This window comes from Corylus avellana, chromosome 2 (genome assembly GCF_965113065.1).
Source record: "Corylus avellana chromosome 2, dhCorAvel1.hap1.2, whole genome shotgun sequence".
Classification (NCBI taxonomy): Eukaryota; Viridiplantae; Streptophyta; class Magnoliopsida; order Fagales; family Betulaceae; genus Corylus; species Corylus avellana.
In genome coordinates this window covers 34079737-34150844 of record NC_142491.1, presented here as the reverse complement: position 1 = coordinate 34150844, position 71108 = coordinate 34079737, and the positions used below count along the sequence as shown (strand labels likewise).

At 35.6% G+C, this 71108-nt stretch overlaps 8 protein-coding genes across 8 annotated transcripts in view; 4 read left to right on the top strand and 4 right to left on the bottom strand.

Moving 5' to 3' along the window:
• Positions 1-3581, top strand: part of LOC148587680 (uncharacterized) — a 4119-nt gene extending 538 nt beyond the window's left edge. Inside the window, exons 1-4 of the mRNA XM_088512754.1 lie at positions 1-145; positions 335-896; positions 1609-2529; positions 2895-3581. The exon at positions 1-145 is cut by the window's left edge and continues 538 nt beyond it. Coding sequence (XP_088368880.1) covers positions 1-145; positions 335-896; positions 1609-2529; positions 2895-3581 — 2315 coding nt within the window. The remainder of the gene's footprint in view (positions 146-334; positions 897-1608; positions 2530-2894) is intronic.
• Positions 3582-7933: 4352 nt separating this feature from the next.
• On the top strand, positions 7934-9482 carry LOC148587679 (zinc finger BED domain-containing protein RICESLEEPER 2-like). Its single transcript, XM_088512753.1, has 3 exons — positions 7934-9220; positions 9274-9339; positions 9441-9482. Exons 1-3 carry the CDS (start codon positions 7934-7936, stop codon positions 9480-9482), a joined length of 1395 nt encoding a protein of 464 aa, XP_088368879.1.
• A 2781-nt stretch (positions 9483-12263) lies between these two features.
• Positions 12264-20989, top strand: GALK (Mevalonate/galactokinase family protein). The gene is made up of 13 exons (XM_059577920.2): positions 12264-12599; positions 13118-13302; positions 13709-13755; positions 14288-14382; positions 14561-14643; positions 15401-15469; positions 15628-15813; positions 16286-16417; positions 16567-16701; positions 17339-17409; positions 19370-19447; positions 20267-20408; positions 20500-20989. The coding sequence occupies exons 1-13, from the start codon at positions 12437-12439 to the stop codon at positions 20608-20610; spliced, it is 1497 nt and encodes a 498-aa protein (XP_059433903.1). The 5' UTR covers positions 12264-12436; the 3' UTR covers positions 20611-20989.
• A 2206-nt stretch (positions 20990-23195) lies between these two features.
• Positions 23196-26340, top strand: LOC132167757 (uncharacterized). The gene is made up of 4 exons (XM_059578783.2): positions 23196-23366; positions 23851-24773; positions 25557-25713; positions 25838-26340. The coding sequence occupies exons 2-4, from the start codon at positions 24227-24229 to the stop codon at positions 25896-25898; spliced, it is 765 nt and encodes a 254-aa protein (XP_059434766.2). The 5' UTR covers positions 23196-23366; positions 23851-24226; the 3' UTR covers positions 25899-26340.
• Positions 26341-27888: 1548 nt separating this feature from the next.
• Positions 27889-28708, bottom strand: LOC132167201 (cell wall / vacuolar inhibitor of fructosidase 1). The gene has a single exon (XM_059578109.2). It carries the CDS (start codon positions 28609-28611, stop codon positions 28051-28053), a length of 561 nt encoding a protein of 186 aa, XP_059434092.2. The 5' UTR covers positions 28612-28708; the 3' UTR covers positions 27889-28050.
• A 5733-nt stretch (positions 28709-34441) lies between these two features.
• LOC132167936 (cell wall / vacuolar inhibitor of fructosidase 1-like) lies at positions 34442-35097 on the bottom strand. The gene has a single exon (XM_059578984.2). The coding sequence runs from the start codon at positions 35043-35045 to the stop codon at positions 34536-34538; it is 510 nt and encodes a 169-aa protein (XP_059434967.1). The 5' UTR covers positions 35046-35097; the 3' UTR covers positions 34442-34535.
• A 2606-nt stretch (positions 35098-37703) lies between these two features.
• On the bottom strand, positions 37704-43773 carry PAPS3 (poly(A) polymerase 3). Its single transcript, XM_059573194.2, has 10 exons — positions 43404-43773; positions 43074-43151; positions 42125-42232; positions 41544-41606; positions 41300-41461; positions 40917-41030; positions 39952-40014; positions 39523-39828; positions 39147-39311; positions 37704-38110 (listed from the first exon to the last, which is right to left on the bottom strand). The coding sequence occupies exons 1-10, from the start codon at positions 43617-43619 to the stop codon at positions 37721-37723; spliced, it is 1665 nt and encodes a 554-aa protein (XP_059429177.2). The 5' UTR covers positions 43620-43773; the 3' UTR covers positions 37704-37720.
• A 3720-nt stretch (positions 43774-47493) lies between these two features.
• Positions 47494-48704, bottom strand: LOC148587678 (uncharacterized). Its single transcript, XM_088513815.1, has one exon. It carries the CDS (start codon positions 48660-48662, stop codon positions 48411-48413), a length of 252 nt encoding a protein of 83 aa, XP_088369941.1. The 5' UTR covers positions 48663-48704; the 3' UTR covers positions 47494-48410.
• Positions 48705-71108: the final 22404 nt, after the last annotated feature.

Below are 71108 nucleotides of genomic sequence, written 5' to 3'. Positions count from 1 at the left end.
ACTTTACGTGGAGCAACAAACAAGGAGGAGAGTTCTTTATAAAGGAGAGGCTAGACCGGGTATTGGCAAATCCCCAATGGCAAGAGTACTTCCCACGCAGACAAGTAGAGATATTAGCGTCTTGCTCATCTGATCATGCACCTATGTATATATGGTTTCGTAGGGGAAGGACGGGAAAGCGCAGGAACCATAGACGGTTTTGGTATGAAACTGCCTGGAAGAAAAAGGAAGTGGCAGGTGTCATTAATCAAGTATGGAGAGTGAAGGAGAATAGATGTGGGGGCTAGGGGTCGGTTGCTTTGAAACTGAAGAAAAGTTGCCATTCTTTACTCAGATGGAAAAAGGCAAACAGGGACCCAACAGAAAATGACATCAAGCAAAATGTGGGTGTGTTGGAAAATCTTCAAGCAGGGGACGGTGAGTGGGACCTGCTACGTATAAAACAATTACAAGAAGACACCCAAGAGAAAATGGCGCAGATGGAGCAAAAATGGAGACAGAGGGCAAAAGAATGTTGGTTGGTGCATGGCGACAAGAATTCCAAATATTTTCATGCGTGCGCCTCACAACGACGGCACAAAAATTTGATTACCTCAATTTTGGATGGTGAGGGGGTGCGACGGGACACATCAATGAGTATCGAAGAAGCGTTCGTTCGACATTTCTCGGATATCCTAACCTCCTCGGGTCCTCGGGGGATTGATGATTGCCTCCATGTGTTATCAACAAGGGTCACGGCTGAGATGAACAGTAGATTGGTCGGTGAGGTGGAAACGGAGGAAGTACGTCAGGCCCTTTTTCAAATGGCACCCATGAAGTCACCAGGTCCTGATGGATTTCCAGCAGCTTTCTATCAAGACCATTGGAACCTGGTGGGGGAGGAGGTGGTACAGGCGGTAAGGAATTTTTTTAATAATGGCCATATTGATCTAGACATAAATTATACACATATTGCACTTGTACCAAAAAAGCAAAACCCTTCGGGAGTTTCTGATTTTAGACCCATTAGTTTGTGCAATGTAGTGTATAAAATCCTTCCAAAAGTTATGGCAAATCGCCTTAAAATTGTATTACCCTTGATTATTTCTTGTAACCAATCAGCCTTTATTCTGGGTCGATTGATCTCCGATAATATTATTGCAGCCTATGAGACGCTCCATACTATGCATTCCCGCATGTATGGGAGGGTGGGCTATATGGCAATAAAGCTCGACATGAGCAAGGCATATGATAGGGTCGAGTGGCTTTTTCTAGAAAAAGTTATGAGGAAAATGGGTTTTGATTGTAAATGGGTCCAACTAGTCATGAAATGTGTCACCTCGGTTTCTTACTCTGTTATTGTAAATGGCTCCCCTACAGGCCTTATTAAACCTTCAAGGGGAATTAGACAGGGAGATCCGCTATCCCCATATCTTTTTATTTTGTGTGCAGAGGTATTGAGCTCTTTGTTACAAAAAGAGGAGCTGTCCGGGAGATTGAAAGGGGTTCCAACCTCCTTTAAGGGCTTGAGATTAAACCATTTGTTTTTTGCTGATGATAGCCTTCTTTTTTGTAAGGCCACTGAGCAGGAATGGAATTATTTAAAAGGGGTATTGGAGTTCTATGAAGAGGCATCGGGACAGCGACTCAATAATGAGAAAACCTCAATTTTTTTCAGCTGCAACACAAAGCCAAGCGACGAAAGAACGTATCTTGGAGGTAATAGGAGTCCCTGATTCTCAGAGATTTGACACGTACCTGGGGCTACCAGCGTTGGTGGGTAAATCAAGAGTCCGGGAATTTCAGCATCTCATTGACAGGGTGAGAAAGAGGATGTCGGATTGGAAGACAAAGTTCCTATCACAAGCTGGAAAGGAGATTTTAATCAAAGCCGTGGTCCAAGCTATCCCAACATATAGCATGAGCATTTTTTTGCTCCCATCCGAATTGTGCAAGGAGTTGAACAAAATGATGCAGAAATTTTGGTGGGGCCACAAGGAGAACGACAAGAAGATCCAATGGATGAGTTGGGAAAGGATGGGGCGAGCAAAAGAATTGGGAGGTTTGGGTTTTAGGGATCTTGTCTGTTTCAATAAGGCCCTTTTAGCCAAACAAGGTTGGAGACTTTTGCAATACCCGGACAGCTTGGCTGCGAGGATTATCAAAGACAAATATTTCCCCTCAGGATCATTCTTGACGGCAAAAATAGGTAACAAACCCTCATTCGCGTGGAGGAGCATTTTGGGAGGCAGGGAACTACTTGAAGAAGGATTATTTTGGCGAATTGGTAATGGAAATTCTATTAGAATCCGGGAAAACAAATGGGTGCCATTGCTGATAATGTTTACCTCACAGACATGCAGCTCACTCATTAGGGAGGATGCGCGGGTGGCCGAGCTGATGGAAGAAGAGCCGGTGCATTGGAACCGACAATTTATTTTCCAGAATTTCGGAGAAGAGGAAGCAAATGCCATTTGCAATCTCCCGATAAGCAGGCACCATAATGAAGATAAGATGATCTGGCGTCCATCGAAATCGGGAGCTTTCTCGGTAAGGAGTGCCTACCACCTAGAAAAAGAGAGAATAGGAAGAGGGAAGGGGGAATGCTCTCAGGGGGTTAGAAATCATGCTGTCTGGAAAATGATAGTTTAAAAATTCCACATTCAGCCCAAACTTTTCTATGGAGGGCGTGTAATCAAATACTTTTGACGAAAGAAAACCTGAAGCGGCGAAAAGTGATTGAAGATGATTCCTGTATTTTCTGCAGTAGAGCCGTTGAAACCACCCACCATATCCTGTGGGATTGTCCATCGTCTCAAGATGTCTGGTATGCGAGTGGCAGGAAGCTTCAAAAATGTATTTCGGGAGGAGATAATTTTTTTGAGTTAGTGGAAAACTTTATGATGACGTTGAAGAAGGAAGATTTAGAGCTCTTTGCAATGACTGCGAAAAGCATCTGGAGGCGCCGAAATGAAGTGGTGCATGGGGCGCTGTTTATCCCTCCTAATGCAGTAGCAAAACAAGCAGAGGACTTTCTACTGCAGTACCAAACAGCAAACCAGAGACAACAGGAATCCACTGTTCGATCAATGGTAACTCAACAAAAATGGGAAGCACCTCAGGCGGGATTTTTCAAGGTAAATTGGGATGTTGCCATTGCTCAAGAAAAGGAACGAATGGGAGTGGGGGTAATCATACGTGATGAGTTGGGAAATACTATCGCAGCACTAAGTCATCCTATTACGGCTCTCCATGATCCAGCCTCAGCCGAAGCAGTTGCTGCACTACGGGCGGTGGAGTTCTGCAGGGAGGTGGGAGTAAACGATGTGATTCTTGAAGGGGACTCATTGCTTGTGGTGAGAGCAATTAGCGATACCCAAAAAAATTGGCTTCCATATGGACAGGTTATAGAAGATATCAAATGGGTATTGGGGTTTCTTAATGGTTGGAGCATTAGACATGTAAAGAGGGAAGCTAATCTAGCGGCCCACGGATTAGCAAAGCGTGCTATAAGGAATCCAGAGACTCAAGTATGGTTGGAGGAGCACCCTAGTTGTATTTCGGAAACTGTAATTTTAGAGCAGATGGCTCTATGTTTGTAAGGCCTAGGCCTGTTTCTACTTTTTTTTTGGAATGAAATGCTTTATCATTTCCCTAAAAAAAAAAAAAAAAAAAAAAAAAAAAAAAAAAATTAGTGTGTGTACAATTAATTAATTAAGATCAAGGGTATAGTATAATTATGTAACTAACATTGTATAGAGTATAAACTATGTTATTATTTATAGGTTTAATGTCCAATGTCCAATTAATTAGTCGATAATAATAATAATAATAATAATAATAATAATAATAATAATCATATTCATAGGTTCAATTAATGTGTGTACAATTAGTTGATTAAGATCAAGGGTATAGTATAATAATAATAATCATATTCATTATAATCAATTAATCATATTAATAATAATAATAATAATAATAATCTCAAGATTCTCAACCGTTTAGACTGTTTAGTATTATTAATAATAATAATAATAGTAATTAATTAATTATTATTAAAATATTAATAATTATCATATTCATAATAATAACTATGTAGTACTACACTACTATGCACACACAGTTTCTTTAGTACTTTAGTTAATTAAACGGTTAAGATTTAATTGATACAAATTTGTATTTAATTTTAACGGTTTAGATCATTTATTGGATAACTATAGAGGCGAGCTCACCTAAAATTACCTATACTAGATTATTCTGATTATTTGAATTTTTGAAATTTTAGTCTTTTTAGACATTTAATCATAGCTGTCCGATTTAATTGGATTTAATTCTAGCCGTTGGATTTAGTAAATGGAATACAGTTGTAATCCATTACGAAGGTGAGAGTTATATGGTGTTGCACATGACACTATGAGCCCACTAATCTAACGTCCTTAATTGAATGATAAAATAAAGATTAAAATAAATGGTCAAGATTATTTATTGGATAAGGTATGGAACCGGTTTCAGCAACACACACACGCGGACGATACACTCAGTCTCGGAAATCTACCCCACGCACGCATAGTCTACGAGTCTGACAACGCGTCAAGACTCTTGGTTTGCATGCAATGGACGACAGTCGTCCAATTTTTTTTTGATTTCATTTAAGCCGTTGGATGCATGTAGTGACGCCAGCTGTTGACCATTTTCTCGCGTAGGATTTATTTGGTGCATCCAAATTTTCGTAAACTTCCCCTGGTTGAGATGATCGAATGACTTAAAATCAATCTTGCACTCGGAGGAATTCATCAACGGCTGTAAGCTCACATGCCCGCATGGTCATCGAGACTGACAGTGTAACAGTCATCTCGGTATGATCACAAGCCATCTCAGCCCTCCAAATTTATTGATGAAATATTGGCCGTTGGATGGTTTAATGGAAGCCAGCTGTAATCAATTAAATCGCGTAGGAGTTATATGGTGTATCGCAAGCTCCATAAGCATGCGCTGAGTTATTCGTTCTAACAAGTGAAATTAAATCTTGAAAATATTTTTAGAATCGACAGACTCTATTAAATAAGCACACCAGATTCAATTACAAACGGCCGCATGTGAATAATGTTTAGGTAAACTAAAGGTTTCGACACGTGGCACGCCCAAATCGATTTAACTAATTCTCTCTTCAAATCCAGCCGTTCATTTATTAAATTTTTTGATCTTTTCGCAAATCTAATGGCTGGGATTCTGGGATTGAAACCAAACGTTTGTAAAGTGTAAACCAAAGTTACCAAACTAGAAACCAATAACCAGTCAAAGTTCAAACCATCACCCTCGTCACTCTCACTCACCCTCGTCGCTCTCTATCTCTCTCTTCATTCCAGTGACCACTACGGCACTACCAGAGACTCGTTTGACGGATTAGTTTTAGGGCTAGATTACTAGGGTGATGGTGAGAGAGAGATGATCCATTGAATGCAGCCTGCTGTGAGCATTCAATGCATCTCCCATCATCGTTGTGGAGTTGAATGCACGTATTCAATCCTTCTCAACCCCCTCCCAACAACCCATTCCTTTCAGATTCTCAATCGAGCCGTTGATGGATCATTTGATATTCATCTAATGGCGTTCTAAGCAGTCGTACTAGTTTTGTGAGAGAAACTCTCTTCAGATATCGCGTGACTCGAACTAGAAGAGGATACTAATTTTTCTCCTATACCGTCCAATCTCGCCGCCAAATCCCCATTTTTTTGTGTTCTTTCAATTTTTTATTTCTTTAAGTCTGTTCATTCAACTGTTTTGTGACATTTTGGTTGTTGACATGTTGTGAATTGTCTTGTGGCAGGTTATCTTCTCCAAGCCCTAGCTCATACCGACGGCAAAGACAAACATGATGGCTATTGATCTGACTGTGACAGAAATGGCAATTGAGTATTGGGCTTTCTGTCATCATATGTTTATTTTTTTATTCATTCCCAAATCCCCTCCCACCCCCCCCCCCCTGGCCCTTTTATACTCGAGTATGAACCTATGATGTATGCAAGTCACTCGGGTTGTTCTTGTTCAGTTGAATAAGTTTGAACTTGTTTGCTCTGGCTTCTAGCTAACAAGAGAAAAAGCTCTGAGAATCTGAAGAGCCTCTCTTAGTCTCTTCTACATTTAAGTTATGTTTTTCTCCTGAACCCTAGTTCCTAACTATTTCAATTTTTTCAAGTCTTTTTTATTTATTCCATTTATTATGTTTTGGCTGTTTGAAAATTTGGTAAACTAATGTTTCTAATTTCTTAATTTCAGGGAGGAAGGTCTATCGAATTTGCAAGCTACAATCCCAATTGGCGTTTGGAAATTGCTTGAGCCTTGAGGTTTTTAAAAAAACTTGCTATGTTAAATTGTTATGTTACTATTTTAGTAATGTTAGAACTATGAATTATTTTTCTGTTTAGTGTTAGAAGTATGATCTATATTCTGTTTAGTGTTATAGCATGAACTGCTCTGTTAAATTGTGATGTTAAGACTTAAGATGTTACTACTTTACTAATGTTAGAATTATGAATTATTTTTCTATTAAGTGTTAGAAGTATGATCTATATTCTGTTTAGTGTTATAACATGAACTGCTCTGTTAAATTGTGATGTTAAGACTTAAGATGTTACTATTTTACTAATGTTAGAACTATGAATTATTTTTCTGTTTAGTGTTAGAAGTATGATCTATATTCTGTTTAGTGTTATAACATGAACTGCTCTGTTAAATTGTGATGTTAAGACTTAAGATGTTACTATTTTACTAATGTTAAAACTATGAATTATTTTTCTGTTAAGTGTTAGAAGTATGATCCATAATATGTTTAGTGTTATAACATGAACTGCTCTGTTAAATTGTGATGTTAAGACTTAAGATGTTCTTATTTTACTAATGTTAGAACTATGAATTATTTTTCTGTTTAGTGTTAGAAGTATGATCTATATTCAGTTTAACATGAACTGCTCTATTAGAAGTAGAACTATGATTCTATTCTGTTAATTTTTGCTGTCTATCTATGATTCTGATTTTCTGAATTTATAAAATGAATTGCTTAAAATTATTTGCTATCTTAGACTTAGAAATCATGATTCTCTATCTCTTTGTGCTATGTTTATCTAATTATCTATGATTATATCACAACTATTATTTATGTTAGTTAAAAATTTGCCATGCTTGAAAATAGAAAGCTAGAAGTTTCTCATCAATTAAATTTTTTAATTAACAGTTATGGAGATTACGAGTCAGTCTATGGAATTGGAAGGTATTGAAGTTGTGATCCCTACACCTGGATCTGTTGAGTCTGGTAGCACTGAAAATAACCAAAACCAACCTGTTAACACTGTTTGTTCTACTGTTGGGGGGGGGGGGGGGGGGGCTGGGGTTGGGGATGGGGATGGAAGTGGCCTGAGTGAGAATGGACAATATCAAAGGACGGAAATGCAAAAGACTTCTAAAATCTGGAATGACTTTGTTTCAGTTACAATAGGGGGAGTTAAAAAATCACAATGCAATTGGTGTAAAAGATTGTTTGTTGTTGGAAAATCTAGTACTACCTCAACCCTAAATAGGTATTTGACTTCATGTGTTAGATATGTGGAGTTTAGTAGTACTAAAAAGCAAAATACTTTGTCATTTGAGCCTAGCAGTGACAATGATAGTGTGGGAAGTCTGACAACTTTTAGTTACAAAGAGAATAGGGTTAGGGAACTTGCTGCCCATATGGTGCTACTTCACGAGTACCCTTTTAATATGATGGATCATGAACTTTTTAATAAGTTCATGAGGGCCTGCACACCCAACTGGAAAAAAAATAAGTCGTGCAACTGTTAGAAATGACTGCATTACCACTTACCAAAATGAAAAAAGGAAGCTGAGAACACTTTTGAAATTGGTTGACAAGGTGAACATCACCACCGATATGTGGACCTCTTGTCAAAGAGTGTCATATATGGTGGTGACTTGCCACTTTGTGGATTCAACTTGGTGCCTCCAAAAAAGAATTTTAAATTTTTGCAATATACCTCCTCCACATTCTGGTGTTGTGATTGCTGATGCATTAAGGAATTGTTTTTCTGATTGGGGAATTGAGGATAAAATTCATACCATTACTGTTGATAATGCTTCAGCTAATGATTCTGCAATTAGAATTACAAAAGATGACTTTGAGTTGAAGAATGCTTTGCTGGTTGGGGGTAAGTTGTTTCATGTTAGGTGTTGTGCACACCTTACAAACTTGTTGGTGCAATCTGGGCTTGTTGAAATTAGGGGTATTATAGATGATGTTAGGCAGGGCATAAAATATATTGTGGCTTCTGAAAGTAGGTTCAATGTCTTTAGTGAGATAGCAAAGAGATTGCATTTACCCTGTAAGAAGCTGATTTTAGATGTCCCCACACATTGGAACATCACCTATATGATGTTGGACACTGCAATTAAGTTTAAAGAAGTGTTCCCTAGGTACCATAGAGTTGAGCAAGCATTTCAGTGGGTTGTAACTCCAAAACAATTGGAAATGGTAGGTAATGTGAACCAGGTTTTGTCAGTTTTCAATGATGTAACCAATGTTGTATCTGGTAGTGAGTACCCTTCTGCAAATCTGTATTTACCTGAGGTTTGGAGGATGAAAGAAGTTTTGATGATCAAGTGTCATGATAGGAATGAGTACATGAGGTCAATGGCAATTAGGATGATTGACAAATTTGATAAGTATTGGGGTGATAGCAATTTGTTGATGTCCATAGCTGCTGTCTTGGATCCTAGATACAAGATGAAGTTGATCAATTTCTGTTTCCCTATCATCTATCCTTTGACCGAAGCTGGTAATCGCATTAACGATGTGTTGGCAGTTCTGAAAGAGTTATTTGAGTCATATGTTTATGCCCATACGGCTTGTATATTGCAAGAAACTACCCAAGTAAATGTTCCTTCTTGTTCTTCCTCGACTGCAATTGTAGGAGATGTGGTGCCCAAAATTTCTGAAGGTCGATCAAGGATTGTTGACCATATAAGAAGTAGTGACATCATCTGGCCCATTAAAGCAGATTTGGATATTTATCTTGAAGAGGATGTCTACATTTGTGGTAAGAATGAGAATGAAGTATATATGGAAACAGATTTTGATGCTATGACATGGTGGAAATGCAATGCCTTGAAGTACCGTATCTTGTCTAGAATGGCTAATGATATCTTGGCTGTTCCCATAAGTGCAGTTGCTTCTAATCCTCCTTCAGTGCTGGTGGTAGGGTTATTGAACCCCATAAAACATCATTATCCCCTGACACTGTTCAGATGCTCTTATGTGGTTCAGATTGGGTGAGAGCACTTCATGGCATGAAGAGAAAATCTACTGGTGAAGTAAGTTTTGTTTATAATTTATGCATTTAGACTATTTAGAGTTGTACTAAATTTTATTTATGTATGAACTGTCCATATTAAATTTATGTTTGTTTTTGTAGAAATTGGTTGAAGTGGAGTTGCCTACAACTACAACTACCTGAATCTGATGTGATGCAGAATTTCAGACAGGGAGTGTATGACTATTACAATCTATTTCAGTCCTTTCCTTGTTTAAGTCTGTAATTTGAATACTTCATTCTTGGATTCAGTCTCCCTTTGCTTATTAAGTCTGTATTTTGATAACTATGTTTTATTTTGAAATGTTTGGATTCAGGCTCACTTTGCTTATTAAGTCTGTATTTTGATAACTATGTTTTATTTTGAAATGTTTAAGTGCTATATTGTACTTTTGCTGGAAACTCTCTTGATCATTTGAGCCTGTTGAGGTAATAACTTTCTTCCTTGTTCATTTAATTGTTTTCATTTTGAAGCAAAAATTTGATTATTTGAACCTCCCTTGACTCATTTATTAAAGGTCAAAGACTTTTTGCGTCTTTGACTAACTAAATGCAAAGGAGTACAAATTTGCTAACAATATTTTTGGTTTGTTTGTGTTTGCAATACATCTTCATTCCTTGGGTCCTTGTCTCTGCTTTTAAGAAACTTCATTAAAAGCTACCACATATTTTCATATGCTAATTACTATTTTTGTATTTTTAAGTTGTTGCATTTTATATACTTGAAAATCTCTAAAACATGTGCTTATAAATATCGTATTTATTTCTTTATGCTACTGATTTGAGATTACTTGTGATATACATCATACACTGGTTTATGCGATTATGCTTATGCTTCTGTGGTTGCTATCTGTTGAGATTAGTTGTAATACACTGGTTTATGGCTTTATGCTACTGCTTCTGCTATATGTTTGTGGCTTGTGAGTTTGTGACTCAATTTCTAATTTATTTTATGCTGCTGCTATCTGTTGAGATTACTTGTGTTTTTTTTACCCAACTGTTATTCTTTATACTTTATAATTAGTAGTTTTGGTTGATTAACATGATTCTATTATTTTGAGTTTTGCATATTTGACTATTTGAGTACATAATGTATTATTCCATTATTATACCATCTATTACTTTCATGTACAATGTACATCACACTTCACTTCTCTGCATGTTTTACTAATTACTATAATTTGATGTACATGTTGATCTTTATTATGTGTGGGTTTAGGTTGTTTGGCTATAGAAAGTCCTTACAAATTTTGTTTTATTTTTAAAGCACCCTAATTATTTAGCAAGAGAGTTATAAACACCAAACGACTAACACCTTTTTTTTTACATGGATTGCAGTGTGGGTGTGGGTCATGGTCAGACTGGTCAGTGTCAACTGGCAAGTAAAACACATTACACATATCTTGTTTGCTGATATCGTCATTGTTTAATTTTATGTGCATTTACTCATCTGATTTTTGAATACTTGCTAATTACTCAATCTTAAGTGATAAAACTCCCTTGACATCTTGCAAGGGAGTTAAAAACATTTAACACATTTCTTTTCTTCATTGAATGCAGTGTGGACAGTGGACTGGTGTGGATAGTTGGTGGCTAGGATGAAGAGTAGTTTCTTTAGATGAATTTTGGCTTTTGCTATAATGCTATTGTAATTTGTACGTTATATTTGTTCTGAATTTTATATTGGTAATATTTGTCCTGAATATAACTTGATCTAGTGAATCTTATTACCTGATTTGTAATTGGCAGTTGGAATAAACTTGGAACATTGTTGAATTGTAAATGTGTTAGAATACAATTCTTCATTGTTAATGTTAATGAGCCTTAAACGGGCCGAGCTACCCATTTAAGGCTCGAAAGGCTTTCTAACCGAGCTCGAGTTCGGGCTTGGGCTCGATTTCACCCTTTTCAAACTTATGTCTCTATCTCGAGCTCGAGCTAAGTCGAGCTAATCGAGGGCTCGACTCGGCTCGCATATTCCCATTACTGATCCCGAGCGTGTCAAATTCGTTAACGAGTCGATCTTGAGCCAAGGGTTTCAAGCTCGGCTCGAGCTCGAGATCGGCTCGTTTCTTGGTCTGTTTAAATGAGCCGGTCCAAGTTTGTCAAAGCTCGGATCGGGTTGGCTCATTTACAGGCCTACTCGTTTGGTTTGTGGGGCCGAACCATAATTTGATGCCCTATGTTGTGTTCAATTATAATTTAGATGATGACAAAGAAAGCTGCAAAAAGACAAATTTATTCTGGCATTTATATGTGCACGGACAATAAAACTAAAATAGAGAAATCCCCATGCTAGCTGGCTAAAGCATCAATTCCTCCTATATTATTAAGCTGCCATGTGCTAATACCATATGCTTTCAAATATTAATATCAGACGCAACTTGTCATGTGATAGTCGCACCATAAACTCTGAAACATTAAAAAACTATTCCTGTATTTATTCTTTCTATCTAATTGTTTGAAAAACAAAAGAAACTCAAAATATATATGGTGAAGATCTTAATTGTTTTCTAAAACAGATACGAGGGACCAATGTGATAATTTTTTTTTTTTTTAACAAAATAGTATCTACGTAGGATAAGAAAATATTAGAAAGAATCTTAACATTTCTCGCTATCTTATTTAATTAAATAAATCAATTTTATATTCCGCTAATAAAACCTTAATCATTTAAGAAAATACAAGTATTAGAATTTATCTACAAAATCGGAAATTTACTACCGAATGATTATGTCAAACAGTGCAGCTTTATCCGGAATAAAGATTGACTGTAACGAAGTTCACAAAAAAAAAAAAAAAAAAAAAATCCGTAACCACACCAAAAAGCTTTTATTTATTTATTTATTTATAATTTGTTCATCACAAGCTCACCGCAAAGCTTTATATCCTATCCGAATATTTTCCTGTTGTTAATGATAAATAGAATCCAATCAAAAAGGTAATCATTAATGATATTTCTCCATCAAAAGAAAGTCCAAAAAAAAAAAAAATCCACAATTTAAAAAAACAAAGTAGGACAATTTCTTTATAAAGGTAGTCTATTGAGTACCGGCTCTGATTTCTGAGTTTGCTGAGAATTCAACGGTTCCGATCGAATGGCGAAGCACGAAGACCTCCCAATCCCGGTTTTCTCATCCCTGGAGCCTGTGTATGGCGATGGATCACAGCTCGAAGAAGCCCAGCTTCGGTTCCAGAATTTGAAGTCCAAGTTTCTCGAGGTTTTCCATCACCCTCCTGACGTCTTTGCTCGCTCTCCAGGTTCTCTCTCTCTCTCTCTCTCTCTCTCTCTCTCTCTCTCTATCTTTCGAGCGCGCTCTCTCTGTCTGTGTTTGGTTGCTGAGAAAGTCTTGGAATACGGAGAATAGTGTATGAAAAATTAATGGAAGAGAAGTAGTTTCCGAACCGAATAGGGAGATAAATCCTTTTTTTTTTTTTTTTTTAATCTTAGATTGTTAGAAAATGAATCTTACCCTCCTCTCTCTGTGTACATGTGTATGTATTGTATGCATGCATATGAATATGTATATGTGCATATATACGTACAGAGAAAATGTGTGTATATATGTATATATCTGAGTATGTATTTTTGTGTATATGTATACATGTATTTAGACGGGGACAGATGCATCCTCTGTTCCTTTAATTCGATGTGGACTTGTTGATGTGGGGGAATTGTGATAATAAATACTCTGATTTGTGCTGCCTTTTGTATTTGGGAGATTGTTGATGATAGATTGAGATTGCGACAGTTGGTGGTTGATATTGATTGCATGCAGGGAGAGTCAACTTGATTGGAGAACACATTGACTATGAAGGCTACTCGGTGCTGCCGATGGCAATACGGCAAGACACTATAGTGGCGATCCGAAGGCAAGATAAGGGAGAGGCCGAAAAGGTTCTAAGAATTGCTAATGTTAATGATAAATACACCATGTGTACATATCCTGCTGATCCCGAACAGGTATGTCAATTATGCTTATAAATTTTTATAACTTTGATTTGTGTTTGTAGCTAGAATTGCCTTACCTCGTTTGTGCATTATATCTTTGCCCATTTTGGGTTGGATAATTTGACATTGCAACTGTTGATTTTACTGTTTCTGTTATTCATTGCATCTGCTGTGAATCACCGCCTGATGATTCTGGGTTTAGATTGATGATAAAAATTGTTATACAATTGGAAGTTCATATCTCATACTTACAACACCCGTAATGGCATTGGATGTTGCTAGAGTTCCTTTTCAACAGTAGATAACTCATGTCCTTTAGAGCCTGATCTTTGCTGTTCACCATGTCCCTTATAGGACTTGCCCACTTCCATAAAAACTAAATTTCAAATCAGAATTATTGACATTGTTTATTGTGCAGGAAGTTAACTTGAAGGATCACAAATGGGGTCATTATTTTATTTGTGGGTGAGAAATGAAAAACCTTACTTCTTGATATTTTGCTCTATGTAATTGCATTTCAAGTTTATGATACATTAACGGAATTCAATTATTAATTTTTGATATTATGAAGCCTCTTTAAAAGTGCATAAATTAATTGCAAAGTTGAAGTGATGTTGTGGTGTAATTTTGCCCCAAATGACATTGACAAATACTGCTACACAGTCTATTGCATATTTTGAATTTTGACCAATTTAATTACCCTACTTGACCCATTAAATGGCCATAACTCCAAATGTTTACAACTTATTCAAATGAATTTTGTGTGACAAGCAGAAAGAGATTTTGTTTGCTTTATAGAAGGCAGTCCAAATTTAATGTAGTTTCTAAAATTCATATTTTATGTATGTTTGGACTGTTTTATTTTAATTTTTTGTTTGCTACTCCTATGTCTTTGATGACTACTTCTCTTCGCATTAATTTTTCATGAATAGTGTATGAATTATCAATTAGCAACTTCTTAGCTTCATTCTTGGAAGTGATGGTTTATATTCTTCAGGTACAAAGGTTATTATGAATATGCTAAATCTAAAGGAGTGGATGTTGGTTTACCAGTTGGACTCGATGTTCTTGTTGATGGAACAGTTCCTACAGGTGTATTTCCATCATTCATGTAGAATTGCATTTGGCTATGATATTCATTTTAGGTCGATTAGTTCACTATTTCTATTGTTTGCTCTATGACAATGATGTAATGTATTTGTTTACTTGCATACTGAAGTCAAATCTGGGTCACATTTCTTTTCTTCTTTTTTTTTTTTTTTCATTATAGGATCTGGACTATCAAGCTCCGCGGCATTTGTTTGCTCTTCCACAATTGCTATAATGGCTGCTTTTGATGTGAACTTTCCAAAGGTACATATAATCATTACTCTACAGATTGTTCAATATTGGATTTCTTTGTTGTCTTTAGGGGAGCATTTTAGTTCAAAATCAATTATTAAACAGGCCGAAGTAGGACTTGTATACATCTGTGCCTGGAACCTCTTCCTAAAGTTTTTGTTATTCATAAAGTAACCTATTTTGTGGAGAAAACTTTAATTATGGTTAAAGGGTCCTCTCTCTGCCCCTTGTATACCTTTGGAACAGATTGAATATAAACAAATACTGTTATTGATTAGGATTGTATCTGTATTTGTAGTATTGAATTTATTTTTGTTTTTGAGCATTCGCATCTTTAATAGCATTTACATAGGCTGTTTTTCTTTAGTCGTATAAGTCATTAACTGATTTGGCAATGGAACATTGTCTAACCGTGTGAATTCATTTTCCCAAGCGTGTAAGTGTTTGTCTTGTATTCAGTTCTTGTTCTCTTTTTGGGTACCCTGTTAACCAAGCATTGATCAATTCCAACTTCAATGCACTTACGGGTTCTCAAACATTTTATCTCGAGTTGAGGTTGACTTTGGTGAAGAGAAGAAAGCTTATAACTAATTTCAAATGCTATATTACTCATGCTCAATTCAGCAAATAAAAATTCCTTTTAAATGATTATTAGTTTGATTAATTTGGCAAACCCTGCTTATCCTGTACCACTGGTAAACATTTTACTCATATTTTCTGTTTGTTTGTTTATAGTTTTAAGTGCTAACATATGTTTCTTGCTGAACAGAAAGAAATTGCCCAACTTACATGTGAATGTGAGCGACACATTGGAACACAATCTGGTGGAATGGATCAGGTCATACATTTTTGCTTTTTATGATTAACTCCGCTCTAATTTTCCTGAATTATCGTATCTCTGATTATTAGTTAATTTTTGCGTCTGTCACTGGGTGACCTACTCTTGTTGTTTATGGTTTAATTTCCCTAACCTAGTAGTCTTTATTCACATGACAGGCAATCTCTGTTATGGCCAAATCTGGATTTGCAGAGTTGATTGATTTCAACCCTATTCGTGCTACTGATGTGCAACTTCCTGCTGGTGGGACTTTTATAATAGCACATTCTTTGGCAGAATCTCAGAAAGCAGTCACTGCTGCTACAAATTATAATAACAGGGTTGTTGAATGTCGGCTGGCTGCTGTAAGTTTTCAGCATTTCTTAAAAATTGAACATAAAGTGTTCCTAAATCTACCTTGCTGCCCATTGTATTTGACTTAAGTTTTTCTGCTTTCGGTTTCATCTCATGATTTTTGAGACAGTTGCCAATTACTTTTCAACTAAATTGGAAGGGGATTGGCAGCTGAAGGAAAATTCTGAGGCTTGTGGTTCAAATATTTTTTCCTAAAGCAAGAGCTAAAGTTTGAGTTGGTTTATGATCTAAAAACCTTAGCCAACACATTAATCACTTGAGAGGATTCCATTCTTTTAATGGAAGGAAATGAACTCTGTCTTTCTCCCTCTCTTTCTCTCCCTCAAAAGAGCTAACTGCTTAGGTGGCTTGCAAATTGCGAGCACAACTTCTTTACCTTTACCTTTATAGATATCTTTGTATTCACCATGCGATCTATCAAAAAAAGAAAAGTGACAATGTGGCACTCTGAAATTTCTTCAGATTGTACTTGCTATAAAGCTTGGAATGAAACCACAAGAGGCAATAAATGTGAAAACTCTCTCTGACGTTGAAGGGTTGTGTGTATCATTTGCCAGTAATCATGGCTCTTCTGATCCTGTTCTTGCTGTCAAGGTATTTCTTTTACTTATCTTTTACCACCATTGAAAATATGTTATGACAAACAGATTAGAGGTTCATATATGTTTGTTGGAGCTTCTGGGCATACTAGGTTCACACACACACGTGCATGTATATGTTTAAACTCTTTTGTCTTTCTTTAGGAATTTCTGAAAGAAGAGACATATACAGCTGAGGAGGTTGAGATAGTCGCAGGGGAAAAACTACCATCAATTTTTGGGAATTCTCCAACTTCTTTGGATGTGTTGAAAGCTGCCAAGCACTTTAAGTTACATCAGGTACTTTCTTATTTGCTCTATAGAAGGCACAAGTTAATTTTAACCCATTTCATAATTGAATTACAATTTAAAATTTAGGAATTTTGTCTGCTCTTGTTTTCCATATTGTTTTGTTGTTTACAATATTGCTACAACTTTTTTTTTTCCTGAGCACTACAACTTGTTTAAAATGGTGGCCTCTGAACCTGCTGAATGCCTAAATTTAATGAGGTGTGTTGTTGGATAGCCACTTGCTCAGGTTACTCATTATTTTCAGAATTAGTTTTTCAAATGGTTAATCACTTCATAAATATGATCTTAATAATTTATAAGTCAAATTTGAAAATATTATTGCATTTTCATTTTGAGATTTGGTTCATTTTGCAATTTCTCCTGAAATATCTCAAAAGAAAAATTGAGATGAGTAAATCATGTATGATTTCTTCAGTTGGTAATATATTCTTTTTTCCCTCTCTCTCTCTCTCTTTCTCTCTCTCTCTCTCTCTCTCTATATATATATATATATATATATATATACACACACACACCCCGTCACCCCTCTTTGGTAGCATTTCATGTGGTCCAATCATCTCTAAGTGATTCTTTTGTTCAGTTGTGGTTCAAAGTGTTATTTATTTATGACAAACTTACTTTTCAGCGAGCCTCTCATGTGTATTCTGAGGCCAAACGAGTACATGCCTTTAAGGATACTGTGGCATCCGATTTAAGGTGAGTCATATCGATTGATACAAGCCTGTTTTTTTTTTTTTTTTTTTTGCACCTTGACATGGTCATGTATATTTACTTTTTTGTTTTGTGAGATTAATAAGTTGTTGTGAGTGCACTTGTGAGTGTTGTATCTAGCATTGAGAAAGTATAAAGGAAAAGAGTGAGTAGTTAATATACCCAAATGGATTCAAGTCTATTAACTTAGGCTTTTGAGCTAGAGTGGTGTCAAAATATGTATATTAATGTACTCTTTAATGAACTCCCTAACTGTAAATCTCCCCAACATAAGTTTCGAGTGTTAATCAAATAGACTTCAATATTTTTAAAAAAGTAAATCAGTTAAATGAATATTAGAGATTGTTATAGTTTGTATGAACGGTTTAGATACAAAAGATGAAGGTTATTATATTATTCAACTTATTCAACTTATGTTAACCTAATACAAGAATCCTATTATATAGGATTAGGAAAATACCATAAAGACTAAACTACCCCCAAAACCTTAATGACTCAAACCATAACTCTTCTAACACCCTCTCAAGCTGGAGCTTATACATCATATGAATCCAGCTTGGAAGATACACGCAAACCAAAAACAACTAGAAAAACATACTCTAACACTCCCCCTCAAGCTGGAGCAGCTTGGAGCACACAATACAAAGACTCATACAAATAACAAGATAATTTAATAAAACTTTAACGTCGGTCGAAAACTGCAACAACCAAAATTTGATCGAATCTTGCCGCAAAACACCAAGGCTGGTCGGATACAACGATCACTAACAACAGATGTGATCGGGTCTCGCCGCAAAAGACCATAGCCGGTCGGATACATCGATCACCAACAACCAAGATTTGATCGGATCTCGCCGCAAAACACTAAGGCCGGTCGGATACACCAAGGCCGGTCGGATACATCGATCACTAACAACAACGATCACATTTCACGTGATCAACCAACAAATGTGTTCTGCAGTGGCGTTGCAACTTCTCCGGCCACCGCAGAACACTCTGGCCACCACAGAACATGCCGGCCATCACACCCAGCAACAAGAACTCTCACCCCAGCAGTAGCGACAATGCTGATAACCATAAAAACAAGAACAAAAACTGCTTTAGAGAGCTCTTAGAAGGTGTTGCCCGTGTGGGCTTAGTGCTGCCGCCAACAAGAGAAAACCCAACGATAGATTATCCAAGAATCGAAACAAGCTCGGATACCATGTTATAGTTTCTATGAACGGTTTAGACACAAAAAATGGAGGCTATTATATTATTCAACTTATTCAACTTATGTTAACCTAATACAAGAATCCTATTATATAGGATTAGGGAAATACCATAAAGACTCAACTACCCCCACAACCCTAATGACTCAAATGCTAACTCTTCTAAAAGAGATAAAAGAATCAAATTAATTGCAAAAAAAAAGGGAGGGGAAGAAGAATCTACTAGAAAAGATGAGAAACAAAAAATGAAGGTTTTTATGCACATGCATGCTGCTACTTTTTTGGGGATTTATGTGATCCATGATAAAGAAATGTATGCTTGGGCACACGACTTTGCTTGTGTCATCTCTTACCGTTCTAACTCTTTCTCGAGATTGGCCGAAGCCTAGAAAAAGAAGGGTAGTGATAAGTTGGCGTCCACCATAAACCTTAGTTAACATAATGGATGCAAGTGTTGCAATTGGGTAATTCTTTATGCATTTGAACCCTTATGAATTAGGTTGGGACTTGGGAACTACAATTTAGTTGTTTATTAAAGGTCTCACCCTCATAGAACTTTGTGATGTGTTTTATACCCAAGTTAACTAGGGCTGATTTTATTTTTCATTAATATCTTCTTTTTGAGTATTTCTAAATTTTCGCATATTAAATAAATCTGTGTTGCAAAACCTATTCATCTTTTCATCAAAGTTCGATTTTCTTGAAACCTAAGTTTTAACTAATTGTTCTTGCAGTGAGGAGGACAAGCTGAAGAAGCTTGGTGGCCTTATGAATGAGAGCCATTACAGCTGTAGTGTTTTATATGAGTGCAGGTACAACTGTTCAAATTCAGCTTCCAGAATGTCCATTCACGCACTTATACTAGTTTCTCATCATTAGTGAAAAACCTTATGAAAGAATGTGATTGTCTCATATAAAAAAGCAGCTTGTATGCACTTCACTGCATGCTTTATATGTTAATAATCAGGGGTGGAATTAGAAATTTTGATAGAGGGGGGTAAAATTATAAAAAGACCTTTTTTTGGGGGGAAATAATTAATTTTTGGGGATCACCTTATAAAAAAATAGATTTTTAAGGGAATTTCAAAAATTTGGACTTGGGTCTGCCCCTAATAATGGTTTCCCTTATAAATTTGAGAAATACTAGGGGTCAATATTTTTTTTCATATTTGGCCTATCTCATTTTACAAATCGACCATTAGATTTGTAGACTTATATAGACTCTACATAAGTCAATAGTGGACCCACAAATCTGATGGTTGATCTATTTAATTTGTAAGAGAATATGGGCCAAATATGAAGAATTTATTGACCTCTAGCATTTCTATATAAATTTTGCACACATGTTGTTCTTTGGAAATGGAGCATTTTACAATAGGCCTTCCATGCAAATCTTTTTGGCGTTGGACCCTCTATAGTCTATACTTAAGAAGAGAGAGAAAAATGAATGCATCTCATTGAAAGTATAAATTCTCTACTCTTACTATTGTTGTTGTTGTTGTCGTCGTCAGTATTATTATTACAACTACTGCTGCTGTCTTCTCTGCAATAATTAGCTTAAGAAATATGCCCTGCCTTTTTCACAGCATACTATCATATTTACTTTGTCTTATCATTCTTGTTGTAACTAGCTGTCCGGAGTTGGAAGAACTTGTAAAGATATGTGGGGACCATGGTGCCCTCGGGGCACGGCTCACCGGAGCTGGATGGGGTGGTTGTGCCGTCGCTTTGGTGAAAGAGAACATTGTCCCTCAGTTTATCCTCAATTTGAAGGTTAGTATTCTGTGGCCCAAGTGGAAATTTCTCTCCAAATGCTTTTTGTGTTTTGGATGAATAAAAACAAACAATCGGTATTGTGTATCAGGAAGGCTTCTACCAATCAAGGATTGAGAAAGGGATCATTAACAAGAATGATCTTGGGCTCTATGTTTTTGCATCCAAGCCCTCAAGTGGTGCTGCTATTTTCAAGTTTTAGTATGCATCACTGCTCACCCTTTTGCTTTTCTTTGGTAGAAAACTGCAAATTCTCTTATTTATGTCGAGACAGAACCAATTCAAGATATTTCCTCCCTCGTCTTTTGGCATTGGCCCACTAAATAAGATGCATGCATGTGTATTCATGGGCGGTAGGGCCATTACGTTTCGGTGCTTGTCCCATCCTAGATACTGGGGCATCATGGATTCTGAATACCAAATCTCACGTGGGTTTGCACTGCAATAATGCTTCTTGGGGTCTGGCCCAAGTAGGCCCGATCTTTAGTACCGGACAGAAAAATTTCCTACGAATGTGTTGTAGGAAAATTATTTTAAGATGTGAGAAGCATATAATTTTTTAATATGATGTATTTTTTTTATATGTTTTAATAATATTAATAAAAAAAATAATATATTTCTCGCATGCTAAAAGACACAGTACAATGTTCTGATGTTAGCAAAGGAAAAGAAAAAAGTGTGATGACTGATGAGGACCCACCTGTTTATAGTTGCATATTTAGGAGTAGTACGACTCTAGATTACTGAATTAAAACACTGACAAATGGGCATTGGCTTAATGAGAAATGATTGGTGTCAATAATTTGTCCATATTTTTTTGTATATTCTCTTATAAATTTAATAGATCAACCATTAAATTTATGAGGTCTACCATTGATTTATGTGGAGTCTACATAAGTCCACAAATCTAATGGTTGATTTGTAAGATGAAATGAAAAAAATGTGGACAAATTATTGACACAGATCATTTTTCTATTTCAATTACCATGCCATGCATGTCTCTTTTTCAGCTTTTCTTTTTAAAAAAATTGTCTATAGAAAAAGTTCGAAAGAGTTTTTTTTTTTTTTTTAATTAAAAAAAAAAATGGTTTCCTTTCCAAGCTTTCACTAGAATGGAGTTTTGGGGGTTTTTTTATTTTTTATTTTCTTGTACCTGAAGGTGCTTTTTATTGAACATTCATCTAATAATATTGACATGATAATTGATAACTAACCTTTGATTGAATAAAAATAAAAAATAAAAAATTCTAATGGTTAGTTGAAAATGCATATCAACATTGTTGTGGATAAATATGAAATAAAATTATAATATATAGCATTTCTCTCTCATCCACACACTATTTGAATTCTGGAAGGTCAGTTGTCAAGAACATGGTTGGCTCTTACAAGCTCCTCCCAATGGTAAAGCGACACACATAATATGCTCTGTTTCTCTTGCCTTTTCAAAACCCCCGAATGATGTTCAATTTGATTGTGACGTCTTCTCCAGCATCGTGCTGACCAATTCTCAAAACGCAACATATATATATATATATATATATATATATATATATATATGTTAAGAACTTGATAGACTATAGGTTGATCTTGATCTTAGTACCAATCAAATACCGTCAACATAGATATTTTTTCCTTTCATCCAATATAAAATAATTTTTTTTTTTAAAAAAACGACCAATTATTAACGCCGTTTATGTCATGTGAACTGAATTATTTAAGACCAAATTTCATATCCAAATTGGTGGGTCCAAATTAACACCCACCTGTTGAACATAAACGATCCTGCTTTAAAAGTCCACTATCCTCAAAACATTTCTTTCCCCCGGTGGGTTGGACCTACTCAACCATATACCTCTTCCACTAATGATATGCTTAAACTGGTTTTATTTTTTTTTAATTTTTTTTTTATAGCAAATTAGGAAAACGTTACATGGGTTCAAAATATGGATAAATGGGTGGACTCCATGACAATAAATTCAAAACAAAATAAATCCAAAACGAAAAAATACAGTACAAAAGCCGGTTTTAGTTATTCAAAAAAACTTGTTATGTAGACGGAGCAGAATTGTCATCATCAAAATATCCTAGAACTTAATTTTGTTCTCTTATAAAGTTTCATATGCAAAATTTGATGAGATTAAAAAAAGAAATGAAAAAAAAAAGATGAGATAGAGAATGATTTTTATCATTTCTTAAAAAGAATATATATATATATATATATATATATCAAAAAATCATATTATAAAATCAGGAGCCACTTCCTTATAACATGAGGTCAAATTTGTCCAAACAAAAAATTTGAGTGGAGTTTAACCCTAAAACTTTAATAAGTATAATATTAGGTCCAATAAATACAAAGATCTATAGAAATTTTTTTTTTTTTTTTGTTGACATGTCCGCACAAGAGGGGGGAATGAGATTCGAATTAGTGACTTCCGCCTCATTAAGCGTGATCCCAGCCAATTGAACAACCTCTTAAGAACAAGATCTATAGAAATCTTAAGGGCTTCTCAATCTCACGTGATTATTTATGATACACCAGATGAAAATGTTGAATAAATATGAAATAATAATAATAATAATAATATAGAATTAGTACATTGACACGTGTTAATTAATGTATACATTTTAAGAAAAAAAAAAAAAAAAAGACTAATTATTTTGAGAGATTACATTCGAATATGCCAAGTGTCGGTGAAGCTTCTTGCGAACATCACACACCCATTGTCCGCTGTATTTATGTGACGCAAAGACAAAAAAATAAAGAAAGACAGATTTATTAAATCTTTTAAATCCTTAAAATGAAAGTCTAGGACTTTCCCGGCTCTCTCCCTCTAAACCCCTCGTGTCTTCCTCTCATCTCTCTCTCTCTCTCTTTCTCTCTCTGCGAGACTTCCGGTTTCCACGGTGGCCTTTTGGCCAGCATCGGATCTGGGGTTTCTACGCGGTCTATTGAAGGTACCTACTACTTTTCGTTTCATTTTCAAAATGCCTCTTTATTTGTTTAGCATTTTGATGTTTCGATTTGTGTGGGATGTTAGTTATGTATTGATGAATTGCATCTATGTAAGGGCTCTGATGGGTTGCTCAATTCGCTCTGTTTTGTGGGTTTGATTGATTATGCAGGTTACTTTCTCTTGTTTTGATTTTGTTTTTTGTTTTTTCTGAAGTTGTTTTAGGAGACATTTTGTTACGTCCGAACTTGGTTCTTTGCTTTGTTTTCAAGGTTTTTCAGACTGGTTATATGACTTGGTTTTTAAGATTGGATTTGTGCTTTTTTGGTACTTTGAAGCCACATTGTTTATATTACCATTTTTTTTTGTTTACCCTTTTTATTTCTCTTCATGAATATTCCACGGGTAGTGCTTTTGGAATTTGGTGATTCAAAATTTTCTTTAGGTGATAGTTGATTGATGTTTTTCTGTTGCATCAATAATTGCAGGGTTCTGTTCATAGTTGGGATATTGTTGCTTTTGTATTTTCTAGATTTGAGAAAGGAGTAGGGGTGATTGTTATTTTTTGGTGGAATATTAGCGAAAAGGCGGTCAGGTCTTGTAAAACAAGTTAAACTGCAATTATTGTAGATTTCTTGGCCTTATTTGTGACTTAGTATTGGAAAGTGATGTTTACCTTATGAAGGTAGATATATCTGCGATAACTTTTCCCACTGAAGGTTAAAATATATAGTGAAGAGGTAATCTGTGTTATGGGTTGACTTCAAATATAGGAGGATTTGGTCGTGTTCTGCTAATATTGTGGATTTTATCATTTGGAGTGTGGGGTGAAGGGAACGATTAGATTGGGCTTGTGGTTTTGTTATGGATCATATGACCCCTAGAGAGAGGGATATTGAAACTGATCTTGAAAGCGGGGAAACAACTAGTGAAGATGATTCGAGCAAAGCCCCTCTTTTGGGTGCTATAAAGCAGGCCAGGACATTTCTTGGGAAGATTCATAGTGGGTTTGTTGATGGCTCAGCCAAGGGTGAAGATGGGTTAAGTTTATCTGACAATGTGCCAAACTCCAATGGGGTTTCTTCTGAGAAAGTGAAGATGGTGAACAACAAGATATTGGAGGGCGAAGCAACTGTAGATTATGTGGAGAAAATACCAGTGAAGGAGAAACGTAAAAAGACTAGCAATAAAAAGGCTCCAAAACCTCCCAGACCTCCGAGAGGTCCATCATTGGATGCAGCTGACCAGAAGCTAATTAAGGAGATATCTGAACTTGCCATGTTGAAGCGTGCAAGGATTGAGCGAATGAAAGCTCTGAAGAAGTTGAAAGCTGCTAAGTCATCTCCTAAAGGCAGCAGCATATTTGCAATGGTGATGACAATTCTCTTCTTTCTTGTGATAATCTTTCAAGGTAATATTTTATAACTGAACCTGAAGTTGATTTACCTTGTATTTAGCATTGTGGTCTTGTTGGCTGCTGACCTTGTTTCCTGTGCAAATGGATGGCTTAGCTTCAACCAAGTAATTAGATTGCTATGTGGATAGAACGATCTCATGATGTTGATTGTTTCAATCCCTACGTTTATGTGAGCTGTGAAGCATACCTTGTTTCTTAATTGAATATATATTTTTTTTCTTTTTTCTTTTTTCTTTTGTCTCCGACTGCTGTTTAGTGAGCTAGGAGCCTAGCACTTCGTGATGCTGTCTGTGAGTTCCTACTTAAATGCCTGTCGTTCTATGAATCTTCAATGGATTCGCTTAAATTATGTATGTTCAAAGGCAACATATATAATCCTGAACAGGGCCATTGAAAAATATGGAGACGCAAGTGAAATTAATGCCATTCGAGTTTTTATGATCTTATGACTTCCCATTGAATTGAGTTTATATTATTAAGTGCGTTAATTGCTGCCATTTCAAAAATGGCCTCAACAAGATGATGGACTTACTTAAAAACTTACATCGAACAAAAATGGGATAATCCTTTTTTTTAATGACAAAGAACTCCTTGAATTCACGGCATGATCGCATCCCCGTTAGTTAAACCTCGGTCGGATACACGACCCTTGTAGGCTATTGTCTTAGGTTTTGTTGTTCTTATTCTTGCTTTAACGTTGCTCGAGTTCTTTTAAGATTTCTGTTTTCCTACCATTGTTTCGTCTTCTCATGATCTTGATTCTTGTCAATTCTGCAGGAATGTCATCTAGAAAAAATACACCGGTAAGCTTCCAGGGGTCCCCTGTGTCTGCAGGACCAACAGAGGGCGGTTTGATTTCCCTTGAGTACTACCCGTTTCCATCTGCAAGTGAGCCAAACGAACCTGCTTCTGCTTCTGCTTCTGGTTCTCCCAAGTATGTCTACCATTCATGTTGGCTATAAAACCATATATTCCTTTGCTTATTTCCATTTGTTGTTGTTTGGTATATATATTGTGGCAGTCTAGTAAAAATCGTTTGTTATGGTGAGCCTTTGCAGTTTAGTAGAGCAGATTGCTGGTTCAGATGAATCGGAAAAGCTGACAAGAGTTACAGGATGAAATGGAGTGTTACTGAAAAAGGGAATGTTGTTGCCTCTTGCCTAGTCTATGTTGAAGAGCAAACCATTTTTCCTTGCGTTTTTTTTTTTTTTTTTGAGTAATGCTACTATACACGCTCCCGCTTCTCTACTCCCATTTATCTGCTGATTTTTAAAATTATTATTAGATTAAAATCTAATAAAAATCCATCTTAAATTTAATTGTAATTTTAAAAGTCACTTATGGATATAGAGAAATGGGTGAGGAAGTAAGTGGGAGTGTGTGTATCATTATTTTTATTTTTTATTTTTTTACACTTAACCTTTTGAATGTGATCTGAATCTTTGGGGTAATTTATCCCCCTATTGTGTATATAAATGAAGATTGGGGGTGACTCAAATTACTGTACAAATTTTGTAGATGATGCCAAATAACTACTACTACGGTTGGGATTTGGTTAGCACATGTGGCTACACAAGTTCTAACCTACTTTTACTATTTCTAATTCAAAATAAAAAGGTCTTTATATGCCTATATAAACCTCTTGTATTCTTGGATTCAGTTTGGTTTTAAGAGTGATGATAAGTGTATATTTCACTATTATATGGCCAAAAATCGATGATGAGATTATTGTTGGGTATCTGGTGGAATATGTGATACAATACAAATTGGTTGTGTGATGAGCACAGTGGGAGTAAAAAGGCGGGCTGTGACATCCTGTACCACATTGCCTGGGTATGGAGATGTGTTTAAATATATACTACATCCTTAATGACAACAACGCGTTTTAAAGCTGTGATGGTTATGGTCTTATCAGAACTCTGTAGTTAAGTGTACTTCTTTTGGAGTAGTACCAGGATGGGTGGCCTTCTGCGAAGTCTGGTTTGGGGGATCTAAAAGCGGACAATATTGTGTGTCATTGAGGTGGGGTGTTACACGGGTGGTTAACTAACTGTTAACCGCTTTTAAATGCGGTTAAGAGAAATTGTTAATTGCTAACCCCATATATATATGTGTGTGAAATGATGTTTTTATGTTAAAAATTTTAAATATATATAAAAATGTATAAAAATCTAAAAACGATGTCGTATTTAGTATAATATTATTTTATTACCATAGAAAAGACATCATTTCCTAATTTTTTTTAGTTTTTAGTTTTAAAAAGTTGTTAACAGTTATTGGAGTAACTATTTGCAAACCACCAGTTCATCACTACTAACCATCTTTTCATCTCTAAGCACAGATGTGTGTTTAATTTACAATAATTAACACGTATGAAATAAGTGAGATAGCAACTCAAACATTGCGTCAATGAATATAATTCTTTTTATTTCAAGTGAAATGGAGAAGATTTTGTTTTATTGTATCTCATGGTATATATATATATATATATATATATATATGCACTTAAATCTATAAATTCTAATCTAGACTATAAAATAGATTTTCTACATTTGACTTAAAATGGAAAGAATCTCACAAATTCCTCTTCCATTTTACTTTTTTGCTTGTCTTTGCAAGTTGTGTGAAATAAAAATTTTTGTTTTGGATCAGGTAGAGAACTTAGGAGTTGCACTATGGAAGAGATGCCTAGTTTTTATATATAAATTGTTACAATCTTAATATTCCACATGAAGGGTGACCTCGTGGTGGTTTGACTTTTATACCAAATTATACAAATTTTAGGTAAAATTCATCCTTAAAAATCGGCTTACAAGGAGAAAATGTTCAAAAATTTATATACACATGATTAAGATTAGACTTTACTAATAAAAAAACCATAAGGAAAATTTGTTGAAATTAGGTTTATTCTATATTGTGCTTGAGATGTATTAGGCAAAGTGGTATAAAAGGCAGGAATTAAACTTTTGGACCCACTGTCCCACATCATCTCAAAAAGACCAGTGTGCGGGTGGAATTCTCCCATTTTGGGCCCCAATCCATCCCATCCAAATCCTTGCAATGGTTCAATATACCCTGCTCTCTTATCTAGCCCACAAAACAACATGCAATACAACAAAGGATACCAAATTCATGGTTGAAACTGCTGCTTCAAAGTACATTTATCTAGACAAGAAATGAGAAATCTGAAAGGTTTGGTCCTAAACAAATTATTGCAGAGGAGCTTCAGTACATGAGATTCTGCCAGCCCTATAAAGGAACAAACAATGAACTAACCCTTGAGCAGTATGTTGAGAATGGCTGTAGCCACTTCAGAGAGGCTCTCCACAAGATTGTTCCTATCCGATAGGGGTGAATTGGTTGAGCCAGAGAACTTCTTTTCACATGCAATTGCCTCCTTTGCAGCATCTGAAATACCATAGCTGGCAAACTTGTACTCACCATTACTCAAAGCATCTATTGCTTGTGGGAGAGTATATTTCACTACTGGGATGTACAATTCTGCACAGAAGGCCAAGGATCTCTCTAGTTCTGGTTCTGGGGCTTGCTTGATTAGCCCCTCAATGAAATTCTGTATATCTGTTGCGCTTGACAAAAGAACATCAGCCATGATCTTGGCTAGGCCTTTCACATCTGCATTGGAGCTTTCAGGGTTTGACTGCAGAGATGAGAGGCAGAGATCATAATGAGGTGTTTGCTTGCATGTTTTGTCTATCAAGTCTTCGTTTTCATCCAATCGAATGGTGGAGCATTGAGTTAATGGTAGAAAGATAGGAAGAAGAAGAACATGAAGAAGAATTATGGAGGATGGAGAGATTGGATTCTTCCTCATATTATACTGGACTGTGCGAAAGAGTTGGAGGGTGTGGAGAAATGGAGCTCTCTGTTGGATGTGTTTGTGTGCAATCGTATGACAAGTGTGTGCATATGTTTGCATATAAAGTAATGGTAAAGTAATCTCATTAATGGGGTTGTTTCTTTTGCCCAGTTTTGCTAGTATGAACATGGAGTTGCGTTTACATTTAGAATATTCTATTAGCTTCACCTTTTGAGATAAGCATAGATCCGGTTGGAACCCGTCTTTGTCGGATTTGGATCCCCTCGTATTTTCTAAAAAATAAGATTCCTATATTCTAAAATCTGAGTCATTCATTTTAATTAATTGTTTAAACAAATGCAGAAGTTTGTGTTATTGAGACAAGTGGATTTGACATATTGAAAACTAAAATTAATTACATTGATAACACACAAACTTTTGTATTTGTTTAGACAATTAGATGAAATGAATTGTTCAAATTTTAAAATATAAGAATCTTATATTTAGAAAATATAAAGGAATTTCAATCCGTCTCTGTCATTTATAGATTGAGATCCCTTAATTTTTTTTTTTTTTTAAATTTGAGATTCTTAAATTTATAAATTTCAACCATTCATCTCATCTAAGGGTTTAAAATAAGTCATGTTTCAGCATTTAATAAGGAAGCTACTAAACTTATGTTTCATTGAGGTAGCTTCTTAATTAAATGCTGAAACATAACTTATTTTAGACCCTTAACAGCTCACATTACTTTTTCCCGATAAATTCCGAAAAAAAGTAATGAATCTCAAGCATTACTGATCATCAAGTGAAGCATCATATTTCTGTGGTCGCCTACCATTCTTAAGCCCCTTGATTGGCGGTATTTAGTTTAGAAAAATGCCAACAATTAGCATCATGTGAAAGGAAAAGAAACAATCTTTAATTGGGTGTTGTCTTTTCAAATGAAGTTACAAAAAATCTTTGAGATCCAATTGGTGTACATAGTTTGCTGCATATTTGGTCTTTTATAATAAGGTTTCTCGTGATTGAGCTAATTAATTAGTTCTTATTCTCGTGATTGAGGTAATTAATTAGTTTTGTTACACCCTCCGATCCGATCCATTCCGGTACAAAACGATAAGGAAATTTCCGCTGCGGCTTCATTGTCGCTTTCTCAAACTCTTTCTAAACCTTTAATTATTTTATGTTCAATCAATTTGGATGTACCAAATTTTTCATTTTTAATATTACTTTTTTATTTCTGTCACCAACTTACAATCTACGTCAACATCATTGCCATCATATATATATATATATATATATATATATATATATATATTTTCCTTGTCACTACAAAAGACTACCATTTAATATGCTTATTTGAAAATAGGGTAAAGTTCATCTTGCCGGAGCGGATATAAGAACATTTTTAGCAGTGTTTTTAAACTAATTTTTTAGTTAAATTTAGCTATTTTATTAACTTTTCTTACTCCAATAGATACTGTAAAATAAAAGATTTTTCTATTATTTGCTAGAGTGAATTTTCATATTTACAAGTTACTGTATCAACTTGTAAGTAATATTTTATTATATTTTCTCTTTCTTTTTATTTTTTTAATCTTTTCTCTTTCCTTCTCTCTTTTATCTGTTTTTATGGGGAAGACAAGAAAATGATAAAAAATTAAAAAAATAATACTGAAAAATAATATTTAATTAGAGTAGATAGTTAAAATAGATGTTCTTGTTAAAATGTGTAGTGAAAAACTAATAGTTAAAATGAAAAAAAAAAGTTGTATTTTGAATAATAAAATAAAAACTCTTGCCCCTACTATTTTCCTCCTCCTTCATGCTCTCCTTCTCATACTTTTCCTCTTTTTCTCACATTTTTCCCATTGTTTCTCTCTCTCTCTCTCTTTTGAGTAGAAGAGTCTCGAAGGCCCACTTTCCTTTTATTTTTGGGGGGTCAACGCACCACATGGCAATTGGATTCTTGAATATTTCAACAGTATTGTCCACTCTTAAAAAAAAGAATTTTGATATGAACACAACACAAATTTAACTCATGACCAATTTCTCTCCTACGTGTAAAAAAAATTTGAATTTTAAACCAAACAAATTGTTTTTTTTCTCAAATTTTCAGAATCCCAAAATCCTCTCAATCAATTTTTTTTTTTTTTAAATGACACGTAAGAGAGAAGTTGACTGTAAGTTGAATTTTATGTTGTGACCTTAACATTTTTCTTAAAAAAAAAGTCTTTTGTACACAATGCTTATTCGACCACTAATTCTTGCTCTAAAATTTTTTTTAAGAGGACAATAAAGAGTACTACAATTTATTAGAAAATGTAGAATATATTCTCTAAATGTGAAGTAAAATTACTAACTTCCCTTTCCCTCTTCCCTGGTGTTCGCTTAGATTTATTTTTAGGAAAAAAACATAAAATTAGTCTATGTGGTTTGCTTGATTTGTAATTTGGTAAATGTCCCTGTGGTATGCCAAAAAAATAATTTAGTCCCTACAGTTAAATTTCGTTCATTGACTTAACAAATTCTGATAGCGTAAAATGTTAGAGCCAATAAAATTGTGATACTTGTCTTATTTAAGTTAGTGTCAAACTAACAGAATCTGTTAAATTAGTTGACGAAATTTGACTGTAAGGACTAAATTATTTTTGTGGCATGCCTCAAGGACTTTTGAGTTCATTTTTATACCATTTGGAGCTAATTGTAAATCATGTAAACTACAATGACTAATTTTACATTTTTCCATTTTTTTTTTTTTAAAAAAACAAATAAACAAGTAAAAAATACCATCAATATGGTAGAGACTACAATAAATTTGAAAAATAATTTTAAAATAACTTTACTCTTCTTTAGGGAAATAAACTAAAAAAGGCATTAGATGTTATTATGAACAAAAATAACTCCAAAATAATTGCATACCATGGCATGGATAGATAATCAAATATTAAAAGCAATTAATTGGGCATACAATACATTTGTTTGGAGTATTTAAAATAAAAAAAATAAAAATAAAAATAAAAAAGTCTTTAGGTTTTGGGTAACCACTAAAAAAAAATTATAAAATTATTTTATATTAATTAATTATTAATCCCACAACCTGCCCCTACAAAAAGAAGATCCTAGCTCGGCCACTGCGTATCCCTTCAAACTACTACCTAATTGACTATGTTCCTTCCAAATTTTCATTTGAGATAGTGTCTTCCCTCAAACTACTAAAAATTGCTAATGTCTCCTTTAATGACAAAAATACCATAAATGAAATAAAAATATTTTTTGAAAAAATACAACTATTTTTTTTTTCAATTTATTAGAGTATTTTTGTCTTATTAAAAAAAAATTTAAGGTCATTTTTATCTTTTTGCTGTCATTGTGGGATATTATCAATTTTTTTGATAGTTTAGGGAAACATTATCGCAATTGAAAGTTTGGGGCATGTGGTCAATTGAGTGGTGGTTTGAGAGAGGTATAGACTTTTCCCTTGAAAATATGAGTGTTAGGCAATAATATAATAATCGCTATGTTTGCCAAAGAACTGGACTGGAAAGAGGACCTAAAGTCTCAAAACCCCCAAAAAAATCTTACATTATTCATCTCAAAATTAACATCAACTTCTTACTTTTTACATTACATCAATCACTTTTTATTACTATTCAAATAAAAAAATCACTATAAAACAATTTTTTTTTTCATTTTTTCATATAAAACATTCTTACTTTTTTTCTCACATCAATCAAATCTACTATAGTTCTGATCTACTTCATTTATCAAGTCATTTGCCAAACATAGCCAATAATAAAAAGAATAGTAAATAATAGAGTAACGTTACATACTACACCTTCATCCTACTCTCATTCCATTTGGTTGATGACTTGATGTTGCAATGCCCAACAAAATCTAAATTTATTTACAAAATACAAATTTTTTATTTACCCTCACATTTTCTACAAAATTCTAACATAATATGAGACGGGGGAGAGAAATATTTTGTATTAAAATATTGGATAGGGAAGCTGGTAGCACCGTAGTTTTCCCAATGTTTAGGGAATCAATAAAAAAGCTGTTGCGTGTAACTTTTTGTTTTTTGTTTATATATATATATATATAGATTTTCTCTATATTTAGGGAAGGGAATAGGTTATATGGAAGCTGTTACTAGTGCTCTTAGAAGAGCTTTAGGGTGAGTTTGGCATTAGGATTTCGTAGACAACAAGTGAGTACAATTTTAAACCAAATCACAAAAAATGAATAGGATTTGAAATAGACTGAACAACTAGAAGGTTAAATTCCTATCCCAAGCGGGGAAAAAAATTGTATTGAAAGCAGTTATTCAAGCAATCCCTACATATAGAGTTTGTGTCTTCCAACTGCCTAAGAATTTGTATAAGGACATTAACTCGATAATTAGAAATTGCTTAACCACGGGAGAGAGAGACTGATGAAGTGGGGATGCAAAGGAGAAGTGTTGTGTTGGTTCTGCTGAGGGAAGATAGAAAGCAGGGAGCATTTGGAGGGAGTTGTTGAGAAAATGTTTAATTGATGACCCAAGAACAAAATGGGATGAAGTGCAAGAATGTGGCATAACAGAGGTGAAACAAAAAAGTTTCTAACCGATTAGTTGTACTAAAGTATATGATGAAAACGTATGAAGGCAGAAAGCTAAGATAATAAAAATAAACGAAAACTTCACAAAGGTCTTCTGAACTACTGCGCGTTTTGAGAAAATCTCCTTAAATTTTAAAAACTCTCAATTTTACCTCCTTGAACTTTTAATTTGATGCAATTTACCCCATTCATCAATTTTTGCCTTTAAACCTTAACGGAAACCCCTAAAAAGATAAAATTACCCTTCAATTTTCGTTTTTTTTTTTTTTTTTTTTTAAAAAAAAAGGAATTGAAAAAAAAAAGGGTTACAAGATGGTCCAACCGTGGGTCACATTGTGATTTTTTTTTTTTTTATAATAAATTTATTTATTTATTAATTTGAAATAAAGGGTAAATTTAGACTTTTATAAAAAATTCAGGAGTATAATGGCTATTTTATCACTTTTAACGTTTAAAAATTGACGAAAGGGATATATTGTATCAAATTGAAAGTTCAGGAGGTGAAATTGAGAGTCTTTAAAATTTAGGAGGTCTTTTCAAAACGTGTGCTAGTTTAGGGGTTTAAATTTGAAGTTTCCTTTAAAAATAATATAAAAATAAAAAGGCAAAAATGCAAAATCAGTGCCTTTGATGTCACTGATATGCAATAAGCTCCATGTAATTTTAAAATGTTGTGAGAGTTCCATGTCGTATGCCAAAAAAAATAAAAATAATAATTAATCTCTACTATCAAAGTCCGTCAAAAAAACTTGATGGATTTCATCAATGCAAGAATGTGGCACACTAACGAAACTCGTCAAGTTTTTTTGACAGAATTGAATACTAAGGAGTAATTTGAATTTTTTTCTTTTTGTTTGCATACGACACTAAGCTCTCAAAACATTTTAAAACCATGGAAACTTGTTGCAAATCAGTGAAACTCGAGGAATTGATTTCTAAAGAAAAATTGTGAAAGTGCAGTACTATTACATGACATTCGAATAGTACTGCTTGAGCTTAAAGCAATGTCTGGACAATTGCTGCAGCCACAGCATCAACATCATGCACAACTTTGTTCATAAACAATTTTCACATCATTTGCACCTTCTTCAGCAAATCCACGATTATCTTTCTCCAAAGCTTCAATGGCTCCCCTGAAGAAGCCCATTAATGCATGTGCTTTACAGTTTCAGTTGCCTTGGATTTTATTACATCAACCATTACTATTTTTTTATATTAAATATAACGTTACAATATATATATATATATATAAAGCTTACAACAACATAACGTACTTTATTCTCATCATGACATCCATGAACAACTAGACACAAAATCCAACAACTTCATGCTTAAAGCAAGTTCCTGACAATGGCTGCAGCCACAGCAGCGACATCATGCACAGCTTTGTTCTTTTCAGTCAGCGGAGAGCCGTCACCGGAGAAACCGTCTTCGCATGAACCAGCCTCGTTGGCAGCATCATTTGCACTCTGTTCCGCAAATTTAGGATTCCCTTTCTGCAGAGCTTCAACGGCCACCGGTACATCGCCCTCTATAACGGCTCTGTAGTTGTCTGCGCAAGACCTTAACGGCTGCTTTAGCTTTGGGTTTCCGTGAAGAAGGCCGTTAATATGGTTGAGCGTTTCGGTGGCCTTGGTCTTGAGCACGTCAACCATTATGAGGGCTAGTTCTGTGACGTCTGCGCCGGAGCTCTGAGGCTTTGATTTCAGAGAGGAGATGCAGAGATCGTAAAAGGGTGTCTGCCTGCATATTCGCACAATCAAATCGCCGTCCGGTGGCTTCGCCGCGCATTGGGTTGACGCGACATGAACAAGAAAGATCATGAGCATCAAAAGTTTCATTTTTTCAGAGGAAGTACAGAAGATTATTGAAAGATAGAGCAAAAAAGGAAGAGAAACCTTCAATATATAGAAGATAAAAATAGAGAGCGTTAAAATAATGATTAAGTACGTCTTCGTATAAGCTTAAGCTTTTGACATAAGTAATGATTTAAGAGCATTTACAATCGCCTTTTCAGATAAAAGTTAAATTTTAGGGTAAAGTTCACTTAACCTCCTCAAACTGCCATCCTAATGATAATCTACTCTCAAACTACCATCCCAACTATAAACTATCATCTCAATTACAATCTACCCCTCAAACTATCAATTGCGACAATTTACCCCTCCAAACTACCAAAATAATGACAATATACTCCCAATTTTAACAAAATGATAAAATTACCCTTACTAAAATAAAAACAAAAATACTAAAATTTAATTTTTTTTTTTTCAAAATTTTAGGGGTATTTTTGTCTTATTGAAAATTCTATCAGGGTAATTTTGTCATTTTGCTAGCATTGGGGGGTGCATTGTCATTTTTTGATAGTTTGTGGAGTAAATTGTCGTAATTGATAGTTTAAGGGGTAGATTGTCATTGGAGTGGTAGTTTGAAGGGGTTAAGTGGACTTTACCCTAAATTTTAAGAGAAAAATTCACTTTAAGAAATTTAGAGAACCACTTTTAAAATGAGTCAAATATCAAACTCTCTATACATTTTAATTAAATATTGTTATTTTATTAGTTTTAAACCAATTAAGAGCATTCCCAGCAGCTTCCTCATCATTTTCCCTACATGTAATTATTCAAACTACATTTTGCTTCCCTATGTCAAAATACACTACAATAACTTCCCTTAATCATTCCCTATATCATTAAAATATTTATTTTTTAAAATTATATATTATATATGAGAGGAGAGAATCGAGAAGAGAGAGAAACCTTTTTTTTTTAATTATTATTATTTTTTATTTTAATAATCATAAGGATTGCAATAGTGGAATATAATGTAGCGATCCTCATGGTTGAGACTCATTTGGAGAGTCTGCTGTCGGACCTTTTCTACGATTTTTTAAACATATTTCCTACACATAGAGAACGGACTCCCTTATATGAAGAGTCTGCTGGGAATGCTCTAAGAGATAAAAAGTTAAAAAAAAATAAGCTTAAACCAATTAGATAAGAGTTTTTTTTTTTTTTTTTTAAAGAGTTAAATATAAAGTAGAAAAATGAAACTTGTTAAATAGGTGTTTTCATGAGTTTTGCTAGATTTTTATTTTTTAGAGAAACGCTAAATATAAATAGCCCATTTTGTGAATGCTCTAACATGGTATCAAAGCAAAAGGTCTTAAGTTGGAATCTTGACTCAGTCAAATCACCAAATTTCAATTAAATATTTCACGTGTTAGGTCTAACCCCTTAAAAATAGAGTTTGAGCACACACGTTAGGGAGAATGTTAAAGTAATAATTAAATAATTAAATTTACTTCTTCTTATAAGTTTAAACTTTTGAAATTAGTGGTAATTTAACGAGTAGGAAGAAAACAGATTTTTTAGGGAAGTAAAATTGTCATTTTAATTTTGAAATAAGTTTACTCCTAACAACATATATGTATGCTTTTTTTTTTTTTTTTTTTTTTTTTAAGGGGAGAAGGGGACTACAAAGGTGTATGATTCATTCTAGCTACAAAGAAGTTTTTTTTTTTTTTTTTTTTTGGGACAACTTAATCTTGATATTCGGCTAAGGAAGAATTCAAGGAAGTAATGATTCAAGGAAGTCCATTACTGAGAGAAGTGGTGATCTCGTCTGATGGCTAGTCCGCTCCCACTACGCGCCGGAGTGCAGTAGATGAGCACCTTAGCGCGAAAGCTGTTGCTTGTTTCATGACTCTTCATCAGGTTAGCGCATGACGTGCCTAGAGCGTCAGGTTGTTTCCGCGCTACCCCAATCCAACTTTGATGTTACAGACAAACAATGACGAACCCAATGGCCCCGCTTCAGCCCCCTCCAAAAAAAAAAAAAAAAACAAAACAAAATATGGTTAAAAAACATTATCATTTCTCTTATTTAGAATTCATCGTTGTATAGAGCTGATTAAAAGAATGAATTTTATTATTTCTTTTATTTAAAACAACAATTTTATTAGATTATATATATGGCGCAAGTATAATTCTATTCATATGCCTATTATGTCCTTATCGTTCATTTCTAAAGCTGAGAAACTAAGAAGCAAGCGCGCCTAATAACTTCGAAAAAGGCACATATGGAGATAGCGTAGCCGCTATTGACGTAGTCTGGAGGTGCTTAGCGCAACATATTTAAGGCTACCGTCTTCGGCACGCAAGCCCAAGGAAGTCAGTAGTCAGTAGCTACACTTTGCTCCAAACAAATCATATGAGCAAAAGCAACTACTTCACCTGAAAATACTAGTCTAATTCTTTTTCTGAATACAATTTTCAAATGGGCAAATGTAAAAAAAGAAAACCCAAGGAATGCATCTTTCGAGTTTACAACTTTACAAGCACTCTTCAAATTTCTCTCAAAACCCATGACTTTCAGCTTCTATGATTTCTCCTTTTTACTCTACTTTTGATCCTCATGAAAACTGTGCAAAGGCAAAACAAGATATCCAGAAAGGAGACCCCACCCCCCCACCAAAAAAAAAAACAAAAGAATAATGAAAGTTCACATGATAAGCCTAACCCCCACCACATGAGTACTCGGGCCCTGCATTAGCTACCACATACCCAACAAAGTAATGTGGCAAATGCTGTGAATACATTGGTATTCTTCGTTGATTGTAATCCATGATCTTCCAACATGCTTTTGTCCACTTCCCACTTCCAGTGTCACGAAGAGCACTCTTAGGCACCTGAGAAGCTTGGATAATGGATAGTTTCATCCGTCCAGGAGGGTCTTGAAAGCCATTATTTATATTCTTCATGAAATCCACTTCAACAGACTCTATATCCGTGTAACTACTCCTGCTAGGATTTAAGCCCCAGTAGAACACAACATTGGGCTCTGTTACTTCCATATCTACATATTCGGTAGGGTTAGGGTCACAAAAACCTTGCATCTCCTCCAACTGCAGCAGCAGATAAAATCACATTGTGTTTTGACAAGAAACCATACCAAAAGATTTTAGAATATTGACATTTGTCAGTGGTTAAAGCTACTAACTGGATAGAAGAAAACTTAGATTGATAGGCAGATCACCGGTGTACTTCAGTTAGGGAAAAGATTTAGAATGAACTAGTTCGAAAATATTTGCGAAAAAACAAAGATGTTCCATGTGGTAACAACATTTAACGCACTCTACATTAATTCAAAATTGTCAACAACTTTATATGCTCACTCCATTTTACCAAGGGCCAGCTACACAAATAATGTGTGTACCAGAAATTTCCCAGAACATGATTGTTCATATCCTGAATCACAAGAATGCCAGCTCATGTGCATGTATGCTTAGTGCTTTGGCCAAAATAATCAAATCAACTATAAACATGAATGCACTGAACCTGACTTCTCTACTTTTATGTATCCATATAATCATGAGAAGCAGGGACTTCAATTAAACGTTACTAAATAGACACTTATGGTGAAGCCATATCCCTTTTATCTAGAATTTTGAGAAATTATCGTCCGAATTTTGCCTTTGTGACAGATAAGGACCCGAGTTTGTAAGTTTGACAATTAAAATCATGAGTTTTGTTCGAGTGACAAGGAGCCACCCTTCACCTCCACCATCTCCTTGTGTGGGGTGGATCTTCAACCCTCTTTTTTCTTTCCCTCTTTTTCTGTTTCTTTTTTGGCGTAATTGCCTACGTGACAAGCTGACATGTATCTCGATACACGTGTCTCATTTGATTGGTTTGATGTGGACAGCATAACAAGTGACAAGTTTTTTGTTAACAATTGAACAAAAACTCTAACGAAGGGACTTATTTGTCACTCGAGCAAATCACAGGACTTTAATTGTCAAAATTAGAAACTCGATTCCTTATCTATCACAAAGGCAAAACTCAAGGACCTTTAGGGCAATTTCCCTAGAAGTTTAGCCAAAGTTATGAAATCAACTATATAAATATGAATACAGTGAACATCCTATATGAGCCACATACCTTGACAAGAAGGCAGCGAAAACGTGATTTCACCCAACCTACCCAATCTCCTAGCTCATCTTTCTTAGTAGCCGAGAGATAAATTTTGATAAATCGGGTATACTTCTTTGTATATGGAAAAGGCTCAAATATGCTACCCCAAACAAAATCCAGCTTCAAAATATCCTGCAACACCAGGAAGAGAACAAAAAAAAAAGTCCCACGTTATCTCATGCCTCAGTATCACTTTCAACTAAAACGTTCAAACAAAACTATTGAGATACCACAGTAAATTGCACACCAAATTTTGGGAAATCCTTTAATATAAGTAGTGGCTTAGCAAGAGGTCAAACAGCAATAGAGACAATTTTGATCCCAGTTAGGCCACAAAACATACCCTAGTCATAGCATAGCCTTGGAGAAATTCTGCCCTGATCCTGTAGAATGTGCTTCTAGTGATATTGGAATGGCAATATTCATGTGGACTACACGGTAGCTGAATGGGCATTAGGGACCGTGTCTCAGTGGCATCTCCAGTTGTTGGCAACATTCCATCTTGCAGAATTACTGGAGCAGGCCAAGGCCAAAACGCAAAAGTTTGGAAGAAGTTCATAATAAGAGTATTTAAGGTAGCATTTGGATGCTTTTGACAAACATATGCCGCAAGAATTGCCAGATGAACTCCTCCCAAGAATCCAAGCAACTGCAATCAACACAAAAATACTCAGATTCATCACTCGCTGAAAAGTGACATGCCCAAGAAAGCTCACATAATACATAAAAGAAAAGCATGAATAAGAAACACCAGCAGGCAACACATACTTACATTACCGTATACTCCTCGCCTTTTTGCCCATAATTTAACACATCGCAACATTGATTGGAAATTCTGAAATGCATCAGTATGTACATGAGATTTAGAACAAATTATACAGAATATAAAGAAATTAGAATCTCAAAAATTCCTGCAAAGATTGTTTTAGATTAAAAGTATCTCACAATATAGTGATATCCTTGTCAACCCCACTCTATCAACCACAAACAAGCAACCCATATGCATAACAAAAAGGGAAGGGAGCCTCACACAGATACTAATAACTATAGCCTCTCAAATACTCTATTGGATCCCATATGGCTTCCAAGTCAGCATACTCCAAACGAAGGGATCCATACATGTGCACACAGCGCGCACACACACACACATGCATTCTTGTTTGCCCTCTCCATCATATCTCACAATATAGTGATATCCTTGTCGACCCCACTCCCCATCAACCACAAAAAAGCAACCCATATGCATAACAAAAAGGAAGCCTCACACAGATACTGATAACTATAGCCTCTCAAATACACTATGGGATCCCATATGGCTTCCAAGTCAGCATACTCCATAAGAAGGGATCCATACATGTGCACACAGCGCGCGCACACACACATGCATTCTTGTTTGCCCTCTCCATCATATCAGATAATCCATCAATGCCAAACATTTCCTATTTTCCCAGAAATAATCCATTGTCAAAACCTCAATACATGGTGTTTCCCAGTAAATATATCAATCCTACTGGTGCAACATTAATATGGAGACACATTGGCACAAAATCAAGTGGCAGATACCAACAGTTGTATTACAAATTTACTCCTCAACAATAAATTCTATTGAAAATTGTCCTCAAAATACAATTACAAATTGCTCAAGAAATAGAATGTCAAATCTAGGCTTGCATTTGGCTGGGTAAGTAATTGGAGAATTAATTAGTTTTCAAAAGAAAACATAAAATCAGCCTTTACCTCCAAATCTGGAACAAGCTGAACAATGCGTTTGTTAGCACGTACACCAGACAAACTTTTCCAACTCGTTTCATCAATATCCTCGAGAAAGAATGGATTTAGTATATCCACGTTCTGCAGTTCACAAGCTCAGCAGGTCACAATTTCCACAATCAATATTGAAGCAGAAAATCTTTATTGATAATATGAAGACTACAAAAACATATTTAAGGCAAAATGGTGAAATGATATCAAACACAAAATAGACACCATGTTACCAGACACATGCAAGTAAATACTTCAAAAGAAAAAGTTAGAAATGGAAATCTGAAAATGTATAAAATGTTTCTGAATATAGCAGCGGTACGCATCAAGTTCAATAGTTGCATAGTCTCAGCACTCACTTCAGGAACAGATAATACTTGCAGTTGTGCATACGGAAGATCAACTGAGATCCCATCAAATTTAAACCGCATTAGAGGAACTTTTGCATCCTTTACACAGTAGATCTCTGATACTTCAGGTCTGCTTTTAAGCATGTTGTACAGAACGACAAAAAAGTCCTCCTGCATTAGTCACATTCATTGAAAATTTAGGCAATTATGCCACTCAAAATCAAGATATAATAAGCAGGCAAAAGGGACTTACTGCCATCGTGGCAAAGGAAGGACCAACACATAAAGCATCAATATCGGATTCCAAACCATGGACCTGAATACATTTAAAAAGTACAATTATAAGTTGATAAGAGGCATTTAGAAATATATATAGCATCAGTGGTAACATAAAAAGTTGATCTCTACCAAAATGCAAAATACTACTATGGAGCTCCCACATTGAAAATTATCGACTGAATTGAGTCTATATGTTTAAACCCTCTGATCTTCCTGAAGTACTAGACAAGACTGCATTTGGAAAGGATTATAAAACAAGCTCATTCCCACATTAAATTTTGATTTTACTTGTAATCTTTTATTCTCAAAGGCAATGTCTTTAAAAGTACTAGATTATTTCTATGTTTTTTGATAAGTACTAGATTATTTAGATATGTTAGAAACAAAACAAAATACAAAAGTTTCTAGAAGTGCTAACATAGGCAGCTCCAAATTAGAGGATTTCATAATTTATTATAAACTCAACATATTATATGTTTTAGTAGCGTAAGCAAAAGTATACAACAAGTTAGGGGAAAAAAAACACAAACAAAAAGAGACAAAGAGAGAACTAACTCCGAGGCCATATGATCCATAAGTCAATATCGTGGCACAGGTGGCAGCAATTAGCTCCCTTGGAAATCGGCGTTGCCATGCAACCTTCTTAATCCATGCCAACACTATCTGCATAATCGTATGAGACATCAAAATATTTAACTCGACAAACAAGACCTGAAATTAATAAAGCGCATGATCACTGAATTAAAAAAAGAAAAAAAAGAAAAAAAAGAGACCAACTTTTAATCATTATGGTCGACTAAGTTACAACCCTTCTCACACAAGCAGCCACCCTCGGAAGAGACAATCATTTCCACCAATAAACAAGATAACTAGCGGCCTTGTTTGGCAAAGGAATTCATAAGTCTCAATTTTTTTTTTTTTTTAAATTCAAATTTTCAACCTTCTTACTTCTTATATCATATCATTTTATTATTATTTAAACAAAAAATTCACTCTAAAAACAAAACTTTTTCACTTTTCTATACAAAAAATTCAAAACTTCTATTATTTTATATCACATCAATCACCTCCAAACCAAAAACTCACTATACATGTCCATTACCAAACAAGGCCGCATGTTATACCGTGAACCTTAAATCAGGACAGTGTCCTCGCAGAAGATTTTGCAAACACCCCACAAGTCAACAAAAGAATAATTTGTCTGACACCCCACAAAGATGTTAAATTCTAGTCCTACTCTTAGAAAAGATCTAACAAGTACAGTGCAAAAACTTAGAGAAATGCTGAATACTCTCCTGGCATTTTTTACCACTTTCAATTCCTGATATTGCCCCATTCTTGACAATATTCATGCAGAGGCTGGTCATATAAATTAAAAGAAGCTCACCCTTTGTAATGCAAATGGCACATAATGCTACTGAAATCCCTTATATTTACATATGCATATACAAATACATATACACGTATATAACAAAAAAGAACATATTTCTGAATCGAAGAAAACCTGTTTGAGCTTTAAAATGATATTCCTCCTCTTCTCTTCCTCTTCCGGAGATAACACGAGTCCTTCATCAACCATGAACTACCCAAAAAAAAAACGAAACCCATTAACATATAAATCCACCAAAAAGTAACGAATAATTCACAAAATTTGCACTCCAAAGAGAAAATTAAAGCCACCCAAGAACGACAAAATGTAGACAGACGATGAACTACCAAAAAGATTGAAACCCAATAACATAAACCCACAAAGCATTAAGAAAATATTTCAAAATTTGCAATCCAAAGAAAAAATCAAAGCCACCCAAAAGAAAATGTAGAAAGAAAAATATACCTGAAACAGAGAGATTGACCTTTCCTCGTCCATTCGAGCCAGAGCCAGCACCGGTGGGTTGTACGGAGCAAGGGGCTGTGGAACACTAGGTTTTAAGGGCACAAATGGTTGAGGGGCCAAGACGAGGTTGGGTTTCACGGATGGGAAAGAAGCTGTCAACTGGTGAAGAGGCACAAAAATGACGCCGTTTTGGTTGTGGTAAGTATGCGCTGCCATACACGCGGACACCAAAATCTGTTTTAGAGTATAAAGAAAACGATTCTGGTGTTTTCTTTTTCTTTTTCTTTTTTTTGTTTTCTTAGGAAACAAAAGAAAAGATTTTCCAGAGATATGGAAATGCAGAGACAGAAATCGAAATCCGGGGGAAATGGGAAAGTTTTGGAATTCAAATTCTGCCTTTTAACAGAGAGAGAGAGACAGAGGGGTGTGTGTCACTGTGTGGCTGGAGTTTTATATTATGAGACACGTGTAAGGATCCTCATGGTGCAAAGTGGCTTCTTCTTGTTGGTCAAGTGTCCTCTTTGCTTTCATTCTTCCAAGGTGTACAAGAAATGGGCCACTTTTAACAGAAAAATAAATAAATAAATAGGCTTCTTTACGTGGCTTTATGCAAGTGGCTGGTGGCTCATGTTTTTAAATTTGTCGGTCCAGTTTAATTTAGGGTTAAATAATATTTTGCCCTATTTGGTTTAACTACTTTATTTTGTTTCGTATCACACTTAGATACCTCAATTATGGATAAAGATGAAAATGATACCTCCATCCGTCCAAAAATTGATGAAAATCCACGTCAGTGCCCATAAAATCTCGACACACGTTCAAATATCTAATTAAAAAATAAAAAAATATATATTTTAAAAAAATTAAAAACATTAAAAAAATTATATTTTATTAAAATTTTAAAAATAAAAAATGAAAATGATACTCCCGTCAAACTTCTGTCCAAAAATTGACGAAAATCCATTTTAGTGCCCCTAAAAACTCAACACGTGTCCATATACCTAATTAAAAATAATATATATATTTAAATTAAAAACATTAAAAAAAATTAAATTAAATTAAACTAAAAAAAATTGGAAAAGGGGATGTTGGAAGCCACCCCATTTTGCCTTAAGGGGTTTTTGGCCAACCCCATGGGGTGGCTGAAACCACCCCTGGTCATTTTGGGGATGGTTCGACAACCCTTGGGGGTGGTTGGACCACCTCTAGACCCGGTCTACGGTGGCCGAAACCATCCCAAGCCAAACAAGGGTGGCTTGGCCACCCCCAACCGCCTTGGGGTGGTTTCAGCCACCCCCAAAACCGCTAGGAGTGGCTTCTGACCACCCCTTTTCCAAAAAAAAAAAAAAAAGTCATTTTTTTATTTTAATTTAATTTAATTTTTAAATGTTTTTAATTTTAAAAAATTGTTACTTTTTTATTTTTAATTAGGTATATGGACACGTGTCAAGTTTGTAGAGGTGCTGACGTAGATTTTTGTCAATTTTTGGACGGAAGTTAGATGGAGATACCATCTTCGTCTTTATCCATAATTGAGATACTAGTTGTGATACAAAACAAAACCAATGGGCAAAAAATAAAGTTATTAAACCACAAGGGGTCAAAGATATTTAACCCTTGTAAGATAGTAGTCGGATAAAAATATGACCTAGGTTCCCCATATAACAAGCTTGTGCTCATAAACCATAGGAGTTATATTCACACTTTAAATTCACTTTGATTAATATAATTTGTAGAAAATGAATATTTTGAGATTGCGTTTTTTTTTAAATTGTGACAATTACAAAGAGGATTTTTTTTTTTTTTTAAACACACAATTTTAATGATAAAACTGCGATTTTAAATGTTAAACATTTAACTGCATTTTTAAAAATCACATTTTTCAAATAACACATTACTTTAGTCTAGACTTTTACCCATCCTAGTGTCATTATAAATGAAGTTCTACAGTTTTGGACTCTCGACCCTTTCCAATATATATATATATATATATATATATATATATTGACATGTACGCACAAGAGGAGAGGGAGATTTGACCCTTTCCAATTTGATGCTTATCTCATACCATTTAATCTATTGGTCACAAAATTTACATGTTTAGGTAATAATATATAACATGCTCCTATGTTTACTTACTTTAAAGCATTTTGATATCAATGTTTCAATATCGTACATGTTGCAAGCTCATGTAAGCCTCTCTTTGCCTACAATGTATATCTAAACTGTAGTTTTTTATAGTAAATTTCACTAATGTTGCTAATGTAATAGTTCTATTTTGCATGGAAGAGTTAATAGTCTAGTAGAAATAAATATTAGTAGTGTGGTTGGCATAAAATCCTTGGGCATTTGAATTCATGTACTTCGTTGCCACCTTAATTGAGTTATGGTTGCATACGGATATTAGGAGTTCTAGTAGAGTTGCTTTGATCTTTGTAAGGGTTGTCAAAGTTGTCAAAGAAAACCCTTGGTCCCTTATGTTGCTTAATGAAAATTATAGTTGAGATTATTACCTATTTTGCAATTTGCTTCCTAAAGCTATTAATCACTTAATGAAGGCCCTCTTCTTTGGATTTTCCTATAAAATCTTGGCCAATTAACTTTTTTTTCTTGGTATTGAGGTTACCAAAATTCTTGCTGGCATTCACCTCTCACATAATCGGTATATCACTAATGTGTTATAAAGGATAATTACTTATAAACATGCCCAAGATTTTGTTCACAGGCAATGTGGGATTATTCTTCAACACTTTTATCTCGGATCCTACTCTTTATCGCAATACGGTGGTGCACTCCTATCTTTCCATCACACGATCAAACACTGCTTTTGCTGTGAATAAGGTTTCCAATTTATGCAAGATCTTCGCGATACCCATTGGTCAGCTGCTAAGTGAATCCTTTACTACTTGAAACACACCATTACACATGAATTGGTGATTAAAGGAAGTTGCTATTCTCAACTCTATGCTTGTATGGATGCTGACTAGGCTGGTTGTTCTGGTGACCGCAAGTTTACTTCAGGTTTTTGTGTCTTTCTTGGCAATAATTTTAATTCTTGGCGCTCTAAGAAGCAACCTACTGTCTCTTGCTCAAGTACTAAGTCTGAATATAAGACAATTGCCAATGCTACTGCTGAATTCACTTGGATTCAATTTTTGCTCTCTAAGCTTGGGTCTTCTTACACTTAGCTCCAGTGTTATTTTGTGATAATATTTGGTTGTTTCATCCTCGTACCAAACACATTGTCATAGACTATCACTTTATTCCCAAAAGGGTTGCAGCCAAACACTAATTGTCAAGTTCAATTAATTCTTGTCTAGCAATGATCTAACCAAGCCACTGCTCTCTACACGGTTTCAACAGCTTTCTTCCAATTGAGGGGGCATATTGGAAATAATGATGTCAAACCTCTCACAACTAGGGAAACAATCGAAGATTGAAAGCTTGAAGATATTCCAGCTGTCCAAGGTCTGCATGCTAGCTGTTGAAGTTGACATAATTATTAATTATATGGTAGGCTCAAACGGCTCCTTTAGTTGTTATCCAAGGAAAGCTGGTGAAAGTGCTCCAAGTGAATGTCCAAGGACACTTTTTAGTTGTAGTCAGGCAATACCTTAGTCGTAGTTTTCTGGATCTCTTTGGCGCCTGCTATCATTAACATGTTACTGAAGACACATTCGCAGGCTGTTCACATGGTCAATAATGTAAAAACATATAACAACTGGCATCTAATGATCGATCAACAAAATAAAGGTGTTACTGAAGTGAAGTCAAAAAAATCCCAGGTAGTAGTTAACTGGGATTGTAATTGTGATGGCAATTATAGATCTAGACTTGCCTAGCCGATCAGAATGGATGAAGGAACCAGTTATTCATTTATTATGTGCACAATATGCTTCTACTCGAGTGGCACTCTTAGGGTATAACTATTTAATTTGTTTATATACAAGTATGCAAATTAGCTCCTCGTTCTCAAGGACTCTCTAAGGATGAAACTTATGCATGTTTTGGAAGAGGCCACAAGCTTCCAGAAACCCAGCTTCAAACTCAACAAGTTAAGGCCATGAATTAGGAAAACTAAAGCCAAAGAAGATATTATGCTCTAGTGCCCTCATAAAGCAAAATCATTCCAACACCAGAAGAGCACTTGTAGGCAACAATGCTAAACAATCACTCTACATTTCTCTTGAAGCACAAGATAAGTTACTGTAATCACTCTACATTGTATTTATCCTTGTAACAACCACCAAGATGGGTACAAGAGAAAACACATTTACAGCAAGAGTAAGAGCTCTTTTAATTTCCAGCCAATTGGACCATGTTGGCCATGATTAGCAAAGTGGCTGCTCCTCAGGATGACAGCATCCTTGTTTAGACATCTCAATATTGTAGTAAAATTGGCTACTGAGAAGTGAGAAGCACAAGTGAAAGCAGAAAGCAGGCATCAAATTCTAGTAGAATTCTCAATCATCAACATTGGCCAATCCACAAGCCACCATATATAGCTCCTCCTTTCACTATGGCAGATACAGATGCACCCTCCTCTGCCTCAGTTGCTACATTTTCATCCTATTCCACTATCACTATATCCCATAAACCATTTTCACTTCTTTCGCTTCTCCAAAGCCAACACACTAGAATAAGAGCCTGTTACATTTTCATCCTATTACTACTACAAAGACCCCCCAACCAAATAAATAAATAAATAATTCATGTATTTTAAAATTATTTTTAGCCTAATGACACAGTCAAAGTAAGAAAGACCAAAACAGGAAGAAAAAAAAAAAGATTCTTTGATGGCCGACAATTGGGTACTGCTAGATATAAGGCATATATATATATAGCAAACAACTATATCAATCATCAAAGATCTCTGTATACATGGTATAAGGTTAACTAAAAGATTTACTCTGTTTCAAACCCCATCGTCCCGACCTGTTTGGAAAGGTGTCAGAAATTCCTGCCAATCACAAAAAAAGAAAAAAAAAAAAAAAAAAAACTAACAAATCAAAGGGTACAGCCGCAGAAGATAAAAAAGGAGCAAAGCATGGCGACCAAAGCCACGGACTCTAACACCGTAATGATTGTCCAGAACACGTCATCAAATACCGTAAAATCCAACCACCTGAAGCCCCCAAAGCTCCAACCCGTTGAGAAGTAGGAAAAATTGAATTCCGGCCACCACCGGTAGATTGACGACGGCAGAGAGAAAGTAAATTCCGGCCACCGGAAACCTGAGGTGTACCAGCTCGCAGACATCTCTCTACGTTTTCTCCGTGTCTCTTACTTCTTTTGTCGGGGCTTGTCTAGCAAAAAAGGTTAAAGCTTGATACGGAACATTATTGATGGGATTTTTTGTGCAACCATATGTTTACACGTGTTCCAGCGAGACTTGACCGACTACTTGGGGTGGTAATCTACTGTTCAGATAGATCTCACGTGGGACACGTGATAAGGTATGGCTTTTATAGATAGATATCAACAGTTACGTAAAGGTATTTACACGTGGAAAATGGTTTTAATTAGCTGTTAACAGGTTAATTAATTTCTTAAAACTCCAAGGTATCTTTTTTTAGTAAGGAGTTGTTGTCGTTTTGGCTTCTTCTAGGGTTTATCTGCCTTGATGGACAAGTATTTGTTTGAACGCTAGCTATAAATACGCAGGCTGTCGTTTTCGGGAGTTGTTTGAATAAATCTTTGGTGGTGGAGATTAAAATTCCCACGTAAAGAGTTTTGAATGGTTGATGATGAAGGATGGAGAGATTAGAGTCATCGCCAACGTACACGTATAGGTGCTGTGCACATGGTTGATCTTGATGAGTTGCGACAATGACACCACCATGTGCATCGCAATGCCAACATACATCTACACCTAAGAGTATTAAAGAAGCCATGAGTTGTCTGTTTCTTTGGATATTTATGACAAAAACTTTAATTTGGTATAATTTTCTTTCTATAACTATGGTTTATGTGTGAAGCTTATTATTTTTAAAGTAATGCTAAGTCCTATCTTTTTATTCTCCAAAAATTTTCTTAAAGCTGATGTGGCTTTTAAAATCACCATTAAATTTTAAATGAATCAAACTTGAATTTTGATCCAATGATGATTTTGAAAGCCACATTAGCTTTAGGAGGATAAAAAGATGGTACCTAGCATTATTCTTATTTTATTATGTGTTTTTTTTAGAGTTTTTTTATTCATTATGGGTGAAGCCTAGTTTTTGATTCATTATTATTTTTGTTATATCAAATGCTTGCGTTGTTTGATTTGTTATGGTTCGAATTTATTGTGAATTCTTAAGCTCTCTTTTCATTTTATTTTTTTTAAGGGGAAGACATTTTATACTCATTCATTGATGAAAAGATTGCGAGCAAAAATTCTTATAAATAGAGCAAAAAGCTCTGAAGCAAATCATAGCCGAAGTTACGAGGTTACAGACGTCAAAGATACATACATTATAAATATAACATTCAAGACCTATCAATGACATCAACATCTGCTAACCCATGACTAGTTTTTAGTTTTAACAACAGGTCTGCTCCATACAAATTCAATCCAATGCGTAGGTAGCTCTTATTCCTCGGCCATGAGAGCAGAAAACTCACATGCTGAAACTCATCCTCCTCAACTCGATAGCCAGGATACAATTCACATCCACAACCTAAGGGTCTGGACCAAAAGCGAAAACCCCACAAATCATCAAGCAAGCAGATCAAGAGAGAGGACAGACCCTTATTACAAGCAACAAAAACAGGAACAAAAAACCACAAGAAAATAGAAAAAACAGGCAGGAAACGAACAGGGAAAAACCGGAAAAGAAATACAAGGAAAAAAGAGATAAAAACCAAAAAACCACAAAAACAGAAAGCGACGTCGGAAGAAAGCAAGCCTCAGAGCGAGGCTGCCGGAAAGCGACACAAGGAGGCGATGGACACGAACGGAGCCGGAGAGCCAGTGGGAAGAGCGCAAGTCAACGTGGGTTTGACAGGGGATGGTAGATCGGGTTTAGACCATCCCGATCCAAGAGCCAAGCCAGAACCGGAAAATGACTTGGCGGATCTGAGCTCAGTGGCCGTAGGATGGGGGCTAAAACAAAAAACGGGACAAAGAAGGGGAAAGAGGTGGAAAGGAAGGGAAAAAAACACCGCACAAGGAGTTAGGGAACATCAGGTAAATAGTCTAGCTCATAAGGTAAAGAGGGGGTGGGGAGGCAACAAAGGATGAGGGGAGGAGGGGAGATCAAAGGTTCTCCCCCTCCTCCTGTGCGGCGCTCTTTGCTAGGAGAAGAAACCCTAGCAGAGAGAAAAAAGGGTACAAGGTTCATCAATTCTTAAGCTTAACATGCCATTGAAATCAAAATTTTAATCAAACTCATACTCAATCGACTTTATTTTTAATTAGTGTTTCATTGTTAAATCTTCTGATTATATAAGTTGATTCTCTACCTAGTTGAGTTATAAATATGTCTTAACAATATTTTACTTAATTTACAAACATTGAATGTCAACACAAATATAAAATTATTGGAATTTAGCCATTTAGGGCATAATTCCCAAAACACTATTTTACTTAATTTAGTTTCGTTAATTTAATTACTTAATTGCTCCACTTTTTAGTGGAAAATAACAATAAACTCATTTTATTTTTCTACATGATAATATAAATTTTACTTAAGTGTCTACTATTCTTTGTGAATCGACTTTGGTCTTACAGAAAATTTATTACTTGCGAAAACTTATACTTAGGTTTGCAATCTTTTTTACGCAACCCCCTATATCTTTAAATAATACCACAAAGACCAAAAACTTTAGGTTATCAAAGGGCAAAGAAGGGGTATGAGTTAACAGTATGATACAGCGTGACTTAGTGGGCTGCAACGAAGAACATCAATAAGCAGCAGATAAATACTTCTAGATCTTGATTCTATCAATGATCTAAGAAATCTTCTTGACAAAAGCTAGATACTCTATAGGTTTTGAAGGAAAAGAAAGAAAGATGCTCAATTTTAAGGTTTCTTATTCAACAAAATCAATAATCAACATAAACTCCCTTTATCTAGAGGCTATAAGCATATATTTATAGCCCCAAAACCCTAAACCTAATAAAATAATGAAATAAAGACTTTCAAAACCCTAACCCTAATAAAATAACAACATAAAGTCGGCTAGAAAATAAAACAAACTGATGGCGTCCTTCCGAACGGGACATGTAGCCGTCCGGACGGCCACGCCACTTAAACGACAAAAACATGAAATAACATATGGGTTCGGAATACACTCCGATCTACATCACTCTCCCCAGGTTGGAGAGAATTTTGTCTGTTCTTCCCACGGTCCTTCAGCTGTCCAGTCAACTCATTCCATCCTCCTCTTCTCCAAATCACAACAAGGCCACACCTCATAATAAACATGATGACCCGCAACTCAACTTGCCGAGTAGACTTGCGAAGCTTTGCTCTTACCTTGCCCTTCCCAACCATGAGAATCCCCAAAGAACTCACAAAGACCCTTTCACTCTTTGATAGAAAAGTTGTCTCCGCCCCATATACCTCATCACAACTTTGGTTAAAAGTTTTTGACATGATAGCATCTACTCCAAGGAAATCAACTTCCAAATCAAAGATTTCCTTTTCAGGACTTTCATCAAACACTTGGTGTATAGAACTCACCTCTTTGTCGGGATAGATGTCATAGATTGGTGGAGAGGCCCAATCTACCGCACAATCTTCTTCAATAAATCCATCTTCCTCCACCACAACTGATTGACTTCTAATCTCCGTCGCCTTTCTAGGCACCATCTCTGCCATCTTCCTAGGTACTTCTTCTTGTGGATTTTTTTTTTTTTAATTTTTTTATGTCACCAAGAACTCTTTGGGTTGCAAGAAACCTTGGAATTTTGGTACATCGAGTTTGAACCTGCTCACCTGCCGATTGGCATGAGCTTGCGCAAGGTGCTGATGTCCGTGTGTTCAGCGCTCCGCAAACAGGTTTCTAGATCCACTCCCTTTGTGACCACACAGGTTGGATATTCCAGTAGTGAGGTCTTCAATTTGATCCCTTATAGCCGTAAATTGATCCTCCACGTGTTGCTAACGTTCAACGATAGATTTTCCTTCTGCCTCCGCAAATCACGGCATTGGTTGGCGACGACAATTGTTCGGCCCACCACCCATGTGCCGCAAACGAATCGCCAGTTGCTCCTTACGTACTGTCTCCGTGCGCACGTGCACCTCGTTCATGTCTGCCAGACGGTCACTCCTCCTCATTCATGAAAAGTAACTTGAGCTTTGATACCAACAGATGCAGCGTGACGTAGTGGGCTGCAGTGAAGAATATCAATAAGCAGCGGATAAATACTTCTAGATCTTGATTCTATCAATGATCTAAGAAATCTTCTTGACAAAAGCTAGATACTCTCTAGGTTTTGAAGGAAAAGAAAGAAGAACGCTCAACTCTAAGGTTTCTTATTCAACAAAATCAATAATCAATATAAACTCCCTTTCTTTGGAGGCTATAAGTATATATTTATAGCCCAAAACCCAAAACCTAATAAAATATGACATAAATACCCCAAAAATCCAAAACCTAATAAAATAACGAAATAAAGACTTCTAAAACCCTAACCCTAATAAAATAACAACATAAAGTCGGCTAGAAAGTAAAACAAACTGACAGCTCCCGTCCAGACGAGACATATGGCCGTCCGGACGGCCACGACACTTAAACAACAAAAACATGAAATAACATCTGGGTTCAGAATACACTCTGATCTACATCACAATAGACCCAAAAATCAGGCCAACAAATATGGCCAATTATGGGCTTGAGCTTGTGTCATCAAATAATACCAATAATGCAAAAAAAAATAGGTCACATGGGCTAACCATAGCCTTTTAAGCTTTATTTTACCTTTTTTTTTTATTCTTTCCTTTTTTTCTTACACAATCCAGACATAACTATAACTACAACGGGATATGAAGCAAGACAATCCAAAAAATAAGACAAAGATGCCAAACAAACAAACCCAAAACCAAACATGACCCATGTACTAAGGCATAAAGTCAAAGAAGTTGGAAATTAATTCACTATATATATGTTGTATATATATATCAATCCACCCAATATTCAGGTTTTACAAATAAAAAAATACGTCAAAAATATGATGATGATTGAAATGCTTTTGCAGCCTACAAGTTGGTTTTTTTTTTTTTTTTTTTTAAAAAAAAAATCATTTGCTTTGCATCCATTTCATTTAGGCGATTCATACAATCAACTAGGTTTTCGATACTGGCATTGGTATCATCAGTATCATCAGTGCAGGCTGTACCAGTATTAGGCGAGTTAATGTCAATTATATCAATCATACTTTTATTAACGGTTTTTGACTTTTTAATTGTTCTCATTGATGTGTCACCGTCACCATATGTTGTGCAAATTTATTTAACTCGCAAGTGCACGAATCGATTGTAGTTTAATAGATTGCAAGTGCGAGGTTGAACCCACAGAGAATTGTATTTTTGAAAGAGCAACTTATATCTAAACTAATTAAATCCTAACCTAGTTCCAAAAGGGTTTTGAATTTGGTTTTGAAAATTAAAAGACTAAACATAAAACAAATAAACTAAGTAAATCAATAGATAAAGACACTAAGGATGCATAATCCACACTCACCAAATCATAACAACATACTTTATGCTCATCAATATTAATCCGAAGTTCTCACAATTTAAATCTTATGTATATTTTACTATGCGTCAAACAATTAATCAAAACCATCCCATGTATCCATTCATTCCACAAATCACAAGAGGAATCCAATATCAATTAAATCATCAAATTTATCCGTAAATCACAAAAGATATCCAATCTTAATTGAAACACCAAATGTATCCGTAGAACAAATCACAAGGGATATCTAATTATTTAGGCAAATAAAATCAAGCAATCAATTATGTGAAATTATCTTAAATCATCAAGTGTATCCTTGAATCACAAAAGATATCCAAGAATCACACCACACATTAAAAATAAGTAAAACATTGAAAGATTAAACCCAATAAAATCAGATAAATAAAGATTTATATGAAAATATTGATGTTCTTCATCGGTGAGGCTTCATCCCCAACCTTAGTTGGGAATTTAGTTCCACGTAAAAATAAAACCTAAATCTAAAGAAAACCTAAACTAAAAAGAGAAAAACTGTAGAATTTTGCTCTCTGAAATTCTATATCTTTTCTTGAATGCAAAGAAGTCTATTTATAGGCTTTAAGGAAGTCCTAGAAGCTCTATTAAACCTAGATAATTCGGAGGTTTGTCTCCCAGTCAAAATAGAAGTCTGAAATCAGAATAGGATTCGTCCAGATTTATGTTCTTTTATTGCGGGGCGATTTTGGCATAGTAACCATCCGAATTAGGAAAATCCTATTTCACAATGAAATGTATTATTTTGAGTTAGCTTTCCAATCCCACTTCAATCACTTCAATCCGATATTTAAACAGAAAGTTATGGTCAAAATACTGAGATGTGTGCAGAATCTAAATTTGAATCCAATCCGAAATCTTATCCAATCTGAAATTTAATCAAATTTGATCTTTAATCTTATTTAACCTTTTTCTTGGATTTGGTTAAACTTAACCACATCATCTAGGTCTTCTCAAAGTATGCTTTTTTCCAAACTTTGCATTTTTTCCTCTAAAGCTGTAATTTTTCTTCAATGACCTACAAAATACTAAAAACACAAAACTAACACAAAACATTAAATAACGACACAAATAAAGGATTAACTAATGTAAATAAAGGGGTCCAAATATGGAATATTTGGCACTTATCATCATACATAGGTCTTTTAGCTTCTCTTCAACTAGATCATGTGTCCTCACCACGCTCATAGATATGAAATCTCCCGCCGCCACCCTCACCACAAAACCCCACGCCGCCTCTTGAACTAGGTCCTGTGTCTTCACCACTCTCATAGATATAAAATCCCCCGCCGCCGCTAGCACCATGAAACCCGCCGCCCTTACCGCCACCCCCACCACGATTATGGCCACTTTCATGGTGGGCGTGGGCGTGGGAGTGGGCCTTGGCATTCATTTCGACAAGTTGTGTGAGGAGCTTATAATGTCTAGAACATTTTTTGACATTCTCCAAAACCTGAAATTCCAGCTGTAATAAAATTGTCAAAACAACCTCAAACAACTAGTCTTTACAACTAACATTGTACACATTCAAAGCGTTTAGACTATTAACATAATAAGAGTTGATTTTTATACATTTTATGACCCCCACCATAAATCAGTTCGGTGGCCTTCGTCCACTTCTTTTTCGTCTGATACCATTTCTTTTTTATCTGTTGCATAGTACAAGTAGGCTTTGTCTAATTCATTACTAGTAAAATGGGTGACCAAATATATATATATATACACACACACACAACATATATATACCAATCCACCCAATATTCAGGTTTTACCAACAAAAAAGTACATCTAAAATAGGATGATGACTGAAATGCTTTTGTTGCCTTTAAGTAGGTTTTGTTAAGATCATTGCTTTGCATCCATTTCATTTAGGTGATTCTTGCATTCAACCAGGTTTTCTATATTGGCAATGGTATCAACGGTAACGTCAGTGTGGGTTGTACCGATATCAAGCGAGTTAAGGTCAATCATGTCAATCATACTTTTATCAATGGTTTTTGACTTTTCAATTGTTGTCATTGACATGTCACCGTCACCATACATAGGTCTTTTAGCTTCTCTTGAATTAGATCCTATGTCTTCACCACGCTCATAGATATAAAATCCCCTCCCGCCACCCTCACCACAAAACCCCCCACCGCCTCTTAAACTAGGTCCTGTGTCTTTACCACGCTAATAGATATGAAATCTCCGCCGCCACCCCCACCACGATTGTGGTGGGCGTGGGCGTTGGCATTCGGTTCGATAAGTTGTGTGAGGAGCTCATAATGTCTACAACATTTTTGACATTCTCCAAAACCTGATATTCCAGTTGTAATAAAATAGTCAGAAAGCCTTAAATAACTAGTCTTTACAACAAACAATGTACACATTAAAAGCCTTTAGACTATTACCAAAATAAGAGTATGATTTTTATAGATTTTATGACCCTCACCATGAATTAGTTCGGTGGCATCAATCAACTTTTTTTTTTTTTTTTGTCATCTGATACCATTTCTTTTTTACTTGTTGCATAGTATAGGTAGGCTTTGTCTAATTCATTGCTAGAAAAATTGGTGACCATATATATATATATATATATATATATATATATATATATATATATTGTAAGTATTTTTGTTGGCTTAATTCGGTTCCAAAATGCAAAGGCTACTGTTCACGGGCTCAAACACTGATATAGAGTGCTCAAAATCCAATCTCTACCATTCACAATGAGGATTCACGTGTCATGAATATCCCTACAAAGTTTAAGCTCAAGCAGAACACAAATGTTTATCGATCGAAGCTGTTGATCATGACAGGACAACATTTCCAAAATGTAATTTTTCCTCCATTTTAGCCCGGTCCGAACAGGTTCTTTCCCTGTCATGATAGCAATTCCAAAAACATAAATTCTCGTCCTGTGAAGGCTGTCCGGACAGCAAGACAGCCTGTTCGGACACCAATTTCAGAAACATGTTTTTTTGTCTTCCGCAAGGCCCTGTTCGGACAGGCACTTAACCTGTCTGGACACCCCATAGATTTTATGCCCAAAACGTGTTTTTAATGTGGGCCCAGGTCTAGGGTTTTGTAGATGTTATAAATACATCTTTATAGAAAAGAAATTGACGACTTCTGCATCTAGAGTTTGTCATCGTGTGCTAAGAGCGTCTTGATATAGATCGTTAGTTCTCTCTTATAGAGTGATCGTTTGTTTTACTTATTGATTGTTAAAGTGAAGTCAACCGGAGTTCTGGTGAAGGGAGATCACGTAGAAGGATTGTGCCAGCTACCTCTGGAAAGGGCTACTGCGGTAGAAGGCAAGTGGGTCGCTTGTTTTATACAAGATAGTGTCAATTGCGAGGTTTTGTAAGTGTGAACTTCCTATTATCCTTTATTCTTTTACTGAGTTAGTTAATTTCCTGAGTTTGACTGCCCTAGAGAGGTTTTACTTTTAGAGAGTTCTCTAATTGGTTATTTATTGGTTATTGCATATCTCTTTTGGTTGATTATAAATTGTTAGGTCAGATCTATTTTCATATAATTTTGTGTGAAACACCTATACATTCAGAATAGGTGTTATTTGGAGTCAATAATGGTTTTTCATATATATATATATATATACCAATCCACCCAATATTTGGGATTTACCAACAAAAAAGTACGTCGAAAATACGATGATGACTGAAATGCTTTTGCTGCCTTCAAGTAGGTTTTTTTAAGATCAATTGCTTTGCATCCATTTCATCTAGGCGATTCATGCAAACAACCAGGTTTTCGATATTGGCATTGGTATCATCGGTATTATCAGTGCCGGCAGTACCAGTATCAGGCAAATCAAGGTCAATCATATCATTAATACTTTTATCAACGATTTTTCACTTTTTAATTGTTCTCAGTGACGTGTCACCATCACCATACATAGGTCTTTTAGCTTCTCTTGAACTAGATCCTGTGACTTCACCACGCTCATAGATATGAAATCCCATGCCACCACCCGCACCACTAAACCCCCGCCACCTCTTGAACTAGTTGTTGTGTTATCACCATGCTCATAGATATGAAATCTCCCGCCGCCAAACCCACCACGAAAACCCCCGCACCCGCCGACACCCCCACCACGATTATGGACACTTTCATGGTGGGTGTGGGCGTTGGCATTCAATTCGATAAATTGTGTGAGGAGCTCATAATTTCTACAATATTTTTTGACATTTTCCAAAACCTAATATTCCAGTTGTAATAAAATAGTCAGAACGACCTTAAACAAGTAGTCTTTACAACTAATAATCTACACATTAAAAGCGTTTAGACTATTACCACAATAAGAGTATGATTTTGATAGATTTTATGAACCCCGCTATGAATTATTTCGATGGCATCCGTCCACTTTTTGTTTTTTTTTTGTTTTCATCTAATATCATTTCTTTTTTACCTGTTGCATAGTACAGGTAAGCTTTCTCTAATTCATTCCTAGTAAAATATATATATATATATATATATATATATATATATATACACCAATCAACCCAATATTTGGGTTTTACCAATAAAAAAATACGATGAAAACTGAAATGCTTTTGCTGCCTTCAAGTAGGTTTTTTAATATTTGGGTTTTACCAATAAAAAAGTACGTTGAAAATACGATGAAAACTGAAATGCTTTTGCTGCCTTCAAGTAGGTTTTTTCTAAGATCATTCGCATTGCATCCATTTCATTTAGGTGATTCATGCATTCAACCAGATTTTTGATACCGGCAATGATATCATTGGTATCATCTGTGCTGGTGGTACCAGTATCATGCGAGTCAAGGTCAATCACGTCAATCAAACTTTTATAAACGGTTTTTTGACTTTTTAACTGTTTTCAGTGACGTGTCACCGTCACCATACATAGGTATTTTAGCTTCTCTTGAACTATATCCTGTGTCTTCACCACGCTCATAGATATGAGATACCCGGCCGCCTCTTGAACTAGGTCTTGTGTCTTCACCATGCTCATAGATATGAAATCCCCCGCCACCAACCCCATCACGAAAACCCCCGTCCCTACCGCCGCCCCCACCACGATTATGGACACTTTCGTGGTGGGCGTGGGCGTTGGGATTTGTTTCGATAAGTTCTGTGAGGTGCTCAAAATGTCTACAACATTTTTTGACATTCTCCAAAACCTGATATTCCAGTTATAATAAAATAGTCAGAACAACCTTAAACAACTGGTCTTTTCAACTAACAATGTACGCATTAAAAGCGTTTAGACTATTACCACAATAAGAGTATGATTTTTAAAGATTTTATAACCCGCACCACAAATCAGTTCGGTGGCCTCCGTCCACTTTATTTTTCATCTGATACAATTTCTTTTTTACCTGTTGCATAGTAGAGGTAGGCTTTATATAATTCATTGCTAGTAAAATGGATTACCATATATATATATATATATATATATATATACACACACACACACACACACACACACACACACACACAACATATATATACCAATCCACCCAATATTCGGGTTTTACCAATAAAAAAGTACGTTGAAAATACGATGATGACTGAAATGCTTTTGTTGCCTTCAAGTAGGTTTTTTTTTTTAAATTATTTACTTTGCATCCATTTCATTTAGGCGATTCTTGCATTCAACTAGGTTTTCGATACCGGCAATGGTATCATCGGTATCGTCAGTGCATGTTGTACCGATATTAGGTGAGTTATGCTCAATCATGTCAATCATACTTTTATCAATGGTTTTTGACTTTTTAATTGTTCTCATTGACGTGTCACCGTCACCATACATAAGTCTTTTAGCTTTTCTTGAATTTGATCCTGTGTCTTCACCATGCTTATTGATATGAAATCCTCCGCCGCCACCCTCACCACAAAACCCTCCACCGCCTCTTAAACTAGGTCTTGTGTCTTCACCTCGCTAATAGATATGAAATCTCTACCGCCACCCCCTCCATGATTATAGGCACTTGCGTGGTGGGCGTGGGCGTTGGCATTCGGTTCGATAACTTGTGTGAGGAGCTCATAATGTTTACAGCATTTTTTGACATTCTCCAAAACCTGATATTCCAGTTGTAATAAAATAGTCAGAACAACCTTAAACAACTAGTCTTTACAACTAACAATGTACACATTAAAAGCGTTTATACTATTACCACAATGAGAGTACGATTTTTAAAGATTTTATAACCCGCACCATGAATCAATTCGGTGGCCGCCATCCACTTTATTTTTCATTTGATACCATTTCTTTTTTACCTGTTGCATAGTAGAGGTAGGCTTTGTATAATTCATTGCTAGTAAAATGGGTTACCACACACACACACACACACACACACACATATATATATACACACACACACAACATATATATACCAATCCACCCAATTTTTGGGTTTTACCAACAAAAAAATACGTTGAAAATACGATGATGACTGAAATGCTTTTGCTGCCTTCAAGTAGGTTTTTTTTTAAATCATTTGCTTTGCATCCATTTCATTTAGGCGATTCTTGCATTCAACCAGGTTTTCGATATCGGCAATGGTATCATCAGTATCGTCAGTGCATGTTGTACCGGTATTAGGCGAGTTATGCTCAGCCATGTCAATCATACTTTTATCAATGGTTTTTGACTTTTTAATTGTTCTCATTGACGTGTCACTGTCACCATACATAGGTCAAACAATGATATAGAAGAGTGCTCAAAATTCAATCTCTACCGTTCACAATGAGGATTCAAGTGTCATGAATATCCCTACAAAGTTTAAGCTCAAGCAGAACACAAATGCTTATCGATCGGAGCTGTTAATCATGACAGGACAATATTTCCAGAATGCAATTTTTCCTCCATTTTAGCCTTGTCCGAACAGGTCCTTTCCCTGTCTTGATAGCAATTCCAGAAACATAAATTCTCATCTTGCGAAGGCTTTCCAGACAGCAAGACATCCTGTTCGGACAATAGTTCCCAAAACATATTTTTTTGTCCTTCGCAAGGCCCTATCCGGACAGGCACTTAATGTGTCAGGACACCTCATAAATTTTATGCCAAAACGTGTTTTTAATGTGGGCCCAAGTCTAGAGTTTTGTAGATGTTATAAATACATCTTTATAGAAGAGAAATGGACGAATTTTGCATCTAGAGTTCGTCGTCGTGTGCTAAGAGAGTTTTGATATAGATCGTTAGTTCTCTATCATAGAGTGATTGTTTGTTTTACTTGTTGATTGTTAAAGTAAAGTGAACCGGAGTTCTGGGAAGGGAGATCATGTAGTAGGATTGTGCCAGCTGTCTCGGGAAAGGGCTACTACGGTAGAAGGCAAGTGGGTCGTTTGTTTTATGCAAGATAGTGTCAATTGCAAAGGGTTTGTAAGTGTGAACTTCCTGTAATCCTTTATTCTTTTACTGATTTAGTTGATTTCTTGAATTTAACTGCCCCGTAGAGGTTTTACTTTTAGAAAGTTCTCTAATTGGCTATTTATTGATTATTACATATCTCTTTTGGTTGATTATAAATTGTTCGGTTGGATCTATTTCCGCATAATTTTTTGTGTATATATATATATATATACCAATCCACCTAATATTCGGGTTTTACCAACAAAAAAGTACGTCGCAAATACGATGATGACTGAAATACTTTTGCCGCCTCAAGTAGTTTTTTTTTTAATATTATTTGCTTTGCATCCATTTCATTTAGGCGATTCATGCATTCAACTAGGTTTTCGATACCGGCATTGGTGGCATCGGTATTATCAGTGCGGGCGGTACCGGTATCAGGCTAGTCAAGGTCAATCACGTCAATCATACTTTTATCAACGGTTTTTAACTTTTTGATTGTTCTTATTGATGTGTCACCGGCACCATACATAGAACTTTTAGTTTCTCTTGAACTACATCCTGTGTCTTCACCACGCTCATAAATATGAAGTACCCGGCCGCCTCTTGAACTTGGTCTTGTGTCTTCACCATGCTCATAGATATGAAATCTCTCGCCATCAACCCGAGCACGAAAACCCCCGACCCTGCCGCCACCCCAACCATGATTATGGACACTTTCGTGGTGGGCGTGGGAGTCGGGATTCGTTTCTATAAGTTCTATGAGGTGCTCAAAATGTCTATAACATTTTTTGACATTCTCCAAAACCTGATGTTCCAGTTGTAATAAAATAGTCAGAATAACCTTAAACAACTTGTCTTTACAATTAACAATATACACATTAAAATCGTTTAGACTATTACGACAATAAGAGTACGATTTTTAAAGATTTTATAACCCGCACCACCGAATCAGTTCGGTGGCCTCCGTCCACTTTACTTTTCATCTGATACCATTTCTTTTTTACCTATTGCATAGTACAGGTAGGCTTTATCTAATTCATTGCTAGTAAAATGGTTGACCATATATATATATAGACGCACACAACATATATATACCAATTCACCCAATATTCGGGTTTTACCAACAAAAAAGTATGTTGAAAATACGATGATGACTGAAATGCTTTTGCTACCTTCAAGTAGGTTCTTTTTAGATCATTTGCTTTGCATCCATTTCATTGAAGCGATTCTTGTTTTCAACCAGGTTTTCGATACTGGCATTGGTATCATCGGTATCGTCAGTGCAAGTTGTATCGGCATTAGGCGAGTTAAGCTCAATCATGTCAGTCATACTTTTATCAATAGTTTTTTACTTTTTAATTGTTCTCATTGATGTGTCACCGTACCATACATAGGTATTTTAGCTTTTCTTGAATTAGATCCTATGTCTTCACTACACACATAGATATGAAATCCCCCATCGCCACCCTCACCACAAAACCCCCCTCCGCCTCTTAAACTAAGTCATGTGTATTCACCAAGCTAATAGATATGAAATCTCCGCCACCAACCCCACCACGGTTATGGACACTTTCGTGATGGGCGTGGGCGTGGGTGTTGGCATTATGTTCGATAAGTTGTATGAGGAGCTCATATAGTCTACAGCATTTCTTGACATTCTCCAAAACCTGATATTCCAGTTGTAATAAAATAGTCAGAACAACCTTAAACAACTAGTCTTTACAACTAACAATGTACACATTAAAAGCATTTAGACTATTACCACAATAAGAGTATGATTTTTATAAATTTTATGACCCTCACCATGAATCAGTTCGGTGGCATCCATCCACTTTTTTTTTTTTTTTTCATCTATTACCATTTCTTTTGTATTTGTTGCATAGTACAGGTAGGCATTGCCTAATTCATTGCTAGAAAAATTGGTGGCTATATATATATATATTGTAAGTATTTTTGTTGGCTTAATTCGGTTCCAAAATGCAAAGGCTACTGTTCACGGGCTCAAACACTGATATAGAGTGCTCAGAATCCAATCTCTACCATTCACAATGAGGATTCACGTGTCATGAACATCCCTACAAAGTTTAAGCTCTAGCAGAACACAAATGCTTTTCAATCAGTGTTGTTGATCATGACAGGACAACATTTTCAGAATGTAATTTTTCCTCCATTTTAGCCCTGTCCGAACAAGTCATTTCCTTGTCCTGATAGCAATTCCAAAAGCATAAATTCACGTCCTGCGAAGGCTATCTGGACAGCAAGACAGCCTGTTCGGACAGCAGTTCCAGAAACATGTTTTTTGGTCCTCTGTAAGACCCTGTCTAGACAGGCACTTAACCTATCCGGACACCCTGTAGATTTTATGCCCAAAACGTGTTTTTAACGTAGGCCCAGGTCTAGGGTTTTGTAGATGTTATAAATACATCTTTATAAAAGAGAAATGGACGAATTTTGCACCTAGAGTTTGTCGTTGTGTGCTAAGAGAGTCTTGATATAGATCGTTAGTTCTCTCTCATAGTGTGATCGTTTGTTTTACTTGTTGATTGTTAAAGTGAAGTCAACCGGAGTTCTGGTGAAGGGAGATCACGTAAAAGGATTGTGCTAGGTGTCTCGGGAAAGGGCTACTGCTATAGAAGGCAAGTGGGTCACTTGTCTTATGCAAGATAGTGTCAATTGCAAAGGTTTTGTAAGTGTGAACTTCCTGTAATCCTTTATTATTTTACTGAGTTAGTTGATTTCCTGAGTTTGACTACCCCGGAGAGGTTTTACTTTTAGAGAGTTCTCTAATTAGTTATTTATTGATTATCACATATCTTTTTTGGTTGATTATAAATTGTTAGGCCACATTTATTTCCGCATAATTTTGTGTGAAACACCTATACATTCAGAATATGTGTTATTTGGAGCAATAATGGTTTTTCATATATATATATATATATATATTGTAAGTATTTTTGTTGGCTAAATTCGGTTCTAAAATGCAGAGGCGTTCATGGCTCAAACACTGATATAGAGTGCTCAGAATCCAATCTCCACCATTAACATTGAGGATTCATGTGTCTTGAACATTCCTACAAAGTTTCAGCTCAAGCGGACCGCAAACATTTTTCGATCGGAGCTGTTGATCATGACAGGACAACATGTCCAGATTGCAGTTTTTCCTCCATTGCAACCCTGTCCAAACAGGCCCTTTCCCTGTTCGGACAGTAATTCCATAAACATAAATTCTCGTCCTGCCAAGGTTGTCTGGACAGCAAGACAGCCTGTTAGGATAGCTGTTCCAGAAACATGTTTTTTCGTCCTCCTCAAGGCCCTGTCCGGACAGACGCTTAACCTATTCGGACAACCCATAGATTTTATGCCCAAAATGTGTTTTTGATGTGGGCTCAGGTCTAGGGTTTTGTTGATGTTATGAATACATCTTTATATAAGAGAAATGGACGAATTCTGCATCTAGAGTTTGTCGTCATGTGCTAAGAGAGTCTTGATATAGATCGTTAGTTCTCTCTCTTAGAGTGATCATTTGTTTTACTTGTTGATTGTTAAAGTGAAGTCAACCGGCGTTCCAGTGAATGGAAATCACGTAGAAGGATTGTGTCAGCTATCTCTGGAAAGGGCTACTGCGGTAGAAGGCAAGTAGGTTGCTTGTCTTATGCAAGATAATGTCAATTGCAAAGGTTTTGTAAGTGTGAACTTCTTGTAATCCTTTGTTCTTTTACTAAGTTAGTTGATTTCCTGGGTTTGGCTGACCCGGAGAGGTTTTACTTTTAGATAGTACTCTAATTGGTTTCCTCTTCGTAACCAAAATATCTGTATTCTTTATTGATTATTGTATATCTGTTTTGGTTGATTATAAATTGTTAGGTCAGATCTATTTCCGCATAATTTTGTGTGAAATACCTTTACATTTTGAATAGGTGTTATTTAGAGTCAATTAGGGTTTTTCAATTGGTATCAGAGCAGGTTCACTCTGTGAAGGAATTATTTCCTGAGTGTAATCTAAGACTCCATATCAAATGTCTCATACTGTTGCTCCTAATTCCCTTCCTGTCTTTGACGAAACAAATTATACGCTTTGAAAAATTCGTATGAGAGAAAACCTTAAATCCATTAGCCTTAGGCATATTGTTGAATCTGGATGGACTCGTCCAGACAAAGCAATAGCTGAATGGACAACGGAGGAAAAGAATAATACTACTGCTAATGACAAAGCTATAAATGCTATTTACATATCTGTTTCAAATGAGAAATTTTCAAGAATTTCTAGATGTGAGCTAGCTAAGGAAGCTTGGGAAACTTTAGAAATCACACATGAAGGAACTAAAGTTGTTAGAACTTTAAAAATTCAAATGTTGGTTTCTTAGTTTGAGGAGATTAGAATGCAGGAAGATGAAACGTTTGATGAATTCTACTCAAAGCTTAGTGTCATTAGAAACTTTACTATTAATTTAGGAAAGAAAATGGATGATGCTAAAGTTGTGAAGAAAATCTTAAGGTCGTTACCTGAGAGGTTTATACCTCAAATTGCTGACATACAACAGAGCAAAGACCTAGACACAATGAGAGTAGAAGCACTTGTAGGTTCACTTCAGACTTTTGAGCTAATTCTTCCTAAACACAAGAACGCCAAGAATATTTCTCTTAAGGCAAAAAAATGTTAAGGTAACTCTTGTGGTTCATCTGATGAGGATTTTGGAAATGAGGAAGAAATAGCTATGTTTGCTAAAAAGTTAAGGAAATTCTTTAGACCCAAGAAAGAAAATTTTAGAAATAGCAATTCACAATTTTCTGAAAAATCTAGAATTGAGAATGTTGAGAAAGGTAAGTCTCCTAGAGGTATCAAGTGTCACGAATGTGGAGGGCATGGGCACATTCGTGTTGACTATGCTAACTTGAGAAAGTCAAATGGCAAGGCATTTAATGTGACTCAAAGTGATGAGTCAGACAAGGACGATGCTGAACAGAGAGTTAATTACTTAGCATTTGGAGTTAGTTATGAGAGTGAGCATGAGGATAGTGAGTGTAATTCTCAAGACAAACAAGGTGTGTCCAATCATGAATCAGAAGAGGAAGATGATCTACAAAATGCTTATAATAATCTCTTTGTGGAATGCACTAAACTGGAAAAGCTGAATAAGCAGCACTTGAAGAAACTCAAAGAGGTTAATCTTGAAAATGATCAACTTTATGTCACCTTAATTGATTCTCTTGCTGAAAAACTAAATCAAATGCTACATAATCAGAAACATTCGTTTGATAGAACTGGATTGGGTTTTGATAAATTTGCTATTTTATCTACTAATGTTGCTTCTTCTTCAAATATGTTTTTTGTGAAACCAATGAACAAAGAAGATAGCTTGGTTGAAAAGAAGGTAATTTATCCTAAATTTTCAAAGGTAAAAAAGGTAAGGAAACTCTAACTAATTCCTATGTGTCTAGTTCTAAGTCGAGAAGTGTGCAAATGTTAAGGAACCAACCTTCTCAAAAGTTTATTCCGACGTGCATAACTGTGGTAAGATTGGACATATCCGTCCTAAGTGTTTTCAACTTAACAGTTGAGTCTAAAAGAGAATATTTCTATTCTAGAAATAGTTATGAGAAATTATTCAACATGATAAGGGGCGTAGTAACACGGTTAGATGTCTTGAATAAGAGTCACACATTTGTCCCTGATGTGAAGAAAGTTTGGGTCAAGAAGATTAATACCATTCATCCATTGAGGGGGAGTGGTAATGGACTCACCTAGATTAGGTGGGCACATGACATGCCTAGAATTTATGCATATTTCATTTCTCCTTGGTATTCTAGGGCATTTTTTTTTTCCTTGTTCGATGTTCATTGTCTCGTGTATTGTTTCTAAATGCATATCTTGCATGTGTGTGGGGTCAACAATTCTGCACTTTACATCTGATGATTCATTGTGAATGATCTGCTTTGTTTTTCTGGATACTGTTGAGGGAGTAAGAGTCATTCTTCTCATGATTGAATTTGTGCACTCTATACTCGTATTAAGTTTGTATTTTTGATATGTTTTTGGAAGCTCTGATAAGACATTTTTTTTTAAGGAAGATAGGTAGTGGTAGTTTAATCAACTTGACCAACTCGTTAGTTGAACCTAGCTCCAAAACATTCCTGCATTTTTCTAATATGTGCTAAAAGCAAAAATATGAAAATTCAATAAAAAAAAAAGAAAAAAAGAAAATTCAATATGCTAAAAGCATAAAATGTAATCAATGACTTATGTTTGCCTTAATGTGTCCCTAACTAAAGAATCAATGACCAAATCATTACGGAAACAGATGGTCACTTAAGGACATAGTGAAAAGCAAATGATTTGTCTTAGGAGGAGTGTATCGAATGAGGGAGTCTAGGCCCTAGCATGATAAAGTTTGACTGTTGATTGATTTAGACTGTTTGTCTTTCCTATCCAAGTTGTTTATCTATGTTCTTTTCAACTGATGAAATCTTATTTAATGAGAGATCTCACACACTACACCTTTCGCATGAGTTTACTGAGTTCTTGCTTACTTTGCTGCATTTACGGAACAAGTTGCTTCATACATATGTTGAATCTCTGATGTTTGAGTAGTATGCTGATCACTCTGTTTTGCTAGGGTGTTCATGAGGACGCGCATGAGGTGTTGGATATCAATACAAGTTTTTATTTGTGGTCAATTTTTTTTTTTTTCAAATTTTTTTGGTTTGTGGTTTCAGGTTGGTGTTCTAACAGATTTGGTGAGCTATTCACGATTATATTCTAATCAAATCTATTATATTATTGGTCATTGTTTATTCCTGTTCCACATATGCCTTGATGAATTTTGAGAGTGTCTCAGGAACCATGGAGACCTTATGTCATTCTGTGACAAAAATGGGGAGTAAATATGGGGGGAGATGATGGGATGTCTCAGCATATTGGTTTTATCACCAAATTGCCAAATGGGGAGTTTGTACGTATTTTTGTTGGCTTAATTCGGTTCCAAAATTCATAGGCTACTGTTTACACACGCAAACATTGATATAGAATGCTCAAAATCCAATCTTCATCATTCACAATGAGGATTCACGTGTCATGAACATCCCTACAAAGTTTCAGCTCACTCGGACTACAAACGCTTATCGATCGGAGTTGTTGATCATGACAGGACAACATTTTAAGATTGCAATTTTTCCTCCATTGCAGCCCTATCTGGATAGGCCTTTTCTCTATCCGGACAGCAATTCCAGAAACATAAATTCTCACCCTGCCAAGGCTGTCCAGACAGCAAGACAGCCTGTTCAGACAGCAGTTCCAGAAACGTGTTTTTTCGTCCTCCGCAAGGCCCTATCCGAACAGGCACTTAACCCGTCTGGATAGATTTTTTGCCCAAAACGTGTTTTTAATGTGGGCCCAGGTCTAGGGTTTTTTTGTAGATATTATAAATATATCTTTATAGAAGAGAAAGTGATGAATTCTACATCTAGAATTTGTCGTCATGTGCTAAGAGAGTCTTGATATAGATCGTTAGTTCTTTCTCTTAGAGTGATCGTTTGTTTTACTTGTTGATTGTTAAATTAAAGTCAATCGAAGTTCCGTTGAAAGGAGATCACGTAGATGGATTGTGTTAGCTGTCTCTGGAAAGGGCTACTGCGGTAGAAGACAAGTGGGTCGCTTGTCTTATGCAAGACAGTGTCAATTGTAAAGGTTTTGTGAGTGTGAACTTCCTGTAATCCTTTATTCTTTTACTAAGTTAGTTGATTTGCTGGGTTTGGCTGCTCCGGAGAGGTTTTACTTTTAAAGAATTCTCTAATTGGTTTCCTCTTCGTAAGCAAAATATCTGTGTTCTTTATTGATTATTACATATTTGTTTTGGTTGATTATAAATTGTTGGTCAGATCTATTTCCACCATATAATTTTGTGTGAAACACCTATACATTCAGAATAGGTGTTATTTGGAGTCAATTTGGGTTTTTCATATATATATATATATATATATATACACACACAACATATATACACCAATCCACCCAATATTTAGCTTTTACCAACAAAAAAGAACGTCGAAAATACGATGATGACTGAAATGCTTTTTCTACCTTCAAGTAGGTTTTTTTAAGATCATTTGCTTTGTATCCATTTCATTTAGGCGATTCATGCATTCAACCAGGTTTTCGATACTAGCATTGGTATCATCAGTGAGGGTGGTACCGGTATCAGGCGAGTCAAGGTCAATCAAGTCAATCATACTTTTATCAACGGTTTTTGACTTTTTAATTGTTCTCATTGCCATGTCATCGTCACCATACATAGGTCTTTTAGCTTCTATTGAACTAGATCTTGTGTCTTCACCATGCTCATAGATATGAAATCCTCCGCCTCCACCCACACTACAAAACCTCCCGCCGCCTCTTGAACTAGGTCATGTGTCTTCACCATGCTCATAGATATGAAATCTCCCGCCGCCACCCTCGCCATGAAACTCCCTGCCCCCACCACGATTATGAACACTTTTGTGGTGGGTGTGGGCGTGGGCGTTGGGATTCGGTTCGATAAGTTGTGTGAGGAGCTCATAATGTCTACAACATCTTTTGACATTTTCCAAAACCTGATATTCTAGTTGTACTAAAATAGTCAGACAACCTTAAACAACTAGTCTTTACAACTAACAATGTAAACATTAAAAGTGTTTAGATTATTACCACAATAAGAGTATGATATTTATAGATTTTATGACTCCCACCATGAATTAGTTCGGTGGCCTTCTTCTCCTTTTTTTTTTTGGGAAACTTCACTTTGGCACCCTGAACTTCCACTCGATTTTACATACCTCCTATGAACTTCCAAATCTCTCATTTTGGACCCCTGAACTTTCAATTACTCTCAATGTGGACCACTCTGTCAGATATTAAACGTTATATGACGTTTATACCCTTGACTTTTTGTATAAAATTTCAACTTCCAAAACTTAAAGAATGGTAAGTGCCAAAATATTCATATTTTAGCCCTTAAACTTGTATTAATTCCTTAGTGTTGTTAGTTTATGCCATTTTATTCATTTTCTGTATTTTCTGTGTCTTTGTAGGCCTTTAGAAGAAAAGGAAGAAAACCTGGAAGTATTGAGCTTAAAGAGCAAATTCGAGAAAAGCTAGAGGCTCTGGTAGTACGATCGATCGCAGGGGACTTGCGATTGAGCGCACTACAAGCAAAAAGGACTAGACGAGTACAGCCTTGCGCTCGTGCGCACACAAGGAGACTCGATCCCAGACATGTGATCAAGCACACACTGGTTGCGATCGATCGCACCCGTGCTCTGGAGAACAGTGAGCTGCGGCCAGAATGCCGTTTCCTTCCATATTAGGGTATCCCAAGTCCTACTTGTAATAGGACTAAACCCTACGAATTTTCTAGGTTTACTAGTGTAATAAGGACTTCTAAAGGCCTATAAATAGATCTCTTAGCTTCTAGGAAAAAGTGTGGAGAAAGAGGCACAAGCTCTGGAAAAGAATTGAAGGCTAGATCAAGAGGAGTTTGGGTTTTTCTTCTCTTCCACCTTTTATTTTTGTTATGTAGCTAATATTTTAATTAGGGCTAGATTGAAGCCCTAGTCATGACTATTGATGATTTAAATATTGGCGCCTTTGCTACAATTATATTTTAGTGTATTTAATTCGATTAATTCCTGTTTTATTGAATTCCT

Excerpts from the sequence above, each read along its gene's own strand:
- LOC132167936 (XM_059578984.2), bottom strand. The coding sequence starts at position 35,045 with ATGAAACTTTTGATGCTCATGATCTTTCTTGTTCATGTCGCGTCAACC.
- LOC132167757 (XM_059578783.2), top strand. The coding sequence starts at position 24,227 with ATGGATCATATGACCCCTAGAGAGAGGGATATTGAAACTGATCTTGAA. Across the intron at positions 24,774-25,556 it reads TCTTGTGATAATCTTTCAAG|GAATGTCATCTAGAAAAAAT; the intron begins GTAATATTTTAT and ends TCAATTCTGCAG. Across the intron at positions 25,714-25,837 it reads TCTGCTTCTGGTTCTCCCAA|TTTAGTAGAGCAGATTGCTG; the intron begins GTATGTCTACCA and ends GAGCCTTTGCAG.
- LOC132167201 (XM_059578109.2), bottom strand. The coding sequence starts at position 28,611 with ATGAGGAAGAATCCAATCTCTCCATCCTCCATAATTCTTCTTCATGTT.
- PAPS3 (XM_059573194.2), bottom strand. The coding sequence starts at position 43,619 with ATGGCAGCGCATACTTACCACAACCAAAACGGCGTCATTTTTGTGCCT. Across the intron at positions 43,152-43,403 it reads GGTCAATCTCTCTGTTTCAG|TTCATGGTTGATGAAGGACT; the intron begins GTATATTTTTCT and ends TTTTTTGGGTAG. Across the intron at positions 40,015-40,916 it reads AGCTTGTTCCAGATTTGGAG|AATTTCCAATCAATGTTGCG; the intron begins GTAAAGGCTGAT and ends GATGCATTTCAG.
- LOC148587678 (XM_088513815.1), bottom strand. The coding sequence starts at position 48,662 with ATGTCTGCGAGCTGGTACACCTCAGGTTTCCGGTGGCCGGAATTTACT.
- LOC148587679 (XM_088512753.1), top strand. The coding sequence starts at position 7,934 with ATGGTGGTGACTTGCCACTTTGTGGATTCAACTTGGTGCCTCCAAAAA. Across the intron at positions 9,221-9,273 it reads CTAATCCTCCTTCAGTGCTG|ATGCTCTTATGTGGTTCAGA; the intron begins GTGGTAGGGTTA and ends GACACTGTTCAG. Across the intron at positions 9,340-9,440 it reads AGAGAAAATCTACTGGTGAA|AAATTGGTTGAAGTGGAGTT; the intron begins GTAAGTTTTGTT and ends TTGTTTTTGTAG.
- GALK (XM_059577920.2), top strand. The coding sequence starts at position 12,437 with ATGGCGAAGCACGAAGACCTCCCAATCCCGGTTTTCTCATCCCTGGAG. Across the intron at positions 13,756-14,287 it reads GGTCATTATTTTATTTGTGG|GTACAAAGGTTATTATGAAT; the intron begins GTGAGAAATGAA and ends TATATTCTTCAG. Across the intron at positions 14,383-14,560 it reads TGATGGAACAGTTCCTACAG|GATCTGGACTATCAAGCTCC; the intron begins GTGTATTTCCAT and ends TTTTCATTATAG.